Raw genomic sequence first — 72089 nt, forward strand, 5'->3', positions numbered from 1 at the left:
AAAGAGCGTAAGTGTCCATCAATGGACGAATGGATCAAGAAGATGTGGTTTATCTATACAATGGAATACTACATGACAATGAGAAAGAATGAAATCTGGCCATGTGTAGCAACATGGATGGACCTTGAGGGTGTTATGCTGAGCGAAATAAGTCAGGCAGAGGACAAATACCATATGTTTGCACGTATAGAAGGATTAGGAGGAACTTAACGGAGGACCAAGGGGGAGAAGAAGGGAGGAAATAGTGGGGGAGAGGGAGGGAGGCAAACCATGAGAGACTCTTGAATGCTGAGAACAAACTGAGGGCTGATGGGAGTGCGGGGGGGGGGGAAGATGGGCATGGAGGAGGGCACCTGTGGGGATGAGCACTGGGTGTTATATGGAAACCAACTTGACAATAAACTATTTGTAAAAAAATAAAAAATAAGATAAAATAAAACAAACAAAAAGAAATCAGTTACTCATTTCTGAAATGATGATAAGAACAGTACCTACCTGATAGAGCCCCGGCAGTGAGGGTTCACAGATAATACAGCTACAGCACTCAGCATAGAAAACCTGATGTGTGAGAACTTAAGAAAAGTCAGACATTATTGACTGATTTTATCGACTTGAGCAGTTTTAACCACCATGCATGAGCTGATACTCCCAACTTAACATCTCTTTCTCTTCAGCGCTCTTATTCAGCAAGTCTACCCAGTGTTACTACAACCGCATTAAATGTAAATGTATCTAGGGGCGCCTACGTGGCTCAGTTGGTTGAATGTCTGACTTCAGCTCACGTCATGGTCTTGCAGTTTGTGAATTCGAGCCCCACACTGATGTCAGCCTGTCAGCACAGAGCACACTTTAGATTCTTTGACCTCCTCTTTCTGTCTCTCCCCCACTTGCATTCTCCAAAAAAAATAAATCATTAAAAAAAAAAAAGATGACCAACAACCTCAGAGCAGTTTAAGGAGTTGGGGGGCGAGGGTAGGACGGCCAGCAATGGAGTTGCTGAAAGAGGAAAGGGAAACCGTGAATTCACGGCACAGCGTCCAAAATGGGGGGCTTAAAAGACAGAGAAGAGTAAAAAGAAGTGATATCCATTTTCAAAATTTCAGAGATTCCCCATCTTTATAGTAGACAGCTCAATTTGTTCACCTTGGAAATGAGGGCCCCTGAAGGGCAAATGCTTGATGGTGTAGACAAATTCAGACACTTACACTGAAAATTAGCTACGGAGACAAAAGCATGATTCGTTCTCAGGAAAGACTGAATTTCCTCTTATATCTTAAATATCTATCAGCATCTGAATTCAGTGGGATTTGGTGACAAGAAATGTGAATAGCCATGTGCTTAATCAAAATGGTGTCTTCCTGAATTCTTTCTTGAATCAATCAGTGGCGCTCTGGTGGTTCTCATGTACTTCAACATTAGTGTGTTGACGTCTTCTGCACGCAGAAGGTATTATGTTATGAACAACTGGGGATCCAACAAACTGGGTCTTTCACAAGTCCCTGATTTGAGGCAATCTAAGCTTTTTTTCATGTTTCTGTGACTTTGCACTAGCAGTATGGCTGTCATTAAAGAAATAATTATTGGAATAAGTGGAATGAAACTGGTTATCAGATGATATTAAACTAAATGCCCATATTCCTCTTCTAAAAAGCCCATAAACCAATAATGGTGAAAGGAAGAAAGATGAGAAAATTCCGTCTTGATTATACCATACAATGACTGTAATTTGCACGCTCCAGAGCACAAGCTTGCCTGGTGAATCACGCACAAGGAGCTGAACAGATCAACCTTCTCTTCACTGAACCAAACTGACACAATTCCCCCCCATCTCTGAGATAAATGAATTCCTACTCTCCATGTCAGATAAAGCCTCAAAATCATGATCAGCACATAGTTAGGCATTGCAAATTTAAAGCTAATTACCAGGGCACCTGGGTGGCTCAGTCAGTTGAGAGTCCAACTTCGGCTCGGGTCATGATCTCACGGTTCATGGATTTGAGCCCCGCAATGGCTTCACTGCTGTCGGTGCAGGGCCTGCTTTGGATCTGTCCCCCCCTCTCTCTGTCCTTCCCCCTACCTCTCAAAAAGGCTAATTAGTTAACTAAACACTATTTTGCTAAAAATTTCAGAAGGACCTCATGAAGGACACACCCATATCCTACTCTACCTTCCTGAAGGCTGGTGAGATACTGTTTAGTCCTTTTATTATCACAGAACCTAATGGCAGCAGATCTATTTTCAAGTATGCCATGTTTAAAGCATTGGAGTACAACTCAGTACATGAGCAGAATATCACGAGTGGCATAAGCCTGCACCAGACGGGATCCTATATACGTCGTGACAAGGGTTTAGTTGCTAGTAATGCAAAAGATGGACAGACACTAACATTTACTAACGATCCACTACATGCCAGGACTTATTCCTACATTTTTCTCATTTAATGCTGACGTAGGCCTTGAGGAGGGGTATCACTGTTCTTTCTGCAGTCGAGGAAATGGGTAAGAAGATAGCAAGTAACTTGTCTAAGGTCATATAGTTACTAAATAGCCTCCTCCGGATTCACACTCCAACTGCATGAAAAATGTGTCAAACTGCAAAAGCTCATGCTCTTTCCACTACAGCACATGGGGATAAATCTAATCCAGACAACCAACTGCAAAGAGGCAGAGCAATGTTAAAAAACAAAAAAAGAAAATCCAAGTGGTTGTCCCAATATTATTATTTCCTAATTATTTGCTCTGTGATACAAGTATAAATATTATCACAATTACATGTAAAACTGTTAGGTAACTAGTATAACTATTATCAAGGCAGAGCTATTACAGCAATTTTTTTTTAATTTTTTTTTTATGTTTTATTTATTTCTAGGAGAGAGAGAGAGACAGTGTGAGCAGGGGAGGGTCAGAGAGAGAGGGAGTGACAGACTGAAACAGGCTCCAGGCTCTGAGCTGGCAGTCAGCACAGAGCCCGACGCGGGGCTCGAACCCACGAACCGCGAGATCATGACCTAAGCGAAAGTCGGACGCTTAACCGACTAAGCCACCCAGGTGCCCTATTACAGCAATTTTGAGTCAGAAACAAAGTAAATGAAGAAAAGCAAGAAAATAAAAATACCTTAGGCCAGGAGCTAATTCTGAAGCCAATAAGATTTATTAAAGGCATCCTCTTTATAACATTCTCATCAGTGCACATGATTCTACAGCAAATATATTTTTCATCATTCATTCATATACTGCATAACAATTTACTTCAAAGTATAAATATATATACATATTCAAAATTTTACAACATCACTAACAGGTTTCTGACCAATGAACTTATGAGTTTACAAAGTAGAGGGTAAAGAGTAAGTACCAAACATTAAGATGAAAATTACTGTACTGATACTTTAGAAAGTTCTTCAAAGAAGTACAACCTTCAAGAAAAGTTTTTAAATGTACATCTCAGTGATAAAATTTTATAAAACTTGATAGCAAAAGTGCTACTTTTGGCAGAGGACTGACAATTAAAAGTTATGTTTCGAACTTCAGAGAGAATACAAGCTCAAATGCCAAAAAGAAAAGAAAAAGAGAAAAGAAAATAAAAGCAAAATTTGCTACACTGCACCTTTTTAAAGTACCTGGCAACACAGCACATGGTTTATTTACACTGTTCCAGCTACAATAACCAGCATTTATTTACAATCTTTCCCTAACAAAGAAATGATCAAATTTACTTATGGTATTAACATCCAATTTTCACTAGTCTTGTCAAATGTGCAAGTGGCATCTGCAGTGAAAGGGGAAAATGCAACGATCAAGTTATTTACAAGAATTATTCTCTAAGAACTACTCCTTATCATCCAAGCAGAATCATTAGGTGTCTTTCCAAATTACACATATGTTTGTGGTCAAAAACATCAAGTCAGTTCCTTAGTGAAAGATCCCCAAAGTAGAATATTCTCTTTATTATTTGATTGCAAATCAAAGTGTTTTAAGCTGTGAGATATAACAAGGATCTTTCATCCTCACCAAATCATGTACAAACTCTTTCATTACACATTTCACAAAGCAAGCATTATCAAGAAAAGGTCCAGCCTCTGATTTCCTAACCCCATTCAATAGGTGTGATTCTACCAATATTTAATAGGTTTTAAATTATATTCATATAGCCCCCATTATGGAACAGAGACAACATAGTGAACTATTATGCCAGCAAGTCATATTATTAATATATACTCATACTATATTTAGGTAGCTACTTGTAATTTGGAAAGAAAAGGAAACTATGCCTTGAACACACTATTCAAAATGGCAACCAGTTAACCTTTCAAGAAGAGTTTTAGATTTAACAATATAAGTTAAGCTGCCTTAGTTAAACACATTGGCAACTTTACCATAAACCTCATTGTAGCTATTTACAGAGGAGAGAAGGCACAGGCACAAAGGTGGCTGATTATTCATGTTTCTACTCATGAGAAAATAACTTATAATAATGATAGTAACCATTTACAAGCAAGCTGAAGAACCAACCAGAGAGTATATACCAATATTAAAAATAAGCCTTTAAAATTCAAGACAATGAGAACCTGGAGAAGAGACCATTCACTTGTTTTCAAACTCCTAATTTCATTCTCTTGCCACCATGTTCCAATTTAATAAATGCCTATTCAAAATTGCCTGAGACACTTCTAAATGCACATTCTGAAATCAGGAGTCCATAATGCTTATACTGTTCATACGCAGGGGAAGACCAGCAGCATACATGTACTTACTTCTTTGAAACATTTATGCTGACTTCCTGCTTTATATATTCTCTTACGTGAGGAAAACTGCCTGCCCAGTGTTCTCTCTCTTTCATGGATGGGCACAAAGTGCCTCTGTAGCAGAATTCATACCCACTGGACCCTACTGGGTGTGCTTTCCTCTGACGTCACTGCTGGGTATGAGCCATGGAGTTCATAGACACGCTTTGGTACACCTCTATTCCTAACGGAGTCAGTCCTCCTTGATTTAGATTGTTGCCCTTCTTCTCTGGTATTCTGATTACAAGTTTCCCAGGGTTTCAACAAATTAGGACTTTCTTCAGATTCAAAACATAAGAGGAGTGACTTGACGAGAGATTCTAGTCCCCCGTGGTCACCTTGAGGTAGTCTCTTCTCACAGCTGTCAAGAGAAGTAGAGTGCACGCTGAAGTCTTCATGAAAATCCTTGGTCAAGGTGCAAAGACTTTCAACACAATTCTTGAGAAGGTTTTTATCACTGTAGCATCCTATGCAAGGAGAAGAAAAAGTTAATTAACTTTTTCATTTTTTATCATGTATTTATTACTGTTATAGGACTGCCGGTATCTTTTAGGTCAAAGTAACCCTATCAAGACAAATCTAAACTACTTAAGATTACTCAGCTTATCTGCTAACTAAGCACCTGGTTTTGTAGGATCTAATTATTTAGGCAATGTGATTACATATATTAAGTGAGAATGCAACCATTCAAGTTCCTATATTGGTAATTAATGTCAAGGAAGTAGCATTAATTAGACTTGAGTTAATGAATTAGACTAGAAATGAAAAGAACAGATGTCTGAGAGTCTTTAAACTATAAAATTTTGATTAATTGCAAATTCCATCTGGAGTATATACCTCTCAGTGCAGAAATAATAATTTGAATAGTTTGCTCTAAGCAATGTTTTAACTTCAGGAATTCTGGAGCAAGATTAACCATCTTCTTCAAATCTTGGTATCCAGAATTTTCTTGTTGTAGTTCACTTCTGAAACTTTTCTGTAAATAAAGTTAATATTTAAAAAGAAATCAAACAATAGACTACATGACAGTAAAGCTTAGTCAATATGATTTTAATCACCAGAATCTTATGTCCAAGAAGAAGAATAAGTTTGATTGCCTCACCAGTGCTTAATTCTGTTTCCACAGGCAAGACCAAATATTAATAATTACTATTTTCACAAAAATAAAAATTTTTAATTAATTTTATTTTTTATTTAAAAAGTTTTTTTTATGTTTATTATTTTTTTTGAAAGAGAGAGAGAGAGAGAGAGAGAGAGAATGAATGGGGGAGGGGCAGAGAGAGAAGGAGGCACAGAATCCAAAGCAGGCTGCAAGGTCTGAGCTGTCAGCACAGAGCGTGATGCAGGGCTCGAACTCACAAACTATGAGATCATGACCTGAGCAGAGGTCAGACACTTAACCAACTGAGCCACCCAGGTGGTCTCCCCACCATAAAAAGTTTCTTTTTAACTAAGCTTTACACCTAACGTGGGGTTTGAACTCATGACATGGAGATCAAGAGTCACGTGCCCTACTGAATGGGCCAGCTAGGTACCCCAAGAATTTTAAATTGATTTTAAATCAAAATCAAATTGTCCTATTACATGGGAATGAAATAAAACCATAGCACCCTTTATTACCCAATACCATAAAAGATAAATTTATTTAATTTTTTAGAGTTCAACCTAACATCACCCATTTATTTTTATTTAAATAAAACATTTCAACCCATAGATATTTCTCTCCTTTTTAACACATTGATTATATACTTGGTTTATATTTTTCTATTTACTTGTGATATGAAAATAAAATAATTTGTCTAATTCACCTATATTTTAAAATCTTTAAACACATTGATTATTAAACACAATGTTTAAAACTTTATATTGAGAGAGAGAGAGAAAGAGGAGTGGGGGAGGGAAGGAGAGGGAGGGAGAGAGAGAATCCCAAGTAAGCTCCATGCTGTAAGCATGGAGCCTGACAGAAGCTCACTGGATCTCAGGAACCATGAGTTCAGGATCTGAGCCGATATCAAGAATTGGATGCTTAACCTACTGAGCCACCCAGGGCCTCCATTAAACACAATTTTTTTTGCCAATGACTATATCAGCAAAAGCTGACAGTTACTAAACTAAGAGATAGATAAAATACATTAATATTAATCAATTTCTATATAATACCTTATGTGTTACTAAAACAAATAAATTATGACATCCAAGAGGAAGTACTATAGAGCTACTGTATGTGCTTCAACTAAACATGCACAAAGGAATTATCTGGCTAAGGATAAAAACTGAAATAACATAGCATATCTACACTTAAACCAAATGAAATGATAAAATACACCAAAGAAAAGTAAACACAAAAACAATTTAAAGCTTCTCTTAACTGTTTTCCACTCAGCAAAGATGTTTTCAAGAGATTCAATCAATCCCATGGCGTTAGCTTTCATCTGTTTGGTAACCTGTAGAGAATGTGAACATATTTTATTATACAAATAATTATTTAAAAGTTTAAAAATCCTAGAATTCTATGGGACAAGGCAGGGAAGAATTTTAGCCTAAGAAGACAAAAGACTCAAGTTCTTTTATTGGGACTATAATTAAACAGCTGCAGTACCTATTTCATGTGAGCAAAATTTCTTTCAAAATAAATTGCATACTGATTCTACATTAAACGCAGATATCCTCTGATGTTTGTTATAATAATAGCATTTTATTTTATACTTAAATATTTATAGGAATGAAATTTCCAAGACTTCCCTTGGAAGAGGGTGAGGTAACTAATATCAAGCAAATATTATACTCTAAGAACTACATATACATTTTGCCAGTTTTATTAAAATATATTTGACAAATAACATTGGATTAGCTTAAGGTGTACAACATGATTCGATATACTGCAAGATGATCACCACAATAAGTTTAGTTAACATGCATTACCTCATATAGTTACAAGCCTTTTTCCTGTCATGAGAACTTTTAAGATCTACTCGCTTAGTAACATTCAAATACACAATATAGCAATATTATTAACGATAGTCACTGTGCTGTATTTTACATCCCCAGGACTTATAATAACTGGAAGTTGGTACGTTTGGACCACCTGTACCCATTTCACCCACCCCCACCCTCTGCCTCCGATAACCGCTAATCTGTTCTCTGTTTCTATGAATTAAGTGTTATTTTTAGATTCCACATATAAGTGAGATCAGATAATATTTGTCTTCCTATGTCCAAGTTATTTCACTTACATGTTTTATTATTTGCTTCTCAATTACAGCCCTATGCTGCATATGCAATTGTCTTCCTTTTACTAATAAGAAAACAGATCCCACACTCCATGGCCGAAACCCCAGTGTAAATTCTAAGCTTTTGGTTTTGTGCTGCTCAGTGCTGCCCCCTAAGGTGCCTTCTCCCTTAATTTCTGCCAGGAGATTCTGTTTTAAGAATTTAATTGGCTTTAACCACACAGTTCTTCCCTAGGTCTTAGATTTCCTGTGTCTGGTAAAAACAAACTAACAACAACAACAACAAAAAAACCCATCCAAATTCGTTTTTTCCCTTGACTCCAACTTTACAATTATAACTCCTATGCCTTATGTTTGAGTCCATTTTCTACTTTTTCAGATTCTGTGCTTTCCTTCTGTAGGTTCTTGAGTTTTAACTTCTGTGAATACGATAAGCTAAGACCCCACCATGACTAAACACCATGGTGTTCTACAGAAAGAAAATGAGAGCAAGGGAGGTAGAGGTCTGCATGAAATACAGATACTGTGAATTTTATGCAAGATGGGCCTGACTCATTTGCTGTTTATTTCCTCAAAACAATAGCAAAGCTAACATCCGCACCCTGCTTTACTACTTACTAAGCACATTCACATGCATTACTTCATCTCTACTTTTCATTAACTTATTCTATAGCCTGTTGCACTTACTGCCAGCAGACATTCTATTTGGAAACAGTGATAGACAAAGTGTTTCAGTGATAAATAGTGCTGCTGAGCAAAACCAACTGGAGATGGCAGCAGTGGTCGGGAGGAGTCTACTTTCCTCAAAATTGCACACAGAACTGAAATTGGCCTCATGTCTCCTAGAATATGCTTAGACCCACATATCTTGATCTAGTGACAAAAGGAACTCCTTTTGAATGTGTTTTTATTGTAAAAAACAAAACAAAAACACAAAGCGAGAAAGGCAAACTTATACAGAGAACAGGAGCAAGCAAGCTGAGGCACCTAAGATTTGCCTGACACATGATCCTCAGAACAACCTTATGAAGCACATATGGTCATTGTCATATTTTAAACATTATTTTAAAATTTTTAAAATGTTTTGTATTTATTTTTGAGATACAGAGAGAGACAGAGCATAAGAGGGAAAGGAGCACAGAGAGAGGAAGACACAGAATCTGAAGCAGGCTCCAGGCTCTGAGCTGTCCGCACAGAGCCCGATGTGGGGCTTGAACCCACAAACACAGAGATCATGACCTGAGCCAAAGTCAGATGCTCAATCGACTGAGCCACCCAGGTGCCCTGGGTCATCGTCACATTTTAAATGGAACAAGTGGGGCTCAGGTAAGCAGCTCAAGGCTACACAGGAAGTAGGACAGCAACTTAATGTTCACTGTCTTTCTCCAGCTTTGAGACAGTTTGGGCGGAGATTAGTCTATAAAGCCTTTTAGTCTGAGGAAAGGAATGGAGACCCCCTCCAGCCTACGTGGAAAATTTCCCCCCAGATAAGGAAGCTAGACATACATTAATGAAAAGGTTTTCCTAAAGGGGAAAAAAAAAAAAAAAAAAAAGCAAACCCTAACTTACTTGATGTCTTCCTGGAAACAATGAGCCAGAGGGGTGGAAGCTAACAGTCCTCCACCGGATTTACTTTCCTAGGTCAACTGGAAATGAGTGTCCATCCTGAGGGGGATGATCCCGGGAAGTGAAACATGCCCAGGTAGCCCCATCCCCACACACTGACTCCAGGAAAGGAAAAGGAACGGGCAGAGATGGTTTCAACAGGAAGTTGTTACAATGAGATTGTAGAACGGACAAGTCTCTGAAACTCACAGTCGTAAAATCTGAACTTACCCTCCGACTCCCCAATTTGTTAATAGTGACTCTCAAAGAAGGAACTTAGCACATGAACAACAGCTTACAAAACTTATGTACGTAGTATGCTGAGCTTCGGAGTCAGGTGGGCAGAATATAAAACCCTGGCTCAGGATGACGGGACAAGGTGCTCCAGCTCAGTGGAACTCGTAGGAAGCTGAGTAATTCCCACCTTGCACCACTATTATATGTAAAGCAACAAGTCCTGTAATTGTCACCGGGGGATGATTTAATAAGTAATTTAGTAAATAATGTCACAACCTAGGACATAGGTATTATTACATAGGGCATGTGAGGAAACAGAGTCAGAGCACTAACTTGATGAATAATTGCTGGAAAATGACAGGTTTTAAACACAGTGCCACCCCTAGGACAGCACTGGTTTTATGGTTTCATGTTAGCTGGAGGAAGTGGAGAGGAAGCACATTTTAGGAAGTCACTCAAATCTGCATTGGTTCTGTATCTTGGTATGAAACAACAGATTGAATGCCTCTGGAAAAATATTTAGCTTGAAATACTGGATCCATAAATGGTAGTTTCTATTCTTAAGCAGAAAAGTAGAGACCTAACCAAAGATCAAGAAGAAAAAGACAAGCAGAAAGTGAACACTAGGTGTCACCATCACACTCCATTGCGCTCTCAGGTGTAACCACGTACAGTAACTGAAAATTATACAGCAGAGGCTGCAGTAGCTCAAGAATGACTTCAGAAAATATCACCATGACATAATGAGAACATCAGCTTTTTCAATAAAAATATTATTCAACACAAATTAAAATACATAAATTTGTAAGAATCCAATTTATTGAACTAATTTTTTAAAATATTTACTCATTTTTGAGAGACAGAGAGACAGAACACAAGCAGGGGAGGGGCAAACAGAAAGGGAGACACAGATTCCGAAGCAGGCTCCAGGCTCTGAGCTGTCCACACAGAGCCTGGCGCGGGGCTCAAACCCACAAACCGTGAGATCATGACCTGAGCCGAAGTCAGATGCTTAATTAACCGACTGAGCCACCCAGGTGCCTCAGAACTAATTTTTTTAAACCACCTTTATAGACCATCTGGTACTATGTAGAATGTTCTTTCATTCTTCTTACCTCATTTTGGGTACATTGCCTTAAGAGTTCATGCTGAAGTTCTTTTGCTTTTTCTAGTCCAGAATCTAATAGAATCTTCATTCCTAAGCCTACACCATCACAAAGAGCATCCATGAAATCCTCCTAGAAAAAAATTTTTAAGCATTAACTGAAAAACTCAGGTCTTATGTTTTTAAAATACTATAGAATAATTAATTTATATTTTCTGCTTATTTTAGGACTATAATAAGTTCCAAGTTTATTAAATTCAACCAAAGCTGGAATAAGATTTAAGAGTCTATAAGAAAAGTAGCAAACCTGTAATTAGCATTCCACACAGAACGTGCTATAAAGAATGTCTGTCATCTTAGGCAGGACACTACATTGCTAGAACACAGTAACATTCTATGTTTTCAATGGCATGAATACTTAAAGCAAGCAAATACAAATTTTCTAGAATTATAGAGTTCTTTATATGTTGATTGGCTGAGTAGGTGGTTATCATGAAAGCAGAGATCCAAAAAAGTAAAGTGAGGATTCCAGAATTATCCAGTACATTTAACCAAATTAGATTGAAACAGTTTTAAATTATATTGCTAAACTACTAAAAGCATGAGGTATTTTAAAATAAAAACAACTTATCGTGTTTAGTGATACTATTATCAGAAGTCTACTGTTCCCTCAGATGAAGTCTTTCAAAACCAATATTACCAAATTACCCGAGTACTGGTAGCCTTATTGCTACTGTTTTCCGGAAAATGTAGCTTGGTCCCTTTAAGAACTGCTAACTGTCCCACATACTTTACAGCTTGTTGTACAATTTGGATTATTTTCTTTTGAGCCTCTTTTACCATTGATGAGATATCTGAACAGCATCCCTATAAAATAAAAATAGACCAGTATATAAGATACATGAGATTATAAAGGGTGGCAAAGAAAAGACAAGAAAAGCAATTTGAAAAAAACAAATTCTGCATTCATTGATATAGTGACTACGCTTCATAAAAGTCTCAGTCAGGGGCACCTGGGTGACTCAGTTGGCTGAGCCCTAGACTCAGATCATGGTCTCTGGGTCCATGGGTTTGAGCCCTGCATCGGGCTCTGTGCTGACAGCTCTGAGCTGGAGCCCGCTTCTGATTCTGTGTCTCCTTTTCTCTCTGCCCCTCCCTCACCCATGCTCTGACTCTGTCTCTCTAAAACAAATGTTAAAAAAAATTTTCTTAAAAGTCTCAGTCAGAGCCAGAAAACATATAACCCTATAGCTACTAATGAGGATAAAATGACTAGAATATAGTCTCTACTCTCAAAGACCTTACACACTAAAAGGAGACATAAGACAAGTATGCAGTTAACTAATTATCAAGCGATAAATGAATGTTCCCCCACCCCCAAAAAGGGAACAAATTAGTGGCTCTTTTGCCTTTGATGAACTTTTCCTGTCCTGGGAGCCATCTGACAGATGGTTAGCAAAGATATTTTCCTTTCTCAGGGCAAAAGGAAGAAGGAAGGGAAGGAAAAGGGGGAGAAAATGACCCTTCACACAAAAGGCTTCTCCTACACCACAGCACGCATGCCCAATGAGGAGGTGCTCCCTGAGCTTTTCTTTCCATTACCTGCCAACTATAGTGATTCTCTTCAAAATACTTCTTTTGGCCTGCTTTCCGGAACATGCTTATAATACTGCTACAAGGTAAGAATTCTCACACCATACTTAGGTAGTAAGTGTAGCCACTAAATTCAGTTGTGCCAACTTAATATAAGTGTCTCCTGAGCTCTGTGTAACCTCCCCTCCAGGTCACCTGTTCTCTCCATCCTCGATTCCTTATATAAAACATTTCCCATAGGGCTCTAGGTCACAACCCCTAAGTTCAAACTATTCTTTCTAGAGAATGAAAAGAAGGAAAGAAAGGACATACCAGTTGCTCTAATAGGTACTTTCTTATCACATCCATCCATCTGATCCTCATAGCAACCTTGCCAGATAGGCCTGTTAATTTATTTTCCCAGTGACAAAATGGGAGACTCAAAAAGTTAATCAGCTTGCCCAAGGACTAATTCAGCACAGGTTCAAACACTGGATTTCCAAATGCCAACAGTGCATTTTTTTTTTCCTGTTCCTGAACTGCCTCTCAAATCTAAGAGCCGACTAGGTATATCTCAAACTCTCTTTTCCACCACAGAGCACCCCTTCCTTCTCCAGGCTCCAGCATAAGTCGGACCCTCAGGTTTTGGCTTCCCAGCTTTGCTCTCGGGCCAGCTTGCCCTTTCATCTTCATGGCTCTGTGCTCAGAGCATCTACTTCATCTACTTCACCCACACCTGTTTGCAGCGCACCTCTCTGTCTTAGGGTCATTCTGTTTCCTCACCGCTTTTATCCAAAGTGATCCTTCATCCAGGGTGAATTTTTTATTACTTCAATAACAAGTATCCAACCGAGCAGCTATCATATGAGTCCTTGCCCCTCTAACTGCCCAAATCTTACTGCCCAATGAGGTGTGCAGGCCTGTAAATATGATATATTAAAGGCCATAATAGGTGAAGTACAGGGTTATCGGGAAAACAACTAAGAGAAATGCCTAACCAAGTCATGGGGAGACCCAGAAAGACCTCCTAGGGAAGAATAATGGGCAATTAAAAATAAACATTTGATTTCAATTTGATTAGTTTTCAATTTGATTCAATCAAATAAACATTTCCAAATCCTATCAAGTAAATAGCCCAATCAGGAAGTGTTTGATACAACTAACCTTCTACTACAACAGTAGAATGAAAAAAGTCTCTTGGTGGGCACTATAAGATTTGTTCAAGTATTCTAGAACATTTTGTCATGAAGCCAAGTTACCTATTATAAAAAGTGAAACCTACACCCTTTGGCATTTTCATATCTACCCCCTCATATATTTAAGGAATTCTTATGAAGGAGTTCACTGATATGGTGGATGACTGGGTATTAACCAATATCAAGTTCCCTACTTCTTCCGTGGTAATAGAACTCTTGATTTTTCACTAGGTACATAGCGGTCCAGAATAAAAACTACTTTCCCAATAATACTTGTGACTAGATGTGGTCACGAAACAAAGTCCTGGCCAAAGACTTATAAAGAGAAATATCATGCGGAAATTTCTAGAACCTACCCTTAAAAGAAGGCCCATTTAGCCTTTCCCTTCTTTGTCACTTCTTCCATCCTGCTGCACTGAATTCAGATGGAGCTCCACCACTAGGGTGGACCAGGAATAAAGGGCATGCATTGGGTCTGGCAGAAAGGTGCACTAGAAGGAGCTTAGATCTCATGGTATGGAACAGAGTCACCATGCCTACTTCCAGATTTTATGTAACAGCCAGTAAGCTTTTATCTTATTTCTTCTTCACAGCCATGCCTAATCTCACTTGATATAAGGTAAAGAGAAAAAAATTACTTTTCTTGACCATATATCAGTGGGCTCGTGACTCAATCAGCACAAGTTGATACCTGATACATAACCAGGGCACAATTTTGCCTTTCTTCCCAATAGCCATTATTGAGAACTAGCATACTATAATATGTTACTAGTTATATAACAGGACAGGCTACTTATCCTGTGCCTCCGTTTCTTCCTTTATAAAATGATGATTAAGAACAGTACCCACTTCTAAAGTTATGAGAAATGAATCAGTTAATATTTGTCAATCACTGAGAACTCTCAGTCCCTGGCACAGAGGCAATAAACAACTTTAGAAAACCACACTTTCAGAATTGCAAAACAGAAGTCACTTCTGAAAATCCTACAGATCTAATTTTGGGGAAGATGCAGACAGTAGAAGGTCAATAAATACTTGTTGAATAAATGAATTCTTCAAATGACAATCAGCAAATCAATTTACCTGCAAAAATAACTGTAAGTAGCCTCCGAGCTTTTTAACCTCTTGTCTCAGTTCATCTTCAAGTCTTGCTGTGCTGGTACTAGGTAGGATATCATCCAGCCAGTGTTTGATTAGCACCACAAGCTGCTCAAAAGCACACGTGACCTGAATGGTAAGTGACTGGGTTGCTCGATCAGAAGAGAACACTTTGAAAGAAGAAGGAAAATTATTGGAAAAAATAATCTCCAAATAAAAGATTATTCTAGTCTAGGATTTGGGTTAGGGTTAGGGTTAGGGTTAGGATTTAAAATGCTTAAAAAACATTTTACCATGGTCAGAAAACACATGGCAAATGTGACAGTCATTCAAAAGAAAATGTAATGTGCAGAAAATAATCATTCATGTAAGTTAATAAAAGCAGTAAGGTTGCTTACAGTTATCTTGACTTTCTTCATCTTGTTCTTCATGAGCTTTGGAAATGGCAAATAGACCATGATAAATTTTAAGAAAATTATTAATCAGGCTGTCTGCCATGGTTTTTTCTTCATCATAACTCTGTCCAAGAAAATCTAATGATGACCCAATCAATTCTTTGCAAATTCCAGGAAGAAAAGATTCTGCTGAACTTGAGGAAATAGTGCTTGATTTCTCCAGTAAGCCTATATCGGCAGAAAATAGCAATGTTAAGCCTACTTTTCAGGCACAACACTTTCCAACAAATGCATTAATGCAAGCATATTATGGACTCATTCATCAGTAAATTCAAAGTAGGCTGCTCTTATTTCAATACACCCTTATTTCTATATGCCAAAGTGAAAACACAAGCCCATATAGGAAGTCAATTAATCTCTTAATGGTATCAATCCATAGGTTAGTAGCTCCTCAACAATATAAGTAACAGGACAATGCAAATAAATTAAATAACCATTGATTTAATCTCCTTTTTATTTTGGGAACATCTAAGAAACTGAATTGATGAAAAAAAAAAGAAACTGAATTGCTGAAAACAATGGCGGTTACATGAAATAAAATAATATACACATAATAAATATAAATATAATATAAACTTAATGTAAGTAATTCAGAAGCTGGAAACAAAGGCAATAATAAAGCAAACTATATTAAGAGGAATGTCTCAGTACCTCCACTTTTAATAGTTCCTTCTCTACGTGTACTATAATCAAAATAGGCTAAAACCAATTATCTCCAGTTAATATATCACATCTCCAGGAGACAGACTCTCAGCATAATTTTCTAAGTACTATCCAAACCAGAAGTAAATGGAAAAGCTCATTTGGAGCCTCTGGAAATAACTTTATACTGGAATGCTAACTCATGAGTATAATGATTCTCATTTAATAAACAAGATTATTTTTTTGGTCCAGTTCATAGGCAATATAAACAGCAAACTAAAAGGAAGGTAGAATGAGGGCAAAGGATGGGGTCATAAGTTTGATCCCCATGTTGGGGGTTGAGTTTACTTAAAAAACAAAAGTATTTTTAAAAAAGAGTCTAGACCAAAAATGAACTTGATTTGGGAAGAGAAAAAAGAAAAGCTCTATTACTGCAGGGTAATAATATCATTAATGATAATGATTATAATCTAGTCATCATAAATAGTTAACAATATATTCTCTGTTTAAGGTAATGATGTTAATGCATTCTAAAATCCACCATCGGGGCACCTGGGTGGCTCAGTCGGTCAAGTATCCGACTCTAGATTTGGGCTCAGGTCATGATCTCATAGTTGACCTCAAGCCACACACACTGACAGCACAGAGCCTAATTGGGCTTCTCTCTCCCTCTGCCTCTGTCTCTCTCATTTCCTCCACCCCCCGTTGTGCGTGCTCCCTTAAAATAAATATTAAAAAAAAAAAAAAAAACAGTAGCAAGGAGCTTGGGTGGGTCAGTTGGTTAAGTGTCCAACTTGGGCTCAGGTCGTGATCTCACAGTCAGTGAGTTCAAGCCTTGCATCACGCTCTGTGCTGACAGCTCAGGGCCTGGAGCCTGCTTCAGATTCTGTGTCTCCCTCTCTCTGCCCCTCCCCTGCTTACAAACTGTCTCTCTAGCTCTCTCAAAAATAAACAAACATTAAAAAAAATTCTTAAACTACCTAAAAAGAGCCTCTTCTGGTTTGTTTCCTTCTGTCTTTAAAATAAATAAGTAAATGATGTTTAAAAATAAAATAAATAATAAAATAAAAATAAATAAAATCTAGCACAACATTTTTAAAAACCTTGCAAAACTCTAGTTTAAAAATATGGCCCTGGATGCCTGGGTGGCTCAGATGGTTAAGCACCCTATTCTTGATTTTGGCTCAGCTCATGAATTCATGGTTTATGACTTCAAGCCCCACACTGAGCTCTGTGCTGACAATGCAGAGCCTGCTTGAGATTCTCTCTCTCTGCCCCATCCCACTTGCTGGCATGTGTGCTCTCTTACAAAATAAATAATAGACTTAAAAAAATTTTTTTTCATAAAAAAATAAATATATGGCTCTTAAGGTGAGAAGTTAAGACATTTGCTCACTGTCCCAGAGCTGAAAAGTACACCCTCCAGAACCCCACAGCCGGGGCGGGTCCACACTAAATGCAATATGGGGGTTTCCCATCTCTTTCATTGAAAACTGCAAACAAGCAAAGACCTTTTGTATTTCATTTAATTTTTAAATATGGCCCTTAAAAAGACAGCTTACGTTTATTTGGAAAAACTACTTTTGTAAGACCTCTTACTCTCAAATAATACTGAATAAATAACTTGGTACCACAGATACATAACCTTTTATTGTGCTGGTAAAAAAAAGCCTACAGCTTATTTTGTTTTCCATTAAATTAAATAAGATAATTATCTTCCTAAAAGGTAATTTTATGATTAAAAAGAAACCTAATTTCTCTATTTTAAAGTCAAGATGAAATATAATTTCTTTTATGATTACTTGTGTCCCGTTAGTGCCTTTATCAAATAGACTATTAACTTATACAGCAACTTTAAAACTTTTGTTCACCAAGGTGTGGTTTATCCTCTATAAAGTGTGCATGTCTTACGTATACAGCTTATTGCTTCTACATCTGTGTGTGCCCCTCCCTTGGATCAACGTGTGCAAGGTTTCCACAACCACATTCCAACAGGCTCCCTCTGGAGCCGTTATTCTCTCTTAACTGTTCTGGCTTCTGTCACCACAGATCCATTCTGCCTGTTCCTGAGCTTCATAGAAATATCATACAGTATGTCTTTTTTATTACCTGGTTCCTTTCACTCAATAGAACATTTTTGGGATTCAGCCAGGTTGTCGAGTGAAGCAGTCATTTGTTCTTTTTTATTGCTGTGTAGCCACTACTACCTGGGGGTAATTTCAGTTCTTACAGGTAGCTAGTTACACATGCAAATTTACAGTGTGTCCCCCTTCTATACGAAAATTAATGTAGTAATCCATATTGACATAAAATAATTATTCACTGGAAAAATTCCTGTAACTTTTAAGCTTTTTCCTCCACATTTGAATTAACCACTCTATTAAAAGGCTTTGAGCACTGAATTTTAGACATGGGAAGGGCCACCCAGTCCACCCTCTTCACTTTATAAAGAAAGTGGAAGTTTGTAGAAGATGAAATGATTTGCAATAAGAACATGACACAAGGTAGTGATTGAGCCTGGACTTGATGCTTTTCTCAGGATATAAGAAAATTTGATGAAAAATACCTGATGAATGCAAATTCTGAATTGGGTAGGCTTGTATATCATGTAAACAACCAGAAATTCTTTTGTTCTTCATCAAACTCTTGCTCCTAAAAAAAGATAAACCATAAGATTAGTAGTTATATACTACATGGAATAACAATTTAAGAATATTCTTTTTTTTTTAAAGGAACATATTTTTTTTAAGTTTATTTATTTTGAGAGAGAGAGGGAGGGGCAGAGAGAGGGGCAGAAAGAGAATCCCAAGCAGGTTCCGTGCTGTCAACGCAGAACCTGATGTGGGGCTTGATCCCAAGAACCGCAAGATCATGAGCTGAGCCAAGGTCAAGAGTCAGACACTCAACTGACTGAGTCACCTAGGTGCCCCAAGAATATTCTTAATTCTCTAAAGAAATTGGGTATGCATGTGGGTCTTTTCTATGGAAACATTTTCATCAAGAAATAATTCAATTCATTTGGTTCACTGAGCAAGAACTTTACTATTTATAGGTATTGTTCTAAGCATGCGTTAATTAAGTAATACATATTTGTAGAGTATTACTATTTACAGGCTCTAGATACTATGGTTAAACACAGCAAACATGGTTTGGGGGCTCATTGAACTTAAGGTCTGTAGGAAAAGAGAAGTTAGGAAAAGTCATAAATAATTACAATAAAGTGATGTGTCATGAGAGCAGAGCATGCCGTGGTAGATTCTGGAGAACTTGACTTGGCCCAAGGAGTTGGGAGGGCTCCTGGGACAATGACACTGAAGGATGCCCAGGAGTTGGCCAAACAAGGAGGCCAGCTTGAGAAAGAAGGAATAGACGCCAGGATGTGGGAAGCCCCGGTGATAAAAGAAAAGTATTGCACATGCAAAGAGCCAAGCGAGGTTCAAAAGGACTACAGTCTAAGACGTGAGAGAGCAGCAAGGGATGAGGCTGGGAGGTGTGCGGGGCCAGCTAGAGGCTGACCTCGGATGCCAATTAAGGAAGCTTGGATTTTATTCTGAGAACATCCTGGGAAGGATTCTAAACATGGAAATGATCTAGATAAATACATATTCAAGTAAGTATTTGCTACACAGTGTGAAAAGCATAATACCTGTGAAGTGTAGCAGTAGCACAAATGGAGGCAGTGACTCTATCTTTAATTGCTCTTTTGGCAGCCTCTTTTCCCTCAGCCCATAAAACCACTCAGATTTCTCCCTTGAGTGTGACTGGCTGTCTAGCTGTTACTCATTCTTCCTAACTGCTGCTGGAAAAGGCAGCCTACCTCCAGATTGCCATTCATCTATTAATTTCCTACACTCCAACTCCAGCACTCATTACATCCCTGAAGCTACTCGAGCTGTGCCCTGGATCTAAATCTAGGGGGTCCTTTGAAGTCTCTTTCCTAAACAGCACTATTATCATCAGCCCCTCAAAGAAAACTGCTATTTGTTGAGAAGATCGTTAAACAAAAATGCATTCTATCTGTAGTCATCTAAATGTTTCAAATATAATTTTCCCCCATGAATTCCTACAAGACAAACACAGAAATATGACAGATAATCGGGAGAGGAAAACTCTCAGTATGACTGGTAATTGGGAGAGGATATATTAATTCTCAAAGGTCACAGTGTTTTGTACTTAGGGATGAAAGGAAAGGGTACATTATTACAGTAAGTCTAAACTAGGAAAACTTATTCTTTTAACAGTATCGTGGTTAAACAATGTTTAAACTCAAATAAAATGCTTGGCACATTTCTTTCACAGAATTTTTACTTAACCTCAGGGGAAATTTTACTTTTAACTGTCCACAACACATATCAAAATTTATAGGCAGCCAAACCAGTCTATTTTATTGCAGAGCAGCTGTGTGTACTGTGGCCGAGTGGTGGTTCCATAATTAAGAATCTGTCAGTGTTTCCATTACCTGGAGGCATTCTCAGAGTTTGCAATTCTGTCATAAACATTCTTACAAGGCTGAAACTTCATATACAAGGTCTCTGACCAAGAGCGATTCTTTTTTAGAAAAAAAAATGATATTTTTAAATTATAGAAGTTCTCAAAAAAAAAAACCTCTTAACCAAATGAAAACACCTGATTTCAAAATCTTAAAAAATATTAAAAGAAGTTTTGGTTTTTCAGCAACAATTTAAACTTCTTCTGGCTCCCTTATTTTTAAAATTTTTTTAAATGTTTATTTTTAATAATTTATTTTTTAATTTACAACCAAGTTAGTTAGCATACAGTGCAATAATGATTTCAGGAGTAGATTCCTGGCTCCCTAATTTTTAACCTAATTTTTTCTGAAGTTAGCAGAAAATAAGATGTAAATCACCAACTTTCAATAAGCTAGTTTTGATGTTCATTATTTATTTGTTTTTAATGAATTTAAAATTCCAGTACAGTTAACACAACAGTGTTCTATTAGTTTCAGGTGTACAATATAGTGCTTCAACAATTCTATATGTTACTCATATAGAATATATATCAGTGCTCATCACCATAAGTGTACTTTTCATCCCCTTCATCTATTTCACCCATCCTATCACCCACCAATGTTCATTAAATATTAATGCTCATATTGTGACCCACAATCCTAAGCACACCAAGTTTGTATCTGTTTACAACAAAAGATAATGAGAAGCCAGTAATTATAAAATCTCAAAGGATTTATAATTCACCTTCTGAAGCATTTGTACTTCTGGTTTGAATTTTTGGGAGGCTTATGTTACTCCAGGGTAGCTTAAGTACCCCAAGCCCCTCCACCCAATTTCCCCCACGGGCCATCTTTAGCTCATTTTGGAGAGCCCAACTCTGTTTTGAAGTCCTCCAGATAAATCACCTGAAGATATCACTATCTGTTTATTGATATGAGATCAGACATCAGATCTCAGATTTTCTCCCAATTCCAAGATTTAGTCTTACTTAATACACATTAAGCACTCAATGATAATAAGACCTGCCATTTATTTAACATCCACCCACTGCAGTGGGAATTTTACATATTTTATCTCCAATCCTTATTACTACTTCATAACATCATCATCAGCCCCATGGTGGTCATCGTAGAAGTAGCAAGAGAAGCAATTGCTTTTATATATGACCTCACTTAAACTTAGTGATAAGCTTTGTAGAATAGATACGTATTACTGTCTCCATTTGATAGATGAGAACACTGAAGCCTAAGGATGTAATGTCACTTGCCCATGGCCACACTCTGTGTAAATCCCTATACTTTATGCCTGAAATTAGCATAATACTGGAAACTATACTGGAATTAAAATTAAAAACTTAATGAAAAACAAATAGAACCCAGGACTCTGATATGAGCCTGTGACTTTTTTATTATACAACATTGTAGGGGATACAGATGTGTTCCCTATGCTCAAGGAAACTCAGAATCTTTTAAAGGACAAGGTCTGTATTTCTTTCAGCTTGAAATACACAGCTGTTATATATATAATATATAACGTAACATGTATCGATTGTTAAATCTTGGCTATTTCTTACTGTAGCTTAGCAGTTAGCATACAGCAAATAGAACAGAACTACAGGGGGAAGAGTCCCTATAAAGTAGTTCCATTCCTCTAAAATTTTATGAGTTTAATATGAGTCAAAAACAAGAAAGGCCTCAAAAGGTCTGGAAACCCAAATGGCTTCTGAGCTGCAGCTGAAGGTGATGAAATGGAAAAACAAAATTATTTAAACAGAAAGATTCTGTTCTTTCATATGCAAAGGAAGGGCTATCTGGCAATGGAAGTCAAGGAAGTCAGGATCTTTGGAGTCCCTCAAACCTGGATTTGAGTGCTGCGTCTTCCCTTATTAGCTCTATACATTTGGACAAGTTACATAACCTCTTTAAATCTTTGCCCTCTCCATCTGTAAAAGGACAGCTTTTGATAGTTTTGATGTAAGAACTACAGGAGATAATCCTTGGCAAGCATTCAATGAATGTTCTTGATAATGATGATGCTTCTGTTGGATTGATGAATGCCATTGACTCTTATATCCTGAAAATTCCCAAATCCTTCCTTCCATGTTCTAGACCTGAATATACACTTGGATGCTCCCTGAGAATCTCAAATTCATCAGGGTCAAAAAGAAACTCATCTGGGGCGCCTGGGTGGCTCAGTCGGTTAAGTGTCCGACTTCAGTTCAGGTCATGATCTCACGGTTTGTGGGATCGGGCCCCACGTCAGGCTCTGTGCTGACAGCTAGCTGAGAGCCTGGAGCTTGCTTCAGATTCTGTATCTCCCTCTCTCTCTGACCCTCTCCTGCTCACGCTGCCTCTCTCTCTCTCCCAGAAATAAATAAAAATATTAAAAAAAAAAAAAAAAACTCATCTGACTCTCCATCTCAGGGAATACCACCTTCCCCTCGTTAGACCAGGATTCATCCTGGAGCCTTTTATCACCCTCAACCCCACAGCGAGCCAAGTTCTTACTGATTCTTCCTCCTGAATACGTATAAAACTGGACTTTCCTCTCCAGTCCTTCTGCCTGACTTAATTTTGGGTCTTTATCAACTGTTCCTTTAGTTTCCTCAGTGCCTGGTCTTTGAGGACAGAGAGTATTTTTATCATCTTTGTATCCTCGAGACATCGCAGACAGTAGCCTTGTTTAAAAACAAACTAAGAAGTATTTATTTAAAAAGAAGTCTTTGTTTAAAAACCAAACTAAGCAGCCAAACTGGTTCCAAGACCAAGGCCTTTCTATTATACCATTTTGCCCTTCTGTAATCTAAGTATCTGAGGTCTAAACAGAGCTAGTTTTTTTCTCAAAAAGGATGTATTCACTGTGGAAGTCTTTTATATTTTTAGTTAATAAGCAGCATTTGTCATATATCGAAGTTCTCTATCACCATGATTTATTCTTCTGTGGTGTTCATACTAACCTGACAGCATTTAAAGTTCTGTAACTTATAATAAAATATCACAGAATATGCCAAGTTCTTGAAAAAGGGTAATTTAAAAGTAATAAACACTATTTATTTTTATAGGAAATTAGATTTATGTTTTTTATGTCTTGTTATAAATTTGACTTAAAAAAAGTTATTTATGCCTTAAGTGACTCTTAAGATTTATATGGTGAAATGCCAACCATTTTTGTTCCTAGTCTAACTGACTGATAAACAATTTAATGCTCCAAGGGCTGTAATTTGATCAGCAACATACTATTTCTCTTATATTACTGGGTTCCCTGCACAGACATATTCATTATGACAATAGATAGTTCTTTTAAAATAAGTAAGTAAAATAAAAATGTCTTTACCTCCTTCGAGAAAGGGAGGAAACCGGTGCATTTGTAATGTCAGGTTCCCATTCATCTTCAGGATCACAAAAGATATCTTCACTCTTGTTACTAATATTACTCTAAAAAATATATATACATATGCTTTCTATAAGTTGGGTTAAAAATGTTTAGCTACTAAGAGGAAAAAAAGCTTAAGTTTTCAAAATTTCAAATAAAAAATTAGCAAAATTACAGGTTACCCAAGAGAAGTCTAAAAATATCACATTTCTGATAAAACAAAAAAATCAAGCACATGATGCTAGAAATTGCATTAAAAGAGCTCTACTGATAAAGGAAACAGAAATCGTTAAATGATTAAAAAAAATAAACTTGGGATTTAGAAGAAATAGTAAAGACAGAAAAGATAAATCCTCAGAAGAAAAATAAAATAATCTGACAACATTAAGATTCAATCACTCCCTGGTTAAATATAGTAATCCTGATGATAATCAGAATTTGAAGTATTTAAGGTAATATTAAAGTTCTGGCAAAATACTATACATATAAAGCTTGATTCAGAAATAGTATAATTATATAGAAAAATAATCAAAGAACATTGCAATGAATAGCTGAAAGTAGAAAGATAATAATGAAGGTAACTCACATACCACATTTTAATGTATATGTCAAAGCAAGAATGATCAAATGACTTCAATACAGTTTTTTTGTTGCTCTAATTATACAAGAAATCCACATCCATTGTAGGAAATTTGGAAATTATTACATTAATTATATTAATTTTTTATATTCTATTAATCTGTTCACACAGTTATCATTGTTCTCAAACTTTTACATTTAAGCTTAAGGGAAGAAGAAATTTCATAGACATAAAGCACTTTGTATAATTTGTAATGATCTTTAATGCCTATAATATGCATTTTACATAATTATATTTACATTTCCCCATTGCTATGCTTTTTGGTGTTTCTAATTGTTTGCTATTTTAACAGTCAGAACTAAAAGTATACCATTTTTAAATGTTTTTCATTTTTATTTTTTTTGAGAGAGAGAGAGACAGAATGAGCTGGTGAGGTACCCAGAGAGAGGGAGAGAGAATCCCAGGCAGGCTCCACACTGTGAGCACACAGCCCGACATGAGGACCAAACTCACAAATTGTGAGACCATGACCCAAGCTGAAATCGGACGTTTAACAGACTGAGCAACCCAGGAACCCCTACAGTCATAAATATATTAAAACAAATCAATCAAAGCCCATTTACAGGGAAAAGTAAAATAAACATATATAATTGTTAATATTAGGTGGTTTGAGTAATGTAAATTGCCTTTTCCTCTATTTTCCTATTTTCTTTACTAAGAACATGTCACTTATATACTTTTTATTTCAAAAAGTTTAGAGAGATTTTAATAATATTCCAAACCTCATAAAGTTCTTTCATTGCTGCAAGCTTAGATTCAAATTTTTCCAGACTCCAGAAAGTTGAGATCCCTAGTTGTAGGTTACGAACCCGAACAGAAATATCGGAACTGCTTCCTTTATCTGACACATCATGTCTGAAAGAAAAACCAAAGAAAAATGCTTACTCTAAAACATACATACACATTTATACTAAGAGTTTTCTGAATTAGAATAACTTCCATAAAAATTCAATCCACTGATTAAATATCTCCATTGTTAAGTATTTTTATAACAGTAAAAATCATGTCTAGTATATACAATATAAAAATAGGAGCGCCTGGGTGGCTCAGTCGGTTAAGCGTCCGACCTCAGCTCAGGTCATGATCTCATGGTTCATGGGTTCGAGCCCCGCATTGGGTTCTGTGTTGACAGCACAGAGCCTGAAGCCTGTTTCATATTCTGTGTCTCCCTCTCTCTCTGCCCCTCCTCCACTCGTGCTCTGTCTCAAAAATAAATAAAACCAAAAAAAATTAATTAATTGAAAAAAATAACTTTTTATACAAAATTAATAAAAATCAAATTCTAATAAGGTATATTTCTTTCCAAATGTGTAATATTAATAGGTTTGCAATTCAAAAGAAAATTAGTAAATTCCTAAAACATCTAAAATCATTGTTTATAAAATAAGTAGGGGCGCCTGGGTGGCTCAATCGGTTAAGCATCCGACTTCGGCTCAGGTCACAATCTTGCAGTTTGTGAGTTCAAGCCCCACGTTGAGCTCTGTGCTGACAGCTCAGAGCCTGGAGCCTGCTTCGGATCTGTATCTCTCTCTCTCTCTCTCTCTGCCCCTCCCCCAATCATACTCTTGTCTCTCTGTCTCTCAAAAATAAATAAATGTTTAAAAAAAAACTTAAAAAAATAAAATGAGTATATTTTACTGTATACTTAAATATACTTAAAAATATACTTTTAATGCTTAAAATAAATATTTATTTTATAAACATACTTAGTACAGTATGTTAATTGTTGCAAGTCTTTTACTGCAGAGTGAGCTTGGAAAGTGGTGTCCGCAACTGAGGTGGGGATTCTGATACTGTTCTGTTCTAGACAGGCACTATAGATACTGTATCTTTACAGAAAATGAATTTAGAAAGCAATCATATGAAGGTCAGTTCACTTGAAACAAAGAATTACAGTATAATTAAGATAATTAATTGCTTACCTGCCAAAAACATAATATTTTTTAAATTTGTTGCTGATGGCATTGGCTTCCTGAATCATCATTGAGAGTTTCATGGAGCTCCAATTTGGCTGAACTAGTAGAAGGGACACAGAGAAGATTCAAAATACACATATGAGCCCTAACTTCTATCATTAGGCAGAACACTCCTGAAAAAAAAAATACTGATTTTAAATAAATGGCTTTAACTATTTATTGTAGAAAGTAAGGGCAATCTGTGAGTAACTTTTCCTCAAGCCTGAAACAAAATACTCCTCATAGAAAATGATGTCTTTCACCTGTGGAGACACAGAAAAAACCTGCTGAAGGTGATATAGAAAGTTGATACAGAAAAGATTTTGGAAGAGAGGAAATGCCAAAGACAATGCTTTTTCTTCTAATATCTTTAAAGATTTTTTTCCTCATTTATTTCTTTCCTAATTTGTTTAAAATTGGCCTTTGGCCTTACTTATCTAGAGCTACAATCTTTTTTTTTTATTTTGCCTGAAACTTAAAACAAACAAACATAGATAGATTTCAGGACATCAAAACAAAAGAGAGAAATAATTTAGTCCACAATTCTACTTCTCTAATTTCAGATTTTATCATAAATATTTTCTGTAGTACTCAAACTTATAACCAACATTCCATTAGAACACTTCTTTGAAAGGATAAAACAGATTATTCATGTGGTAAAAAAATCAAGTATTCATTGCAAGGCACTGTTTTTAGGCCCTAAAAGGAATAAAAAGATGTATTAGTAAATGTAATTTTTTACCTCTTGCAACAGATATAACAATAATTATATTATATAATAGCTTCAAATGTATTTAAAAATAGAAGTTATAGAAAGTATACATTACAACTACCAAGTATCCTTGTTAAAAAATTGGATCTGAGTCTGACAGGTCTACAGAAATATGACTCCATTATAGGGAATCTGGGGGCAGAGGAGTCTGTTAGGCAACAGCATGGAGATAACAACAGCAAAATCCAGAATGTGGGAAACTACAGGACAAATAACCTGATTTTTTTCAATAAACAAATTATACAAGGAGAAGGAGAGAGAAAAGAAGAGCAAATTTAGAGATTAAAAGAGACTTTAAAAGGGACACCTGGCTGGCTCAGTCAGTAGAACATGTGACTCTTAATTTCAGGGTGGTGAGTTCAAGCCCCATGGTGGAGTCCATGGAGCCTACTTAAAAAATAAACAAATAAAATATAAATAAATAAAAGAGATGTAAAAGCCATATCTACCAAACACAATGTGTGGATCATACTTGTATCCTGACTCAAACAAAAATGATATAAAAAAGATTATGATATAATCCAGGAAATCTGAATGTAAACTAAAAATTTGATGAGTATAAGAAATTATCAGTTTTTTAGATCTGATGATAATATCATGGTTATGGTTAAAGAAAGACAGGGAAAGAGAGAAAAAAGAATCCTCATCTAATTCAGAGATACACAGTGAAGTATTTACAGATCAAATGATACAATGATTAGATCAAATGCTAGACTTGCTTCAAAGCAGTCCAAGGAGGCAGGGGGACTGAGGAGAGCCAAAACAAGATTGAACATGTTGGTAACTGGTGAAGTTGGATGATAGGTATATAAGAGTCTGTTGTAGTAATCACTCTACTTTTATAGTTTAAAATTTTCCATAATGAAACAGGCACCCTCCTACACTATTGGTGGGAATGTAAACTGGTCTCTGGAAAACAGTGTGGAGGTTCCTCAAAAAATTAACAATAGAACTCCCCTATGACCCAGCAGTAGCACTGCTAGGAATTTACCCAAGGGATACAGCAGTGCTGGTGCATAGGGGCACATGTATCCCAGTGTTCATAGCAGCACTCTCAACAATAGCCAAAACATGGAAAGAGCCTAAGTGTCCATCAATGGACGAATGGATCAAGAAGATGAGGTTCATCTATACCATGGAATACTACATGGCAATGAGAAAGAATGAAATCTGGCCATGTGTAGCAACGTGGATGGAACTCCAGGGTGTTATGCTAAGTGAAATAAGTCAGGGAGAGAAGGACAGATACCATATGTTTTCACTCATATATGGAACAGAAGAAACTTAACAGAGGACCATGATGGAGGGGAACGTGGAAAAATAGTTGGGGAGAGGGAGGGAGGCAAACCATGAGACTCTTGAATACTAAGAACAAACTGAGGGTTGATGGGGGTGGAGGAGAGGGGCAGGGGGGTGATGTGCATGGAGGAGGGCACTTGTTGGGATGAGCACTGGGTGATATATAGAAACCAACTTGACAATAAACTATAAAAGAAAAAAAATTTTCCATAATGAAAAATATTTACATTAAAAGCATGCATGTTCTATACAACAGTGTAAAAGTATACACAAAAAATAATACCCAAGTGAAAAAGAAGATGAACTACCCAATGATTAGATTCCATTTAAATGTAATAACTAAAAATTAGAAAAAGAGATTGTATTTAAAAACATGTTACATGGGACACCTGGGTCTCATCGGTCAATTAAGCGTCCAACTCTTCATTTTGGCTCAGGTCATGAATTCATGTTTTGTGGGATCGAGCCCTGTGTCAGATTCTGTGCTGATAGTGCAGAGCCTGCTTGAGACTCTCTCTCTCTCTTAAAGTAAATAAATATGCATTTAAAAAGTAATAAAATAAAAACATCTTACACACTAATACTTGATATTTTGTATACTATTTACCCATGGAACTAAATAGTCTAAAATATGAATAATCTAACACAATCATGCCTAGAAACTTACTTAGATCCAAAAGGTCAGCAACATCTAGAATAAACCATTTTTAATATACAAAAGCAATTAACATTTTAGTAATTATATGAAATAACATATACAAGTTTGGAAAATGCCTGCTAAATTCAACATATACTCACTTAAAAAAGTTTTGTCCCTATTATTCTGATTTTGCTGTAGGATTTGTACTTCTTTAGCAATTTTTTGCTTTTCAGTTTCTAAAGCTTCCAGAATTCTTGCATGGCGGATGCTGTGGTCTTCTAAAGCCTAATTGATATTCATTCACATAGACCCACACATGTGAATATACAAAAAGAGAAATTATAATTGATAATGGTAACACAGTATAATTAAACCTCATTTTACAGTACATATTTTATTAAGCACACAAGTTTTATATATTTTATTAAGCATAAAAGGTTTTTAAAAAGTGATTTATAAAATATCTTTATGAAATTTGCCCCATAACAAAATCATTAGGAATGTCTGATGACATAAATGAATCTTGTTCTTCTCATTGATAGGGGAAAAAAAAAAACCTTTAGGTAAAACGAAAAAGAAAAAAACTGCTCAAAGTTGACTAAATAGACTTACATTTAAAAGACACCAAGAAAACTTCACTTGACACAAATAGACCTTATAACAGCCCATTAATAATTACTGTTTTGAAGATTTAAACAGCTCTGTTTTTATTCTAAGGCTCTCTCAGGTGATTCACTAGGTACTTTGTGTCCTGGAGTTATGTGCCATCTCTTTATTATAGCATCAGAACTTTGGGGTTATTAGAGGTATTTTCTTCTACCCCTACTCTTACCACAAAACTTGGAAAAAAGAAAAATAAAATTGCCAGTTGAGGATAAAACTTTGAGGTTAAGATACGAGGAATCAAAGCAGAGATAAAAAACAGTGCTTCTCAAACTTTAGTATTTGTCAGAATCCCAGGCAAGACTTGTTAGAATAGATTCTGGGCCCCGCTCCCAGAGTTGTTGATTTAGTAGATTCTGGAGTGGGGCCTCAGCCTGCATTTCCAGCAATAATGCTGACGTAGCTGGTCTACAGACTGTACTTGAAGACCCACTAATGTAGGGAGAAGGAATAGCCAAGAAGGCTGATTAAAAGGGAAATGAAGACATTAAAATACTGACATTTTGGTTTTACGCTTCAGTCTTGTGAAGTTGATTCGTGTGAGTCAGCCCCCAAGAGATGCCTCTGCCCTCAGTGAGGTGACAAAAGTTTCAGCGATTGAGCTCATATGACTGTGGTAAACAAACACCCTACTGTGAGTGTTCTGAGGAATCACTCAGGCAAGTAGCCTGCTGGCCACGCTTTCCACAGATGGCGAATACTTCATTGTGACATCGGGATGTGACCCAGTATTAGAGTTGTGCCTTTCTTCCTTCTACATACTGTGCCCTAGCACTATTTCATGCATTTACATTATTTGGCATGATGGATCACAGGCTAGTTGTGGAGGCATAACAAGGAAAAAAAATAAAAACTGTAATGGAACCAGATAGAAATAAGAGCTCTGTCCCTTTTGAAATATTTGTGGATGATGTGTGAGCAGAGCTGTGAGCATTACCAGGATGCAAGCCTTCAGGCAAGAGCCCTTCTCATAAAAAAATAAATAAAATAAAATGATATTAACCAAAACCAAAAAAGAGGAGCCTTTCTCATCTGGAGATCCAGATTCAGCCATCTCCTCTCAGGTACCATAAGTTCTTCGGAAAAAAAAAAATCCAGCTGTTGCTCAGAATACAGCCAAGTACCTACAAAATCAAATTACCTGTTTTGTAGCCAAAGTCTCCATTTCTAATCGCTTTTTGTTGACATATATTTCTTGTTCAAGACGCTGTTTTGCCTTTTCTAATTCCTCAATTTTGTCATTAGCCTTTTGGTTATTTATTTCCTGCATTTTCTTCCTTTGAGACTCTTCTTTCTTTAAAGAACAATAATCAAAAATAACTAGGGCAAAAATACACAGCATTGTTTCCAATATAAAACTGTACGAGCCCATTTTTTTAATCAATGTGTAAGAAATCGACTCATCAATAGAAAAGTTGTCCTGTAGTTCTCTATCTAATTCAGCCTGGCGGATCTAACTTAGAATAATCACTAGTCAAACCTTGCAAAGCATTCTCCTCTAAATTGGGTGGTGAGAATGTTAAGATGTCCCTTTCGAAATATTTGTGGAATGAGGTGTGAGCAGAGCTGTGAGCACTACCAGGATGCAAGCTTTCAGGCTAGAAGGGCCTTCTCATAAAAAAGGACAGAAGCTTCTCAATTTTTCTTCATCTTCCATCAGCCACTTGTCTACTGCTAACTTGCTTTCTTTCTAAAGTAAAATTAAAGGAAGTCAGGACTCACTGTGGCTTTAACTCTCTAAACTTTGATATCTGGGGATATAATCAATTTTGCAGCCAATACATTACTTGGGGTGCACTCGCAGAGAAAGAGATAACTAGTTCTGCCTTTTACCAGTTCGGCTTCCAACGCTCTTATTTTGTTTTCGTATGCAGCTTTTTGAGAGGAAAGCTCTTGCTGAGCCATTTCTTTTGCAATTTGGATTCCTTGCATCATTTCTTCCTTCGCTCTCAGTTGTGCCTCTTTTATTTCTGCTTCAAGTCTACAAAGTAGCAAAATATTCACAGGATACGTCAAGAGTCTTCTATATGCCATGTTCTTAATCGATTTAAAATGTTTTCATTAAACAGAAATTTAAACTCAAAATTTAATTTCTGATGCTCTTCCAACAGCATTCTTAAACATTTATTGCTCTTAGGATTGTTCATACAACACAATATAAAAGGATGAAAATTTGCTTATTTCTAATTTAGTTAGTTACTAGAGCAGATTCCTAATATTTAGGTAAATATATTTTTCTAATCTTAAAGAAAATAAGCCATATAAAAATATGATGTCATAGTGAACACTGCAGTAAGTATTACAGCTAACATTACAACAAACACAAAATAATTATGTTTAATAATGGTTACAGCAAAAATTTTATATCAAATATCAATAATTTTTAATTCATGTTTAGGTCAGATTAGGAAAAAATTGAAATAATTCTAAAAATGATATGAAAGTTGATAAAACAGATTGTATAATATGTTTTAAACCATCTATAAAAATTTAACATTTTGGCAAGTCAATACATAAATTAGCTCTGCCATCTTTCAATATGTAAGGGAAAAAGCATCAAGAAATATAGAAAATTAAAAGTTTCTTTCCTCCCAATAAAATCAATGCTTTAACAACTACCATATAGAAATTTCTATTCCCAATTTTACTGAAAAATAGAATATCAAAAGAAAGAAGGCTAGTAGTGACCAGGGCCCAGGGCGAGCCAGGGGGTCAGGGGGAGAGTGGGGAGTCAGTTTAATGAGTACAGAGTTTCAGTTTGGGACAATGAAAAAAGTTCTGGAGATGAATAGTTTGATGGTCGTACACATTGCCAAACATACTTAATGCCACTGAAATATACATTTTAAAATGGTAAAGTAGTAAATTTTATGTTACATATATTGTATCACAATTTTTTTAAAAAAGAGCAAAAGCAAGTTCAGACTTTTTAAAAGATAAAGTAGAATTAGCCCAGTCCATAACAGTCATTCTGATTCCTCTTTCCTTCAATGTCTTTGGTCATCAAGCCTGGCTGATTTTTCCTCCTTAATACTCTCTCCGACCCCACCACACTGTACTTCTCTGACTTCAACAATCTCTGAACTGCATTTGCAATCCGCACTCGCTCTGACTCTAATCTGTTCTCCAGACTTGGTTCATGGTGAGCTCCAAAAACGTGATTCTGATCATGTCTATCTCTCATCTGCTTAAAATTCTTTAATGATTCCATATCCTTTAAGATAAAGTCCAAACTCGGGGCGCCTGGGTGGCTTAGTCGGTTAAGCGTCTGACTTTCGCTTAGGTCATGATCTCGCGGTTTGTGGGTTCAAGCCCCGCGTCGGGCTCTGTGCTGACTGCCAGCTCAGAGCCTGGAGCCTGTTTCAGTCTGTGACTCCCTCTCTCTCTGACCCTTCCCTGCTCACGCTGTCTCTCTCTCTCCTAGAAATAAAAAAAACATTTAAAAAAAAAAAAAAAAAAGATAAAGTCCAAACTCTATAGTATTTTATTTATGTATACTTTACCAATTAGTTTACAAGGATACTGCTTAAATTAGAAATCTTACAATATTGGATGAGCTAAAAATGGGGCAAAGGACAAAAAAGAGTACACTGGCCCTGTTCTGCTGGCTAACTTCCAACGGTCTCTTGGGACTCCATTCCAGTGATGTCTTCTTGTCCCCTAGAAAACTTTGCTGATTCCTGGTTGGGGCTAGGAGTCACCCTTCTCTCCATAAACTGCACACAGTACAGGGCTCTGTCATGGACTCTGTCACAACTACCTGTCTGCTCATGAGAGGATAAATTCCTCCAGGGGAGTAGTAAGTTTCAGTTATTCTTTGTATTCCCTAGTATGGTGACAGATACATAACATCTGCTCAATAAATGCTGCTAAATGAATAAATGTGCCAAGAGAAAGATCATGTCACCAGAAACTAGCACCCAAAGAATTAACTACCGGAGACTCATACGATACGATTAACTCTCTCTTGTAGACTGCTCTCGTATTCTTACTATCTCTTATCAACAATAATACTTACTGTGATCTCTGTGCCATGAGCAACTCATTTTTTGCAAATTCAAAGTCTTTTGGACCCTCGCTTATAAGAGTATCTTTACCCGATGGCCTCTTTCCTTTCTGGACTTCTACTGGATGGTTAAATCTAAAATAATGGTCACCACCAAGTATCACCCGATCACCCTAAAGCACACAAAAAATTTACTACTTGAGGGGAATCCAAACCACAAACTTACATGGGACAAATCATTAATCTCAACAATTCAGTATAATCTAATATAGTAATACTAAACATAAAAATCATAGCAACCAACATTTATTAAACATTTTCTATATGCCAATCACTGTGTTAAACACCTTACATATACATTATCTCATTTATGTCTCACAACAACCCAGTGAGACACTACTATTATCTCAATTTTAGGAATGAGCAAGCTAAAGACCACAGAACTTAATTAACAATAAGCACTCACAGAGCGTACAATTTGCAAACACTGTGTTAAAAACTATACATTATTTCATTTAAGCCTCCCCTACCCCGAAAGGTAGGATATATATGAAGTGACCAAATATCTTGTTTTGCCTGTAACAGACTGGCTTATGCCTGTTCTCCCACTGTAATTATTGAAAATGCTCTCAGGGCACCTGGTGGCTCAGTTGGTTGCACATCCGTCTTCGGCTCTGGTCATTATCTCATGGTCTGTGAGTTGAAGCCCCACATCAGGCTCTGTGCTGACAGCTCAGGGCCTGGAGCCTGCTTTGGATTCTGTGTCTACTTCTCTCTCTGCCCCTCCCAGGCCTGTGCTCGCTCTCTCTTGCTCTCTCTTTCTCTCTCTCAAAAATAAACACTTCAACAAAAGGAAAAAGAAAACGCTCTCAAAAGTGTCCTGACTTGGGTGATACACAATCACCTTAGTTAAATAATTTTTTTCAAAGGTCACATAGCATATGACCAGGGCTTCAATCCTGTTGGCCTAATTCCAAAGCTCAGTTCTTTACTAGACACATAATGATGTTGTCAGTGGTCAGCTCTTCAGGTACTGGTTTACAGTGATATAACTTTCACCTTTACACAAATAAAGGCAACTAATAAATTAATAGAAAAGATAATTTTGAACTGAAAAATCCTTAATCTAGTTCATTACCTTATCTAACAGAGGAAAACCTGGGACTCACATAAATTAAACAACTTGCTCAAAGTCAACAATTTGTTACATTTTTAGCACCAGCTTACTTACATGATGTAATACTGTGGACTCCAAAATATGTTTTCCATTTATATATGTCTTTGCTTTTCCAACTGGGATGATACTCACTATCCCATCAAAATTGTTTATAGTACTGTTAAGATAAGAAGTACATTGTTATAATTCTAGGACAGATGAAAAAGGAAAAAACAGGCAATATGAGATAATCCTGCTTGGGCCATTCCTCTGGTGTGAAGGTTCATATCAATTTGTGACAAAAAATAACTTAAAATTCTTTTATTTTTCTCCAACTACACTTTGCAGTTTTGGTGAAAAAAAGCCTGGCATTTTTAGCAATTCTGTCCATCAGTGGTGGGAAGAATGTGCATTGTATGTATTCTTATTACAATTACTCTAAAAAAATACCAATCCTCGCCCCAAAAATAAAATAAAATGAAATAAATTCAAGGAAAAATATTCAAATATTGACAATGGCTACCTATGAATAAAACAGTTTTAAGTGTTTTATTTTTTAATTTCTCGTTTTTTGTATGAGTTTTATTTTTTTTTAATATTTTTATTTATTTCTAGGAGAGAGAGAGAGAGACAGCATGAGCAGGGGAGGGTCAGAGAGAGAGGGAGATACAGACTCTGAAATAGGCTCCAGGCTCTGAGCTGGCAGTCAGCACAGAGCCCGACACGGGGCTCGAACCCATGAACCGTGAGATCATGACCTAAGTGAAAGTTGGACGCTTAACCGACTAAGCCACCCAGGCGCCCCATGTATGAGTTTTAAAGATGGAAAGAAAAACAAACCTTCCCCTCTCATGAAAAGTAGGGTAATACATAAGGAAAAAAATGGAAGCACTTAGATGCTTAGATTAGACTCCTTAGTCATCTAGTAAACTGGACTCTGACCCACTATAGAAAATCAGCTATAAATGCTACATATTCCTTTGAGTCTTTTTATTTAGAAAATAGAAAAGACACTCCACGGGGCACCTGGGTGGCTCAGTCGGTTGAGCGTCCCACTTCGGCTCAGGTCATCATCTCGTGAGTTCGAGCCCCGTGTTGGGCTCTGTGCTGACAGCTAGCTCAGAGCCTTGAGCCTGCTTCAGATTCTGTGTCTCTCTCTCTGACCCTCCCCTGCTCACGCTGTCTTTCTCTCTCTCAGAAATAAATAAGTCATCTTTGGATTAACCAGACAGAGAGGAAAAAACAGAAGCAAAAGTTGACTCCTAACCCAAAACCTCTAGCTGCTGATTCGGCTCCAAAATCTATAATTAAAGAATAACTGTTCAAATGTAGCATCTAGAGAAAAGAATCTGGAAGGAATAGCTCACTCCTCTGCAGTACATCCCTCCCACCAGTCTAGTGTCTTAACCAGGTAAAGGCTTAAACAATATCTACTTGTTCTAATTCTTTCTCTCTCCTAGGTCTATCTACTCTGACGTCAAAATTCCTTGGCCTGGCCTTCTGAACCCTCCACAATCTGGCTTCAACCACCAACATTCTTTATCCATCACTGTTTCCCCATAAGAATCCTATCTTAACATTCAATCATCCATATCAGTACCCAGAATTTGCCTTGACATCAGCTTCTCTCTTTTGAGTCATTTCTTCAACGTAGGAAGAACGCTATCTCATCCTGCAAGGACCAACTTAAATGCTAGAAACTTGGGGCACCTGGTGGCTTAGTCGGTTAAGTGTCCAACTTGGTTTTGGCTCAGGTCATGATCTCACTGTTTTAAAGAAACTTAAAAAATTTTTTCTTAAATGCTAGAAGCTTGTTTTTAGGGCTCAGGCTATAAGTGGACTTTACTTGTAAGCACTAAGAATGCAAGACCCGTGTAACATTAATACACATTGATAGTTACTCAAGTTCTTTTATTCATTAAGCCCCCATGTGCCACATATGTCTCAGCAATGAAGACAGACATGAACCCAGCTGTCATGAAGTTCACTGTGTGGTGAGTAAGACAATAGTGATGAGTGTACTAAAAAAGGAAATACAGAGTGCCAGGCAAGCAGGGGACTTCCTAGTCCCCTACTGGACTCTTAACACTTTGGGACTATGGTATGTATCTTTGCCACTGGTGTAAATAATACTAGATTTATTTGTTATAGAAAGCAGTGAACTAATAGAAGAGGAAAAGGACCTGAAGAAGGGGCTTTGCCATACAGATACAAAGACATTATAAAGCTCAAATAATTAAGACTATGAAGAGTATTAGTGAGAAGAAAAAGACTCCTTTACTTTTGGAATTTTTTAATATGAATGCTACAGATCCCAAAAGCATCAACCATACAGTTTAATATATGATACTGGGAGAATTGGTGATTCACTTGGGAAATAAATGAATTCAGACCCCTACTTCACACCAACCAAAAAAACTCCAGACTACGCAAGGACTTAAACGTGAAAGCAAAACTTCAAAACATCTAGAAGAAAATTTAGAACATCTCTATGACCTCAGTGTGGAAAGGACTTCTTAAACAAGACACAACTGTTGTAAAGGGAAGACATCGATGCTATGTACTACAATAAAACGAAGAACTTTGATCCATCTTAAGGCACCATAAGAGAATCCAACACATAAAACAAAGGCTTGGCAATCAGAATATATAAAGAACTCTTACAAATTACTAAGTAAAAAACAATCCAATTACAACACAAAGACATAAATAGTCAAGTCACAGAAACACAAATTAGTGGCGCCTGGGTGGTTCACTTGATTAAGTATCCAACTCTTGATTCTGGCTCAGGTCATGATTTCACAGTTCGTGAGATGGAGCCCCACACTGGGCTCCATGTGCTGAGAGCCCAGAGCCTGCTTGAGATTCATTCTCCCACTCCCTTTCTCTCTGCTCCTCCCCACTCACTCACTCTATCAAAATAAACAAACATTTAAAAAAGAAAGAATACTAAAATGGCCAATAAATACATGAAAAGACCATTAGTCAAAGAAATGCAAAAAGAATCCACAATGAGATACCATATCATGTCCCAGACTGGCATAAATTAAAGTCTGAGATACCAAGCGTTGACAAGGATATGGAATAATAGGTATTCTCAATGCCAATGGAAGTAAAAACTCATAATCATTTTGGAAAACAATTTGAAATTGCTTTGAAGTAAAATTGAATAAGAACATAACCCTACAATCTACTCTCTCAAGTATTCTTAGACATAATCTAAGAGTGTTTCCCAAACTTTAAAATTTATTATTATTATAGCATAATTAGAAAATCATAATATTTATACAGTAGATCAGGGTAAACAGAAAGGCTACTCATAGTTAGATATGATGAGTCCGGTAAGTTAGGCCTCCCAAGTTCCTACTGGCTACCACTTGAGGGCTCATATCTCAGTGTATCATCTGAGAAACTCACTCTAGAAAAACTCTTCCCATTTACACCCAGAGGCATGTATAAGGACAGAGCAATGATGTGGTAACAAAAAATTAGAAACAATCCAAATGTCTATCAAAAAAGAGATAGATTGTAATAATGTAAAAGACAGATATATACACCCAATAAGATACTTCACAGCAGTAAAAATAAAAGAACATCAACATGAACGAACCTTGAAGACAATGTGGAGCCAAAACAATTTACATATATTATTATCCCAACAATATGTATGTACATCATTCAATTCATATGAACAAAATTCACATCAAACAAAAAATTTTTAATTTGTCAGTCCAACAAAAAGTCTTGCTATATAAGATGGATAGAAGTTTAGGGTGCCTGGCTGGCTCAATTGGAAGAGCATGGTGACTCTTGATCTTGGGGTCATGAGTTCGAGCCCCACAATGAGTGTAGAGATTACTTAAAATAAATTTAAAACAAAAAAAGATGGATACAAGTTAAGTTTCATGTCAATGATTGTAATACCAAGAAAAGAAATGATCCCTCAACCAAGAGATCACATACACAAAAGAGAAATAGAGAGCATTACATTGTACCTCTCATTGAGAGTAATTAACTTATCTTCCTTGTGGAACACTCAGAATGTCAGTTTGTCTTGGCTAAAAGATGCATTTGAAGAATTATAGCAAAGAATCAGTATACACAAATACCTTACGTGAAGGACACCATACATTAGCAAGATACAGGAGTCTACTAAAAAATGAATAGGTGCCTTCTTATTTTTAGAAGAATGACATACCAGTGATCGTCAGCAATCAGCACCCCAGATAATTGAATATCATGGCTTGAGTCTGGTTTATACTTTCCTACTGTCGTTGTTCCTTCTTTTATCATATATAAAAGCATCTCTGATAGCTGAGGATCTTCATTGAGATTGACAAGGTTTGGCAAATGGTTGTCCATTTGAAATGTAATTCCTGCTTTCTAGTAGAGACCGGAAAACAAATTAACCTTAATGACAAGCATCAAATGATTGAATCCACCTAAAATAAATGGTTGATGTTAAACATTAAAATCACTGTATGTGAAGTCTCAATAAAGGTTTCTTAGACTCTCTACGTCATGAATTCCCTATGACTCTTACCATCATATTTCTTAGACTTCCAGAGTTATGCTAACCTTTCTTTGATCTTCACCATCCTCAGCCCTCTCATACACCAGTCCGTCACCCCCAAACTGTGCCTATTCTTCTTAGCTGATTCTCTTTAGAGTGGGTCAGTTCTTCTTGTTGCGTCTGCTGCAATCACCTTAGTTCACATCCTTATCACCTCATACTTGAACGATGCAACAGCCTCCTGACTGCCCTGTCAACAACGACTCCTGTTTTCTGTCCATCTTATATCCTATACTAAATTAACGCTCCTGAAAGGGTATTCTCAAAATGCCAACTTCCTGATCAGTTTCAACCACATCCTACTTCACACAGGATAAAACAAATTTCTTGGCCTGAAAATCAATAAACTAACCATAACATATCCTGCCAATTTTATCTCCCTATGACCTTATACAAACTGCTTGTTCCAATAAAACTGATTTACACACCCTCTTCTGAACATACCTTAGACTTTTATTCCTTTACTCTCATATAATTTTCCATTCCTAGAATGCACTCTTCTTTTTTTCTACCTATCAAAATCTTGCCCAAACTTCAAAGCCAAATCTTCAAAACTCAAATCTCACTTCTGTGAAGCTGGACTGACCATCACCAAGGGATATTCTGCCCTTCCCCTCAATTCTTATGATACTTTGCCTACCAATCATTTAAAATGTCTCCTTCACTGCTAATACCTTTGCCCTTGACCCATGCTCTGCCATCTCCCTTTAGAACCTCATTCCATTAAAGACTTTTGATTCCTATAAAAGTGTTTAAATCGGGGCATATGAGTGGCTCAGTGGGTAAAGCATCTGACTCTTGGTTTTGGCTCAGGTCATGATCTCACGCACTGAGATCATGTCCTACATAAGGCTCTGCACTGACAGCCACAAAGCCGGCTTGAGATTCTTTTCCTCCCTCTCTCTTTCTGTCCCTCCCCTGCTTAGGCTGTCTAGCTTTCTCTCTCAAAAATAAATAAATAAATAAATAAATAAGTTTAAGTCTCTTCCATCCTTTAAAGACACAAAAACAAAAGGAATAAAATAAAATTTCCCCACAATTTCACAGCCCCTTCTTCTGACTCCTACAATTCCCATTTAAAGTTTTCAGAGCTTACATGTATGGCTCTATTTCCTTAGTCATTCCTTAACTGTCACTCACTGTCGTCTGACTCCTATGACCACTACGATGACTTCACAAGTTCACAATGCAATGCACACACTTCAGAAACTAGGCATCATTCTTGACCTTTCCATTTCTCTCAACACATTCCTCCAAAACACCCTCTGTGCCTACCAATTTTACTGTCTTTCTAGCTGTTGAACCCAGCTCCTCCACTAGATATTCTCCCTGCCACTGCCTTCCTCCAAGCTCTGACCATCTCTTGCCTTAAACGTGGCAACAGCCTCCTAAATAACCTTTCCCAGCGATCATCAGTCTTTCTTCCCTCAAATCCACCATTACCAGAAGAATCTACTAAAACACAAGCCTGCTCATGTCATGTCACCCCCTTTCCACTTAAAGCCCTTCGGTGGCTCCTAGTCACCTAAATTCAAGTTCCTCACTATGTCATGATCTGAATCTTGCATCTCACTCCAGTCACAGTGTTAATATACAAGTTCTTAATTTGGTGGACATACAAGCTGTGTTGTCCCTCCATGCTTCTGAATATGGGACTTGGCTTAGAAATCTTGACTTTGGTAGCCTGACAAAATCTTGTCTCTTTCTCTTTAAAGTCTTCTTAATAACCATCCTCATCAAAGTTCATTACTCCTTCCCATCTCCTGCTTTCTACCTTTTATATGCTTTTCATTGCATTAGATTGAACTACAGGACACTCCCAGTGTTCAACCATTTTTCACCTAAAAAATGGCAGTGTCATATGGTTTGACTGAGTCAAGTCAGACTGCATTTCAGCCATCTATTTACATTTTGTAAACCTCCTTTCAGATCACATGTTCTGAGAGCCAAAACTACATTTTATTCATCTTGGGCCACCCCCATGCCCAGCACAGCATAAACAGTTAATATTTGTTGAACCAAAGTAAATAGAATTAGATGGTTTTTTATATTTTAACTTTCCAACACAGCTACAGGCTCTAAGTAATCACAGTCTTGATCTCGACACTTCTTTTTTTTTTTTTTTAATGTTTTATTTATTTCTAGGAGAGAGAGAGAGAGAGACAGCGTGAGCAGGGGAGGGTCAGAGAGAGAGGGAGTCACAGACTGAAACAGGCTCCAGGCTCTGAGCTGGCAGTCTGCACATAGCCCGATGCAGGGCTTGAACCCACGAACCGCGAGATCATGACCTAAGCGAAAGTCGGATGCTTAACCGACTAAGCCACCCAGGCGCCCCTCGACACTTCTTTATACTACTTCTATTTACGGTGTTGCTATGAACACAGTCAGTATGCAATGAGTATTTGAGAAATTAGATTTACGTATTTACTGTCATCTTTATTTTTCAAATCAGTTTAGAGAGTTGAAATTGATACCTGTAACTCCTTTGTTTCTTGAAGTTTTCTTTTCTCGGCTTGTTCAAATTTTTCTTTCCATGCTCTTTCCAAAGACAAAATAATAGAGTTAAAAATATCCAGACACGTAATATTGAGAATCCAAAGACCATCAATAAAGATTAGGAAGCCATTCAGAATACTTAACAAATGACGGTCTGGGGGGATGGACTGCTCTTTTTATACAGAAAGTAGGGAAACAGAGCCTCTCAAGCTCCTCCCTCTCCCCCAACTCCAGCTCCACCACTGCAACAACTCCAGGCCACACACTGACATCTGAGGTATGGACTACATCCCACCTGTGCATCTCTGCCATGTCTCTCTCCTGCTGATGCAGTTTCATTCTTAAGGATGTAATCTCTTGCCGGCAGAGCCTATATCGTTCAGGGTCAATATTTCGACTGTTTCTTTGAGCAGCTTTTAGCTTTTCAATTTCTGCTTTCAATTCTAAATATTTGTAAAAAGATGCATGATTAATAACATTTGATATGTAATAACTATCACAGTAGGCTTAATCCTCCAATCTAATTTTAAATATTTTAAATATTTTTTTAATTTTAAATATTACTAAACAAAACAGAATATTTGCAGAAATCAATTTTACTTTACTTACATTACCTATAAATCTCTACTTAACCTGAAAAAGTGCTCCCATATGAATGAATTCCCCCCTCATAAATGGTATGGCCATATAATGTAGTGGCCAAAGTGGGACACTTTTGGGGTGCCTGGATGGCTCAGTCAGTTAAGCGTCCGACTTTGGCTCAGGTCATGATCTCACGGTTCATGGGTTCGAGTCCCGCTCAGGCTCTGTGCTGACAGCTAGCTCAGAGCCTGGAGCCTGCTTTGGATTCTGTATCTCCCTCTCTTTCTGACCCTCCCTTGCTCATGCTGCCTCTCTCTCAGAAATAAATAAAACATAAAATTAAAAAACAAAAACAAAAGCAAAGTGACATACTTTTGAGAAGGAAAGGCAGCATTATTCATCACCCTGAGACAGCAGACATAAACTAGGACTGTCCCATTAAACCTTAGTCATAAAAACATGTTTGATAAAAATCAAAGATTTTTCAAGCTGGAATTCAGAATACTTATTTTCAATGAAAACAGCCCTATATGTGAAAGAGAGGTGAATCCAAAAGACAGAAGATGGACTGTGATATAGTGAACTCGTTCTTCTCTGGCCTTCCTCTCTGAAGTAGCTATTCACCCTCGGCTGCTCAAAAGGCCAGAGGACAAAGGACTATGACAAGATGGTAGTTCCACATAAGCCAAGAGAAACTGCACAAATCAAGGGTTCCTAGCAGGAACCCTTGGGCTCAAGCCCATCCTTAGCAGGTGATTCCCAAGAGATAAACAGAAAGCAGTATTTGCACAAATGAAGTTAGGCCTTTGCTAGAAACTCAAGCCTTTAGATCACTATCTTTTATTTATTTTTTTAATTTTGTATTTTATTTTATATATAGAGAGAGCACATGAGCAGGGAAGAAGGGCAGAGGGAGAGAGAGACAGAGACAGAGAGACAATCCCAAGCAGGCTCCACGCTCAGCACGGAACTTGATGCAGGGTTCAATCCCATGACCCTGGGATTGTGACTTGAGCCGAAATCAAGAGTCAGGTGCTCAACCGACTAAGCCACCCAGGCAGGTGCCCAAGATCACTATCCTTTAGATCAATGAACGAAGTAAGAGCAGAACTGACAAACAGAATGGCAATGGAGGAAAGGAAATAATAATATATAACATTATTGTTATTCTGCTGTACGCATCTATGGCTCAGTCTGTAAGATGATTTTTCTACTTGCCATTTCCCCTTTACCCACTCTCTATTTTCCATGCAGTGTTCCTGATGGTTTCTCCCTTATTCCTTATTCTCTTTCCCATTGTCCTTCCATCCACCTCACTTCTACCATCACTGTAGAATGATGACTAGAATCTATTATAAACAAGTATTATAAACAAATTAAATTATAAACAAAATAACTTTTTACATTTTTAGAAAAATAGTTACCTCTAATTAACTTAGCATTCATATCTTCATTTACTTTGGCGATATTGATTATCATACGGGCTTGGCTGGCATATCTAAGTGTGCTTAATGTTTCTTCAATGTTGTTGGCAGCAGGACTGACTGTAGCAATCATTGCAGTTTTTGAGTTTCCACCCAGACTTTCTTTTAACAGCCTTCAAGGGAAGTAAGTTATAGTTAGACTTTGCTTCTACAACTTAATAGCAGTGATTATCTAGAAAGCACAAAACAAACAGGGTATATAACACAGTATTATACTCTTCACTCAAACACCAATCAGAACTTTTTTTTTTCTTAATAATCTCTATGGCCAATGTGGACTTGAACTCATGACCGTGAGAACAGGAGTTACATGCTCTACCAAGTGAGCCAGCCAGGCACCCTACCATTCAGAACTCTTTTGATATTTGTAGCTACTTTTAGATTTCATGAACGTTTTATTTTCTCTTACACTTTTTATATTGTTTCATGAAACAATAACCAGTGCAACGATTTTAAAATATGGTTAACCATCAAGTATTTAGTAAGATACCTCTCCCCTCTCCCCAGGCTAGACTATGAGCTACTTCAGGAAAGAAACTATGTTGGTCATCTCTGTGTTTCCAGCGTTACCACAACCTTTCTGAATGGGTGCTCAATAAGTATTGAATATAATGAATGGACATATAACAAAAATTTTGTTTTCTACTATATGCAAAAGCCTCATTTTAGAGGAAAAAAGATAGTATGAAACTAAAAGGCCTATCTTTATTAATGCAGAATGAATTTCACTATTCCTTAACTTTCCAAAAGCACATGCAAAAACATCAGATTTTCCCTTAAATGTTTTGAGGTGACAACTACATTCTAATAATTATACAGACACATTGCTGTCAAGTAGAGATACAGTCCTTAACAGAATTATATATTAATGCTTATCACAAGTGGATATTAAATCTATACAGATGTAGTTTAAACATAATGTATCTGATTTATGAAAACATATTCATTAATGAAAACACTTATTGAACACTTAAAATGCTAGCCAGTGTGTGCCAAACAAACAATTTCACCTTCCACACATACCAACATGCTTGGTGATATCATCTATGCTCAAACATTAAACATTAAGCCCTAAAAATAGTAAGTATAGTAATAGCTGTTTACACAAATATAGAACATACTATGTATTAAGAGTTTTACATTAATTAATCTTCACTGTAACCCTAAAAGGTAGGCATTGTTATTACCCCATTTTACAGAGTAGGAAACAGACTAGAGTATTAAGGATTAGACCAAAATCATATAGCTTTTAGGATCCAGAGCTGAGATTCAAATCCACATAGGCTGGCTCTAGAATCACACTGCTAAGCACTTCTTCTCTGTCCCAAGCCTACATGATGTCAGTCAATTGTTCTTTTTCCCACAGCATTCACTATATTTTATACAATTCTTTGTACTTCAAAAGATACTTGCCATGTAAGAACAGATTCACGGTAAGGTATAAAACCTCTCTTCCGGTTTGCTTGTTCAGAAAGTGCAGATATAACCTTTCCCAATGTGAGCAAGGACTTGTTAATACTCACACCTTCCTGCATACAAGGTAAAAACACCTAATTTAAAATAATTGGTCAGCAAAAAATATATTTCATAAAATATATTCCTTCCCTCACATAATTTCTGAATAAATATTTTCTACCATAAACCATCAACTTTTTATAATTCAAAATTTACTAATTTTCTTTAAAAAATAAACATAACCAAAAGGGAAAGACTTCTTTTTAAACCACAGCAATGCAATCTATAAACGCTACATAAAGATTTTTTGTTTTTGTTTTTTATTGTTGTTGTTGCTAAATATATTTGGTTTGCAATCTCCTAAAGATAACATCCTGGGGAATAAGTTTGATCAAAATCAGAAAGCCTCATGTTTTTTGTAAGGATTTTATTCCTTTAATTAATCTCTACACCCAATGTGGGGATCAAACTCACAACCCCAAGGTTGAGTCGCATGCTCCACTGACTGAGCCAGCCAGGTGCCCCACAAAAGCCTCATATTTACCTTCAGTCTCTCTCCACTAGTTTGAGCTGTGGAGCAGCGCTCGCTGCCCGCCAGGTCTATCAAGTTTATCCGACTTGTTATTCTGTGATCATGTTCTTCACCTTCCACAGATTCTATCTGTAGCAAAATGATATTAATATGTCATAAGTTCTTCTATGAGTTGTTATCAATGTAAGTCTTGAAATGGAAAGTTATACAAGATTACAGGCCACTCATTTATTTTTGAAACTGTCCCTTCATGAATCTGTGATAGTTTATAATGCATACATATTCAAGAATACATGGAGCAATGATTGCATTATGCCAAAATAAAAGAAATGACTTTAAAGAGATAAAAGGTCATAACTACTCTATTAAGAAAACAACCATAAATAGAGAAAACAAGTAATGTACACAAAGGTGTCATTTATCCCAGCATTAAAGCAAGGTATTTAAAAGCAATACAAATGTCCAATAGTAGAGAAAAACTTGAGGAAGTGGAATAGTCAATTGAATCTTATACAGCTATGAAAAATGATATTTGGCAAATAATTTTAATAGCATAAAATTGTTGCAGATCTTGTAAATTTGTTTAAGTATGATTATAAAACAACTAATATATACCAAAATCTTTAGAGAGGCTTTATTTGAGTAGTGGAAGCACTGGCTGAATTTTCTTGTATCTTTGACTTTCTGATAGGTGTCTCCAAATACTGTATAATTGTCATATATTGATAACATATTGTCATATATTGATATGATAAGATCAATAGCATAAATTAATGTCATGTTATTGATGTTTTAAACAGTAAAATAAACCCTGCCATATATATACTAAAAGTCATTCAGTTATTGTGTATACTCAAATCCAATTATGTTATATATTTATATTACTATATTACTATATATATTATATTACTATTTAAATATATTTAAATTACCTTTAATTTAAAGAATAAAATAAGAAAAACATAAAACCTGAATATATTTGCTATCTTCCCTAAGAAAATAATCAACAAAAAGAATACCTTGGTCTGGGTCATCACCAGGGTAAAAACTGAATGCGATCGGGAGCTTTTATCATTCATACCAGTAGCAGCTGTTGCTCTCTGTTTATTTCCCAATTCTAGCCAACTCTTGGAGGAAAGAAGAGAGGGGAGTCAGAACTGCAAGCTAAAATTTATTGGAACAAATTAAGGAACAAAAAAGTTAAGTAAGCATGTTTGGTAACATATATGCTTTATAATCTGTTTATAAAATGAAATAAATATTTATAATAATTTATATTCCCATTGTTAATTTTGTTTCCATCACAGATTTCTGAATCAGGAAATCACACTTTTTTTTTTTAAGATTCTATTATGTTTGAGTAATCTCTACACTCATCTTGGGGCTCAAATTCACAACAGCAAGATCAAGAGTTGCATGCTCTACCACCTGAGTCAGCCAGGAAAACCATATTTTTAAAATGCTATTTTAATAATTCTAAGCTACTATGATGGTCAATTTTTAAATTTTTTTTTAATGTTTTATTTATTTCTGAGAGAGAGAGACAGTGTGAGCAGGGGAGGGTCAGAGAGAGAGGGAGACACAGAACCTGAAGCAGGCTCCAGGCTCTGAGCTAGCTGTCAGCAAAGAGGCCAACACGGGGCTTGAACCCATGAACTGTGAGATCATTACCTGAGCCGAAGTCAGACACTTAACTGACTGAGCCACCCAGGTGCCCCAGAAGAGTAATTCTTTTGATTAAAGTTTAGCAAACAAAATCAGCTCATAATGAATTAACAAGATTAGCCTTTTACTTATGCAAGTAGTAATTAAGAAGAAATATTCTTATGAACACTTAAGATTATGATCTTTATCTAGTGGAAAGAGGATAAAATGCAATCAATCTTACCTGGATATCAGAGTAAGAACTGACAACATTCCTATTTAAAAAAGTAAAAAGAAAAAAATCAATTTTACTGATAATTACACTCTTACTCTCATAATAATAGCCTCTCCATTACATTATTACCCTTTAAAAGACCACAATCAAATAATTCATAGATATTATTATATTGATTATCACAGAATCTTTCACTATCTCCATTCTTGAAGGGTGGAAAATAAAATGCTTTAGTTTTACCAAAAAGGATGATTTTTTTTTTAATATTTTATTTATTTCTAGGAGAGAGAGAGACAGCGTGAGCAGGGGAGGGTCAGAGAGAGAGGGAGTCACAGACTCTGAAACAGGCTCCAGGCTCTGAGCTGGCATTCAGCACAGAGCCCGACATGGAGCTCGAACCCACAAACTGCGAGATCATGACCTAAGCAAAAGTCGGACGCTTAACCGACTAAGCCACCCAGGCGCCCCCCAAAAGAGATGATTTTAATTAATGAAGCAGCTTAGCTCTTAACATTATAATTTTCAAGTCTAAATCATGAGACCCAAACATAACACTCGATGTATATACATGGGAGTGGGTATGCTGGTATGTACAGATCTTAACATAATCCCAGATTTATTAAATGGAGCTGAACCCATTCCTAATCACTTTCCTCTTCCTTTAAGAAAGCATTTGGAGTGTTGGAAAGATGAAGTAAATGATGCTTAATATGTTTCACACTCTCAACAATGACCTTATCTTATCACCTTCTCCCCTTTTCAGCTTCAAGTAATAGATATACAAAGCAACTCAAGAGGGAAGGCTTAACTTAATGGGGAAAAGGCAGGGGGTAGGGAGAAAAATCAAATATTTCATATACAGCATAACTAACACTCTATGCCAGGCACTTTACAAGTCCTGTAAAATACATAAACAAATACAAAAACAAGCAGTGCATTCTCTAGTTGGAAAGAGAAGGAATAATGAATAATATTAAGAGTAGAAGACTAAATCGTTATCCGGGGTTTCAAAGTTGTGCAGGCAAATGAGAACAACATTCACTCTATTCATTTCTCCTCCTGACTCTTGCCGAGCCAAACACTTACATTGACAGAGCTTCAACATATGGTCCAGAAACAGGATGCTCTCTTACTCTCAGCTAGTAGAAGCAAACATTAGCATTATTAAGGGCATGACAAATACTTCATATAAAATATAATTTTAAATGATTTTTTTCTATATTTTGAGTATAAGGCAAAGAGCTTTGCCTTTACCTGACCCACAGGTTCTCACAAACACAGATCTGTAAGGCATTAAGAGATCACTTCAATCTCCAAACTATTTTGTAATCACACAATATGCCACAGTTCACTGTAGCATCAAATACCTTACTAGTTCTTTATTATTAAGACCTGCAGTGGCTGTTATCTCTATGCTTTTAAATATCTTTCTAAAATAGCCTCAATAAATTTCAGACAGTTAAAATTGTTTTCACTTTTACATTACACATTTTAAACTTTGTAACCAGGACTGTTATCAATTTGCTAAATAATCTGATAAAATACATACTCTATAATAACAACACAATTTTTAAACTTCTGTTTTTTTGGCTTTATAGATTTTCAAGGATTTGGCATTTGACTTAAGTGGTTCAACTAAATTCTGGAGCAAACATTTTATCTTTAATTTTTATACAACATTTGCTTTAAAAGAGGCTAAATTTAATACCTAATTTAATTTCCACTAACAATACACTCAGCTTACTTACTATTTACTTATTTTAAGTAAATCTAGACTGTACATTCCAAGCATTGGCTATCATTTAACAGCAATTTTAGTAAAAATGTAAGCCCTCTAGATCATCTTGAGAACCAATATAACTATATGCATTTACAAAAACAGATTAAAAACAAATCATAAATTGTTTTAATCTTACTGGTTGCTTTCTCTGCCCGTTTTCACCTTTACAAACCAGAAGGTCATGAATTTTTTCATTATATACTTCAAAAAAGCTCATTTCAAGGTGGTAGCTAACCTGGTAGGAGGAATAGAAACATGACATCCAACTTATTTTAAAAGCCCTTGAGGTTTTTTTTGCAAATCATATATCTGATAAAGTTCTAATATCCAGAATATATAAAGAACTCTTACAACTCAACAGCAAAAAGACAAACAACCCAGTTAAAAAATAGGCAAATTACTTAAATTCTCCAAAGGAGATAAGTTCTACTTACTCAAATCTCTCAAATGTTTAAGCCTACAGTCACTGACTTAATCTAGCTCCTTGTCATGTCTTCCTTACACAGTTTACAAGCCCCACAGCTGATCTCTTTGCATCCAGTTCTACTTCCTTCCAATCCATTCTCCACACTGCAGCCAGAGCTATCTTTTTTTTTTCTTTTTAAGAGCAAAGATGACCTCTGACTTCCCTGCTGATCTTCCATAGCCATTAGATTCCTGGAAACATGGCTTATAAAGTCCTTCACAAGCTGAGTTCTGTCTGCCTCTTTCATTTCATCTCTTGTCACCCCCCCCCCTCAAATTCCATGCTTAAAGCAAAGTAAACAATTTATAGGTTTCCAAAGTCTCTCTTTGTTTTCTTTATCCTGATTTATTTTTTGAGAGAACACAGCAGGGGTGGGGGAGGGAGGGAGAGAGAGTCGGAGGGGGGGACGGGGAGAGGATCTAAAACAGGCTCTGTGCTGACAGCTTCTGTGCTGACCTGTATCGCCCAATGTGGGGCTCGAACTCCCAAACCACGAGATTATGACCCAAGTCAAAGTCTGACACTCAACCAATTGAGCCACCCAGGCACACCCCTCCCACTTTCTCGCTTACAAATCTTTGCACACACTGCTCCCGCTGCCTAGAATGTCCTGCCCCCTCTTCACCAAACTAATAACTGCTGTTTCTTTAAAAAATAATCTCAGTTGTTCCCTCATCTAAGAAAAATTATCTCCCTCCTGTCTTATGTATTCTCACAGCACGCTGTTCTTACTCTATCACAGTACTTATTTTCATTTATTTAACATTAAATTGATTGTACTTGGTCGTTTACTGGTTCATTTCTCCATCACACGCTCTTAACTACATACTTTTAACTCCATACTCCCAAATCTACCACAATATTTCCCTAATTTCCCTTACCATAAGAATCACTAGCGGAAGAGGCACCTGGATGGCTCAGTTGGTTAGGCATCTGACTTTGGCTCAGGTCATGATCTCACAGTTCACGATTTCAAGCCCTACGTCATGCTGTATGCTGACAGCTCAGAGCCTACTTCAGATTCTGTCTCCCTCTCTGCCCCTCCCCTGCTTACGTGCTGTTTCTGTCTCAAAAATAAATAAATGCATTTCAAAAAAAAATCACTAGGGGAGAATTATGAAAATTATAAATTCCCAGCTGTAGCCCAGATCGACCAAATCAGAATCTCCAAGAGATTTTTAGCGAGTACACACACACACACACACACTCTCAAACACACAAATGAAAAACTGCCCCTGACATATTCCTGGTAATTCTTATGATCAAGGAAATTTAGGAGAAAGTGATCTAATAGACTGCTTGGCAAACAGCAAATGCCTAGTGACTACTTGCTCAATGTATGAATGAACAAGAAAAGGAAGCCAGTACTATCTTTTCAGGTGTCGTGCAGTGGAAAGAGCATAAATTTTGAAGTTGAATCTGGATTCAAACTCCAGCTTCACTACTTCATGCTGTTCTGAAGTTAATGCCTGCTGTCCTTAGTTATGTCTGGTACCTGGCTGACTACAGAGAAACATATAATGGTATTTAACTGGCACATTGTAAGTTGCTACACATACATGAAAGTAATATAGGAGAAACAGCTAGAGAAGACAGAGGAGATGATCCTTCCCTCACCACCCACCAAGAGGAATTTATTCTGAAATTTAGAATCTCCAACCTCTCCTCTACTCCACTGTTGCAAAGGAGAATGATCTAGAAATTAGAATTACATTTTCCATTATTTCCTTAGTGCCAATGACTCTGATTTTAATTTGATTGGACTGTTTTCCAGTTTGGCTTACAGATGAGAACATACCTCTTGGGTTTGTTTTTTGGCTACTTGAGCAAAAAGATCTTCACAAAACCTTGGAATTATTCCTGGCTCCTCACTAAGTCCCATCATCCTGAAAGATACATAATGATTGGGGTGGGAGGGAGTTGGATAAAATTAGCATTTTTTAAATTCTTTTTGGGGAAATGGGTTTGGGAGTGAATGAGAAGCAAGCTAATTAAACCTCATTAATATCTAATAATATAGGCTCTGAAGCCAAATCTTCCTGCGTTCAAACCTTGATCTCATCACTTATTAGCTCTGTGGCCTTGGACAGGATACTTAACCCTAGTAAACCTCAATTTCCTCGGGAATAAATAGGAACTACCAGAGGGTTGTTTTGAGAAAGTGTAAGCAGAATCTTTAATATAGTTCTTGAAATATAGTAAGAATTCAGTAAACATTAGCTACTGTTAAAATTCGGAGTATCTCCTTCTAGGGCAAGTATACCATACTATTTATCAGGTGACTTACTTTTTATTTCTCACAAGAATGCTTACAAAATAACCTCTCAGGGCTTTGGTTCACACAAGAAATAGAGTGTACAGTCAAAGAGGCCATCAACACTTACAGGGCAAACAGTATCTTGTGCATAAGCTGAAGCCCAGAGGTTAAGTAACTTGCCCAAGTTTGCAGAACCAATATATGAAATGGATGAGATTTGAGCCCAGATCTGTGTGGTTTTGAAGCTAAGTTCTTTCTATTAAACCATGCTGTTTCTCACCAAAGGCTTAAACGTTTCTCAGTAACTGTACTCAGAATAAAACTTACGTATATGATTTCCCAGAGCCAGTCTGGCCATAAGCAAAGAGACAGGTATTATAGCCTTCAAAGGCTCGTTCCAGGAGTGGGGCTGCCAGGGTCTCATAAACAGTTGTCTGGCTGGCGTAGCTTGAATGGGATTCGTCAAAAGACCAGAATGCAACATCATAAATAAAATTATAAACTTGTTTCATGTCGGGATGTTCCACAGCTATTTCTTCCCCATTCATGAAGACCACCTGGGATGCTTTTTCAACCTTCTCTCTTTAAAAAGAAGCACAAAGAAAAATACTGTTACTGTAATTATTTTGAGCATTTTTCCCATGGAAATATAATAATTACCTCAAAACCAATTAAATATAACATTCCTGTAGGGCAAGATAATTCTTTAGTTTTCTGTGGACAGTGTAGACCAGCTAACATAATTACAGTGGGTTTCCAAAATGTGTGTCCTATACCTCCAGCTGCTACCACTTAAAGGGCAAATGGAGTTCCAAATCTGCTGTCTGAAAAATTACCCTTCATTTACAGGCTTTTCCATCTTTTTCCCCTTTTCTCTTGGGCACTCCCTTCTCCCATCCCATCTACTATAATCTACCTATACTCTTCAGTATAAATCTGAAAACTTTTTAACATAAATAAATTGTGTAGGTACAGATCTATATGAAGCTGACATGAAATGCAAATATAATTGCAACAAACTCAGGTAAGTATAATTTCAACCATAAATCTCCTTTGGCTACTAGCTACTGTTACTGTTAACCCAGAGGTCCCTCCGTTAGATTATCTCCCTAAATATCATGCAGCTTCATGTCCATCCTTCTTCCATCTCAGACTCACATAGAAATCCTTCCCTTGCTCTACTTTTGCAGAAAAAAGTTATCAGTCCTTATCTGGCCCCAGATATCCCTTTTTGTCCCAACTCTGCTTTAGATCAGAATTCATCCTGGAAACCATCTGCCTCATCAATCTGACAAATATCCCTCCACCCGGGCTATAAACACAGTATACAGGGCTTGTTGAATCTCGAATCGGGCACTCATCCCTTACTAAGTTCTCTCCATCGTGGGGTTTGTTTCTCCCGGCTCTGTTCTTTCTGTTGCCTCTCATCCTATCATGATTCTAGAGGCCTTTGAGGCATCCCCAATCTCTCTCCAGTCAACTCACCCTCAGTTCTCTCACTTATCACTAACCCCACATTTTCACTAACAGGCTTTAAAGCGCTGTGTAACTTGCGGCAAACTATTGACGCTTTAGGTTCAAACTAGAGGTTCCTTCCCATTGCAGTGGCCACCATATCCTCTCATATCTTGCTTAGCTGTATGAGTCAAAAACTACCAACTCTCAGGTTTTTCACAGTCACCCCATAAGACATTCAAAAATAATCAGATGCCACATTTGTGTCCCTCTTTTTCAACCCGACCTGTAATCTATGATCATCTCACACACAATCACCTCGGAGAGAGATTTTTTTTTTTGCCATCAAAATCAAATCTAATAAATCACTACATTTATAACTACTATAGATCAAGATGACAATGGGGATGAGTCTACGCTGGAAAGGGTTTTGGAAGGACCTCTACAGGGAATAAGTGAGCAACCAAGCACTCTTTTTAAGAGAAACAGAGAAGAGCCCACCATATCTTACAGGTTTGAAAGCAGCCTGCATTAGAGACTTAAGTCATTCCAACTTTTTAAAAGCAGTGTATCAGAAGAAATTTACATTTGTAAAACCCAGAGACTTCGCTGTGTTAATTTTACAGCCAATCATCAAAAATCATCAGGGTACTACGACTAAACTTAAAAGTGCTCTCTACGTAGAAATGTGGCTGCCACGTTTGAAGATACAGTAATACACTCACTTTCCAAAAGCAGAGAGGAATTAGACACATTAAGTGTCACTAGCTAGGCCTTAGATGTTAAAAGGTGTAGCATACCTCTTGCTGAAAGGCCTCACCCGTACTGCCACTGTCACTTGACTGTTCTCCACCTTTAAGGGGTCTGTTTCTGTAGAGGGGTTCCGACCGGCAGCTTCCTCTTCAAGAGGGAGTGTATTTTCTCGTGACCTTTCCCTTTCATTTGCAGGAAGAGAACTTTTTCGCTTTGGTGTAGCTTGCAGGCTAGGCATCCTCCTTCTCAGGAGCGGCGGCACAGCCTGGCTCAGAGGCTGTGGCGTGCCACACTTCGGTGTCAGCCGGTGTCCTGCGATATATTTTGTAGGTGTTCTCCTTTTATCTAAGCTTTCAAATTTATTTGAAGATTTTGTAGTGTCCTTCCCAATACTTCTGTGAGGTAAGCTCCCGGGCACCTTGATGTTCACCTTGCTCTGAAGAGGTCTGGTGGCCAAGTGTCCCGAAGGAATAACTTCAGTCTGACCCTGGGAACCAGTGGGTGCTCTATTACTTAAGTACTTAAGCGCCACCTTTTCATTTGCCCCAGTGGGGGCCAAAAATGTTGCTTTGTGTTTTTCATCCGCCATCATCTCAATGCCTTTTGGGTCCTCTGCTAAAGGTGCCACCGAGGCAACACAAGAGTTTTCATCTTTATTTACAGTCGTTATGTCTGTACTAGATTCCAGCCAAGCACGATCGGCTTCTGCCGCACGTCCCACCTTCTGTGTTGTTTTCCACTTTTCCCCACCACCTGCTTGAGCTGTTTTCCGCTTTTCCACGGAGTCTGTTTTAGCACGCCGCTGCAACGTCAGCCGCATGGCCGTCGTGTTTCCAGCGGAGTCTCCCAACTCACTGCCAAGCAAAGATGATTCTTTGCCCCTCGTAACTCTTCTCTGAAGGGCCAATCTTTCTCCAGGGTTAGGGGCCTGGGGTCCATCTCCTGTTTTTTTACAGGCAGAAATAACATACGTACTATTTATGTCTCTGATTTTCCTTGCCGATCTCAACAACGGATCATCGTTTTCACATTCTATCCTATCCGATGTCAAATGCAACTTAAGTCTGCTACTCTGGACATTCAGCGAGGAACTCTTTGGGGAAGAAGGTATACCAAGGATACCGCTGTTGTCTCTATTACCTGCAGTGTATGCTGACATTGTGGCAGCGAGTTGTTTAAAAAAAGAAAGTCCGTGAAGAACCAAAGCTCTTTAGGCGTTCCTTTGACTTCCAGCCATATTTTATGTATCAGTTTCCAAAATTATCTGCTACACTGTAAAAAAAAAAAATTAGATTACATAGACTATAAACAGACTTGAAAAAATAGAAGTAACTTAGGGGCGCCTGGGTGGCTCTGTCCCTTAAGCATCCAACTTCGGCTCAGGTCGTGATCTCCTGGTTTGTGGGTTCAAGCCCTGCATTGGGCTCTGTGCTGACAGCTCAGAGCCTGGATCCTGCTTCTGATTCTGTATCTCCCTCTCTTTCTCTGCCCTTGCCCCACTCATGTTTTGTCTCTCTGCCTCAAAAATAAACATTAAAAAAAACTTTTTTTAATATGAGAAACTTTCATTGTGGAAGTAACTTCCCAGAGTAATACAATAGGATAAACCACAGTCTCCTCCTCAGATACTACTCCCAAGCAGCTTCAGACAAATCTCTGCCATCAAAGAGCTTACAGTCATTATGCAATAAATATTTACTGAGTGCTCATTATGTACCAGGCCTTCTGACAGATACTACGGATTTCAAAAACAAGACCCTGTTCCCATTTCCTTAGTCTAGAAAGAATACACATATAACCACAGTATCTGGCCAGAGGTGCCAAGTGACTTAAAAGACGTATAAAGCGCAGGTCCAAGAAGATATATGAATGGCCAACAAGCACATAGAAAAGATGCTCAGCATCACTCATCATTAGGGAAATGCAAATCAAAACTGCAACGAGATACCACATCACACCCATTAGGTTGGCTACTGACACAAAAACAAGTGTTGGCGAGCACTGGAGAAATTGGTACCCAGGTCACTATAGGTAGAAATATAAAATGGCACAGCCAGCATGGAAAATAGTATGGAAGGTCCTCAAAAAACTAAAAGCAGAATTACCATATGATCCAGAAACTCAACTTCTGGATACACAACCAAACGAACTGAAAGCAGGGTCCTGAAGAGACATTTGTATGTGTCCACAACAGCTTATTCACCATGACTACAACATGGAAGCCACCCAAGTGTCCATGGACCAGTGAATGGCTTTACCAGAATGTGGCATATACATACAACGAAACTTTATTCTGCTTTAAAAAGAAATTCTGCCATCTACTACAACGTGAATGAACCCTGAAGACATAATGCTAAGTGAGCTAAGCTAGTCACTAAAAGACAAATATTGTATAATTGCACTCATACGAGGTACTTAGGGTGGTTAAAATCATAAAGACAGAAAGCATAGTGGTGGTTGCCAGGGGCTGGGGGCAGGGGAGAAGGAGAGGTTACTGTTTAATCAATGTAGAGCTTCAGACTTACAAGATGACAAAGGGTTATAGGAACGGATGGTGGTGATGGCTGCACAACAGTGTGAATATATTTAAGGATACACACGTTAGAATGTACACATAAAAGTAGATAAGATGATAAATGTGTATTTTAACACAGGCGACAGCAGCAGGAGTAGGAGAAGAGGAAGAGGCAGGGGGACGGAGGGAGGGTCTGTCAGCAAAGATTTGTACTGAAGTACTCTCTGTTTGCAGATTAGGAGAGGAACTAATAGAAATCCTAGCACCTAACACAGAGGCTGGAGAAAGCATTTCGATACTACCTGTTGCATGTATGTTAAATACAGGACTACGTCATGGAGATTAGTTTGAGAGGTGTCACAAAACAGAGTATTCCCAAATAAGTAGGGCTGACAATAAATACAAGTACTGTAAATTAATTACTTGTGTTGAGAAAAATTATACAAGATTAGGTAAGTGGAGAGCTTGCCCTCTAGCAATTAGACAAAGAAGTAGACAGGTGTGTGTGTAAATATGTCAACACCATCTCTCCGGCATTAAGGTTTAAAAGAACAAGAACAGTAGTCACAGCTTTTATAAAAGGCCTGGCTTCTACTCAACTCTGCACCAACCTGGGTATATTGACGTAAACAAGTCTTTAAATTTACGAGTCTAACTCGTAAAATGACACTTGCTCAAACTATTCCGTAGATGATGCTATTGCGGCATAAAATAATGGAAGTTAATCTTTAAATAAGTCTTTTAAAGCTCTAAATAAGTAACAGTCATTACCACCACCATCTCCACCGCCCCCCCCCCCTTCCCATCGTCATGATATAAGCACCTCCCGGGATTCAACCTTTCAGCTAAAAAAGTATAGAATTTTCCTATTAGGGAAAGAAATGTAATGGCAAGAAAAGGTTCCGGAAATTCTACGGCAGCTAAAAACTATTTGCTACTTACGCTAAGAGGGCTTTTTGTTTGGGAGGTTTCGCCAAAGAGTTTTTAAAGGAGCGGAATGAAGAAATGAAGAGAAGGGAAAAACCGTCACAACCCAACCCAGAAAGATCCCCGTGGATGGGTTCTCAGCTAGTCACTCCGAGGGCAGGGACAGCGAGTGTACCTCTTGATGTCAACCGACTGGGCGAGGCTTCGGTGGGTGAGGCTGTGGGCCGAGAGGCCCCGACGTCCGGCGGCGCTGTCCCACTGAGGCGCCGCCCGCGCGCGTCCTTCGGGGGCCCCTCCGCCGCTGACCCGGATTCCGGGCCTCCGCCCGCACCTCAGCGGTCGCCGGTAGAGAAAACGCCCTCTGCCCCCACAACACCGACACTTCGCCCCTCCGCACGGATCCCTACTCTCCGAGACCTCCCCAGGAAGTCCCCGCACCACTCACAGCCCCCACGACCGTATCCCTCGGTGGCTGCGATTTGAATGGGCGCCCTGCATTTTGATTGGCTGTTGGACGTGGCGTCGGGCACCGCGCCCTCGCTTCCTCCCACCTCCAGGAAGCGCCGCCGTTAAGTCCCAGGGAGTCTGAACACGAGACCGACCGCCCTCATCTCCTAGGCAACGGGGCCCGCCCCTCCCCAGGCTCCGCTAACGCGTGGAGCTTGGGCCCCTTTAAATCCAACTGGAGGGAGGGAGGAACTGGATTCTGAGTGGCAGGTACCTGGCATCCCGCTACGATGGCTTTTTTTTTTTTTTTAAATATTTATTTTATCTTTGAGAGACAGAGACAGAGGGTGAGAGAGAGACAGGGGGTGAGTGGGAGAGGGCAGAGAGGGAGACACAGAATATGAAGCAGGCTCCAGGCTCTGAGCTGTCAACACAGAGCCCTAAACAGGGCTTGAACCCACAGTCGGAAGATCATGACCTGAGCTGAAGTCAGATGCTTAACCAACTGAGCCACTCAGGCTCTCCTAGGATGGCTTTTTTTTTTTTTTTTTAATGTTTATTTGTTTTTGAGAAAGAGACAGAATGCGAGTGAGGGAGGGGCAGAGAGAGAGTCACACACACACACAGAATGCGGAAGCAGGCTCCAAGCTCCGAGCCATCAGCACAGACCCCGACGTGGGGCTCCAACACACGAATAGTGAGAACATGACCTAAGCCGAAGTCAGACGCTCAACTGACTGAGCCACCCAGGCGCCCCTAGGATGGCCTTTAAACAACAAGAGTGATAGTGACCCTTTTGTCAATCCACAATGTAAAAAAGTCTGTCCACCTTAAAATGCAGTTGTAAAAATGGCTGTTTGTGCTCGAGCGAAACATAATAATTAACGCCTTTCTAGTGCTGTATTTCCTATGCAAAGCATGTAGGTAGAAAGTATACTAAATGTCTTACATGGGATTTTTTTTTCATTTATTCCTGAATATTTTATGAGGTAACTATGAATATCATGCCCAGTTTCCAGATGAAGTTTACAGTTAAACTTTTTTCTTTTTGCTTAATTAAAAAATTTTTTTTTTCAGCAAAAGTATTTTTAAAAGGCAAAAATTGCAGGTAATAGAAATGTATTCAATGGGATACAAAGGGAAGTCAACTATATATAAAAATTGAATGGATGATAAAGTACTCATTGTAAAACTAATGCTAAAAATCATTCTAGGGGTGCTTGGGTGCTGTGTCAGTTGAGTTTCTGACTCTTGGTTTCAGCTGATGTCATGATCTCATGGTCCTGAGATGCAGCCCCAGCTTGGGCTCTCTGCTGGGCATGGAGCCTACTTGAGATTCTCTCTTCCTCTCCCCCACTCAGGCACATGTACACTCTCTCTGTCTCTCTAAAAAAAAAAATTCTAAAATTTAGATTAAGGTAGAGAGAAACCATCAAAAAAAAGAATATAGTATTTATCAGATCTGTGGGAAAATAATCATTCGGTTTGTAAACAAAAGTACAGCAAAGAGAAAGATGGACAATCTCACATATATAAAAATTTAAAAATTATATATGATTCAAAGTAATAATAATGAAATTATAAAATGCAAGCTAATAAGAAAAATATATTAAATATGACAGAAGATGAAAACATTTCTTTCAGGTTTGTAAGAAAAATAAGTTTATAAATAGAATAAGAAAGAAAACAGAATAGAAAAATGGGCAATAGTATTTCACACAAAAGAATCAACCTATAGACAAAATTAATTCATATGAAAATAGAATGTAAACACCTAATCATTAAATACAAGTGTAAAAAAAATTAGTTACAAGTAAAAAAAATGTTTTTTAAATTTCAGTGCTGGTGATTTAGTATCAAAATTAAAAGTAGAGAGGCACCTGGCTGACTCAGTTGGTAGAGCCTGTGACTCCTGATCTCAAGGTCGTGAGTTTGAGCCCCACATTGGGTACAGAGATTACTTAAGAAAAAAAATCTTTAAAAAAAATTAAAAGTATACATTTCTAGTGACAGAAATTGGTATCCTTCTTGAAGGCAGGGACTATATCTGTTTATTTTGTAGCCTTAGTGCTTAATGTAAAATAAAGCCTGATATACAGTGGATGCTTAATAAATATTTGTTGTGTAAACCACAAATCCTTCTAGAAAGCAATATGATAATGTATTGGAAGAACAATATTCTTTGACCTAGTAACTGTACGACACAAATTTATTCTAAGAACATATTTCAGTAGAAACCAAAAAGTATGCAGGAAAATTGTCTATCAATATTGGCCCCAAACTGGAAAAATTCTCAATGATCAAACATGAGGGAATGCATTAAGTGGTTAAAATGAGAAAGAAATAAATCCTATTAAAACTATTAAGTGTCTATTGAGGTTATAGTTATGAGTTAAATAGGACCCCAGACAATGCATGGCCTATGAACCAAATCATAATCTGCCCCCCAAAACTATAAGCCCCAAATGAAACTGCACCTTGTCTCACTCTTGTCTTCCCAAGGGCCTGACCCTGAACTGTCAGAGGACCTTCAGGGAAAACTAGCCACACTTTTCTCTTCTTAGTCACTTTTAGAAGCTCCCCCAGTTTAACTCCAGCTGCAGAAATAATACTCCACAGAATCAAGGGCCACCTGTGGGCCATCTCCAGGTTATATGAGAGGAATTTTGATGTTTTATTTATTACACTGAGGTGTACTTCTCTCCTCAAATACTGTCCACAGCTGACCAGAAGAGGTCACTTAATTCTGGGTGCTGCAGGTTCCTCATAGGGAAATTGAAGACGATAATGCTACCTTACCCTAAAGCGTTGTAACGAGGATTAAATTAGATAATGTATGCAAAGTGCTTAGCATAGAGCCTGGCAGAGGATTAAGGCTTGGTAAATGTGAGCTGCTAAATTGCATAGCTTACTAGAACTCTCCAAAACGCTGAAAAACCCTATTCAAGGCTAGTGATGAGAAACTGGGATCATGCACGTTAGAAGCTCTCTGTTGTAATAATGATACATCTTATTTTATGAAGGATGAGGATTATGATTTAATCCCTAGAAATATCCATGAGCTGAAATAGTCATGTTATAATGGACTCACTGTACTCTTAAAAATCAAAAGAGCAATGAAAACCCATCTTCAAGAGGGAGCGGTGCTAATCTCAGTTTTGCTCCAATTTGATTAATTTTTTTAGAACTTTAGATTTTGTAGGCTTTTTCAAAGAAGATAAGGAAAGGGAGTCTAGCAGCACCTGGCTGGACCAGTAGGTGGAGTGTGTGACTCTAAGTCTCTGGGTTGTGAGTTCGAGCCCAACGTTGGATGTGGAGATTACTTAAAAATAAAATCTTTAAGGGGCACCTGGGTGGCTCAATTGGTTAAGCATCTGACTTCGGCTCAGGTCATGATCTCACAGTTCGTGAGTTCGATCGAGCTCCATGTCAGGCTCCATGCTGACAGCTCAGAGAGCTTGGATCCTGCTTCATATTCTGTGTCTCCCTCTCTCTGCCCCTCCCCTGCTTGTGCTCTGTCTCTCTCTCTCTCTCAAAAATAATAAACATTAAAAAAAATTTTATAATAAATAAAATCTTTAAAAGAAAAGAAAAAAAAAGAGAATCTGGAAAATGTAGTTTTGGCCAGCATAAGGTTCATAGGGTGAGTGAACTGAATGGACGTCATTTTATTTTAAGGCTCAGCTTTCTGAGCCAGTGGCTAGCATCTGCCTGACTAGGGGCATAACACGTCTCCAACACCCAAAAGGAGCTGGCCATGTGAGAGCCCTGCTCTCCAGTTCAGGCAGAGTGTTTTGTTAATGCCAAAACAGCAGCCCTTTAATAATGCCTTATATTTTCAAATCTGCTTTCAACTTTGGCTCACTAAAATAATAGTTCCCTCGGAGACACCTCGGTGTCTCAGTCGATTAAGCATCCAACTTCAGCTCAGGTCATGATCTCACAGTCTATGAGTTCAAGTCCCGCATCAGCACTCATGCTCTGTCTCTCTGTCTCAAAAATGGATAAACATTAAAAAAAGTTTTTTTAAATAATAAAAGAAATAATAGTTCCTTTGAGAGATTAAAGTCATGAAACCTGCTTGTCACTCATACTGCTTTATCTGTCTCTCAACTTTGGCTTCTTTAATCTGTAAAATGAGGTAATACATCAACAATTGCTAGAAAAATCAAATTAGATAAAACATGCAAAAACAATTTGATAAATGTGAAACATTACTGTTTGTAAATTTATATTGATAGGTGTTTTGACCATATACAGTTAACTGTCAAATATATTTATGAGAGTTATAATCAATAATGTAGGGCATCTGGGTGGCTCAGTGGGTTGAGCGTCTGACTCTTGATTTGGGCTTAGGTTATGATCTCGGGGTTGTGAGACTGAGCCCTACTTCCGACTCTGAGACGAGTGCAGAGTCTGCTTGGGATCTCTCCCCCTCTCTCTCTACACACACACACACACACACACACACACACACGCACACACGCATGCACTCTCTCTTTCTCTCTCCAAAACAACAACAAACAAAAAAATCAATAATGTATATGAAAATTGCAAGCACATCGCTTGGAACAGAAGTTCTCCATACGTGAACTAAGTCAGAACCAATTGCGTCTTCAGTCATCTAAGCTAAGTCTACTGATAATATTTTTTCTTAGTTTCCAATCTCATCTACCACCAGCTACAAACTTCCTTCCCTTTATTTCAGCCCTTATTTAGCTCAGGCTTCAGAGAAATCAGTGTCCTTCCTGCTACTTAGGGCCAGTCTCACACCTGTACCCTGGATTCATTTTCTCCATCACCCAGCGGCCTCCCTACATCAAGTATCTCAATTTCCTTCCATTTTCAGCATCTCTCTCATCTGAAAATAAATAATAAATAAATAAATAAATAAATAAATAAGAGGGGTGCCTTTGTGGCTCAGTCTGCTAAGTGTCTGACTTTGGCTCAAGTCGTGATCTCATAGTTCATGCGTTCAAGCCTCACATCAGGCTCTCTGCTGTCAGCACAGAGCCTGCTTCAGATCCTCTGTCTCCCTCTCTCAATGCCCTACACACTCTCTCTTTGTCTCTCTCTCAAAATAAATAAACTTAAAAAAAAAAGAAAAGAAACGAAAAGAAAAGAAAAGATGCCCCACCTCCACAGCTCTTCCTGCCCTCTGGCTCCTTCTCTTCCTTTCCATCCCTCTTCCTGTTGACGCTCCCTTAGAGAAGGGCATAGCAGATGTAGAGGGGTATGAGGCACTTTGGATTCATGTGGAGGTGGCTGCATCAATCAGGGCTGTTGGCCTGGGCAGCTGGAAGTGGTAGAAGCCATAAGGAAAACACAAGATGGTACCCTAAAGAAAATGCTGCAAAGTTAAGTCTGTCGTCAAAACCAAGAAAGAAGCAGGGACCATTGAGTTCCCAAATAATCAGGTTTCCAACAAACACAGGAATAGAGCTAAAGGTTAAGAACAAAGGTGCAAATAGAATATGGGAGTCTGGGACTTTTCCATGGACACAGCTGAGATGTCCATGGTTCTTTCTGCTTGCAGGCTAACCTCACAGTATGACGTCAGGTCAGTCATGACAGGGCCAAGCACAGAACACTCTTCTCTTCATGTGAGTTTCTTGAAGGCCAACACTTCCTTTCTGTACTCCCCTAACCCTCCCTTCACTTCTCAGTTCACTGCCAACTAACTTCTACCCCCACTAACTCACCATTATGATGACAGTGAGAGGCAAGAGGGGTGCAATTCTAACCCATGAGCCTCAACACTGAGCAGAGCTCTGCTCTACAAAAAAGTACAGACACACCCTCCCTAAGGTCACCAATCACCTTACTGTCAGCTCTAATAAAAGCTGACCCTCAGACCTTGTATAACTTAAACTCTCTGCAGCATTTAGCATGATTGGTCATGTTCCATTTTATTTATTTTTATTTTAAAGATTTTATTTTTAAGTAATCTATACAGCCAACGTAGGACTCAAAGTCATGACCCCGAGATCAAGAGTCACGCATTCTGCCAATTGAGCCAGCCAAGTGTCCCTCCTCACTCCATTTTATTTATTTATTTATTTATTTATTTATTTATTTATTTTTACAAATAGTTTATTGTCAAGTTGGTTTCCATATAACACCCAGTGCTCATCCCCACAAGTGCCCTCCTCCATGCCCATCCCCCCTCCCCCCCCCACATCCATCAGTCCTCAGTTTTTGTCAGCATTCAAGAGTCTCTCATGGTTTGCCTCTCCCCCTTTCCCCCACTATTTCCCACCTTCTTCTCCCCCACGGTCCTCCATTAAGTTCCTCCTAATCCTCCTATACGTGCAAACATATGGTATCTGTCCTTCTCTGCCTGAGTTATTTCGCTCAGCATAACACCCTCAAGGTCCATCCATGTTGCTACACATGGACAGATTTCATTGTTTCTCATTGCCATGTAGTATTCCGTGGTATAGATAAACCACATCTTCTTGATCCAGTCGTCCGTGGATGGACACTTAGGCTCTTTCCATGTTTTGGCTATTGTTGAGAGTGCTGCTATGAACATTGGGGTACATGTGCTCCTATGCCTCAGCATTTCTATATCCCTTGGGTAAATTCCTAGCAGTGCTATTGCTGGGTCATAGGGGAGTTCTATTGTTAATTTTTTGAGGAACCTCCACACTGTTTTCCAGAAGGGCTGTACCAGTTTACATTCCCACCAACAGTGTAGGAGGGTGCCCATTTCTCCACATCCTCACCAGCATCTCGCGTTCTCTGATTTGCTCATTTTAGCCACTCTTACTGGCATGAGGTGGTATCTCAGTGTCGTTTTGATTTGTATTTCCCTGATGAGTAGGGATGCTGAGCATCGTTTCATGTGTTTGTTGGCCATCTGGATGTCCTCTTTGGAGAAGTGTCTGTTCATATCTTCTGCCCATTTCTTTACTGGGCTGTTTGTTTTTCAGGTGCCGGAGTTTGGTGAGTTCCTTATAGATTCTGGATATTAACCCTTTATCTGATATGTCATTTGCAACTATCTTTTCCCATTCCGTTGGTTGCCTATTAGTTTTGTGGGTTGTTTCCTTTGCTGCCTCCTCACTCCATCTTAGATCACTCTTCTGTTGTTTTCTGAACTCTCTCTCCTCAGCTTCAGAGTTTCTATACATTCTTCTCATTATCATTTTATTGCCTTTTTTTTTTTTTTCTAGTGACAAAGGGAGCTAGAGAACTAAAAGGAAGAATTAGTCTGGGGGTAGAAATCAGTTAGTTTAGGGGCACCTGAGTGGCTCAGTTGGTTAAGCGTCAAACTTTGGCTCAGGTTGTGATCTCAAAGTTCATGGGTTCAAGACCCATATCAGGCTCTCTGCTGTCAGCATGGAGCCCACTTCAGATCCTCTAACCCCCTTTCTCTCTATCCCTCCCCCATGCTCTTGCTCTCTCTCAAAAATAAATCAACATTAAAAAAAATATTTTGAGAAATCAGTTTATTTTCTGGGAAAATTGAGTCTGTACAAATATAGATCTCCAGTTAATTAAATGCATACGATGGCTGGAGCTCTGGCAGCCATTTTGGACCATGAAGACAAAAGCCACACGCTATGGATGGAGAAAGTGGAATTGGAAAGAGCCCGGATCGCTGATGACAAGGAGCTCCATATCAAACTACTTCCTGGCTTCTTTTACACAGATAGAATTGAACTTCTGATTTTTTAAAAGCCACTTAGTGGATTTTTGGTTTTTGCAGCCTAATCCAAATTACCTACAAAGTAAGGTTCAAACACAACCAGCGATTTGGCCCCTGCTTACCCTTCCACTTCATCTCTTCCCATAGCATTTCACCCCCATTTGCTCCCAGCCATTTCAAACCACTTGTATTTCTCTGAATACACTTGCATGTGTTTCTTGGTGCTCGTGTAGGCGTCATGGAGCAAATGCCTTTAGCCTATCTCTGCCTTTCTTGAATTGAAGTCTCTGCAAAGACTCCCACCCAGGCAGCACAGAATTCTGGAAGTTCCACAACATAAACCAGGCTGACACCAGATGAACTCGTAACTTGTGCAAAACCTATCCCAAATATCCAGTTATTCTGAAAATAAAAACTAGTATTTTTTTAAGATCCACCAGAGGGAGACAAACTGAAAGAAAACATGTGGAATGAATTCAGAAGCAAAGCAAGCACATTTGAAGCCTTCTGGATTAAGATTTAAAGAAAATGATTACCTCGTGCTAATTAATGGTCTCTTAGGATACAAATCTATTACAATTTAGCCAATTTCATAACTTTTTACTTATTAAAACATGGACTATATCTTTTGCTTTGTAGGTGTTTGTATTTAGTTGCATTTGGGGTCAGTAACAAACAAATGCAATAAGGCTATAAAAATTAATCATTTTAAAGTCCAACGAAATGAAGCACTTGAGTGGTTCAGTTGTTTGAGCTTCTGACTCTTGATTTCAGCTCAGGTCATTTCCCGGGTGGTACGATCAAGCCCAGAGCTAGGCTTCTCAATGAACATGGAGCCTGCTTAAGATTTTCTCTCTCTCCCTCTGCCCTTCTCTACTCTCATGCTCTCTCTCTCTCTCTCTCACACACACACACACATAGAAATATAAACAAATAAAAATAACGTCCAAAGGACAAAGTGGAAGTTGAGGAAAAGTGGTAAGAGAACAGCACCTGAATTCCAGCTATGTCTCTGTCACAACTTAATGATGGGACCAGACTAGTCTCTGCTGCCATTTTTTTTTACCTGTGAAACACAATTACTGCATTAAATAATTATAGTTAGCAAATATTGACACTTTTCTTTGGGCAAGGTATATACATTATCTCATTTAATCTCCATAGTCCTATAAGGTAGGTATTATTACTGTGATTACTGCTACTTTACAGATAAGCAAAAATCGAGTTTCCAGGAAAGTTAAGTAACTTGCCTGATACCATACACTTATTAAGTCACAGAGCCAGGTTCAGGGCTCAGGAAATTAGATACTATTGCCTGTGCTCCACATCACTGCTCTATACTGTTTTTTTTACAAAGATTCTTCCTGGTTTCTCAGATTTCTATGACTTTATAATAAGCATAAGAGTTAAACAAACAGGGGTGCCTGGTTAGGTCAGTTGGTTAAGTTTCCAACTTTGGCTCAAGTTACAGTCAAGCCCCACGCCATCAGGCTCTGTGCTGATGGCTCAGAGCCTGGAGCCTGCTTCAGGTTTTATATCTCTCCCTCTCTGCCCCTCTCCCACTTGTGCTTTGTCTGTCTCCCTCTCAAAAATAAAATAAACGTTAAGGGGGAAAAAAGACTCAAACATAAAGATAGTTTAAAATCTGTCATTGTTTGTATTTTCTTTTTAAATTCTAACACAGAGCCTTGGAAATATGTACCACAGTTTGCTTGTACTTTTTAATATGGTCTCTCGATGGACTCTGTATGATTTCAGTCGTGATCACTCAGTAACACATTCTAAATACATTTAGCAATACTACCAGTAATTTAGAAAGAAACAATTACATTAAGCTAGTAATCCTTTTTCAATATAAAAAGAAAAGAACTCAGGGATTAGTAAACGTTCCAACAGCTCTTTTCTCTTTGAATCATGCTGGTTTCATTCCAGAGAAGATTAGTAAGATTTAAAAACCATTGTCAGCCTCAAAGCCTATTGGGTAACCAATTTTGATATAAAGGAAGCTCTAGGGTTCACTTAGGAAGAACCATTTTTTTAAAAAGGCCAGTTTTGACCTTCGGCCGGTGTCTTCTTCCCATGGTGCTTTGTCAACATGGTCCAAGGTCATTGTTTACATTCTGTTGAAAAAATTTTGCTGACTCTTCCAAGTAGAATTTGAGGGGGTTCAGGACAGCCCCCCAGAATGTGCCACTTTGGCATGTGGATTATTTTGAGTTGAAGGCAATCTAGACTCTGCTGGCTCAAGAGAACGTTTTGCCTTTCCCTTCACTACATAGAAGAATCTAAATGGAAGGTGGGGGGCTGTTTTTCCAGAACAAGAGTTATTACCAGAGATAAATTTTATCTGAGCAACCCTTCACATGGGAGGGCAAACATCTAATTACCAAACATCTACTCTTCTCTTTATTACCATGTGAAGTCCGTTGCTTTTTTTGAAACCACAGATACTTAGCCCCTTTTCCTTGGTTCAGGATGACATATATACTTCATTTTGCTTGATTAGCTTTGGAATTGCCCCATCTATGTAGATTATCTGTACATATGCCATTAAATTCAATTTTCTTCTGTTCATCTGTCTCATGCCAATTTGGTTCTTAGTCCAGCTAGAAGGACCATAAAGGGGGCAAGAAATCTTACTCCCCAAACAGGGGACAAGACATTCTTGCTCTCCCCCAAATTGTAGCTGCTTTCCCAAAGGGAATGAAAAATAAGACTAACTTACCTTTCATCAAGTATTAAAAAAAAAAGATGAGGGGGTCTCAGAAAGGATGGTGAGTGTGTATAATCACTCAGCTGTCCTTATTAACCCCTGAAAACTTCATAATCTCGTTTCTTTTACTGGTTAAATTTCAACTCCAGTACTGTCTAGAATGCCCAGAATGGTCTAGAGTGATCTACTTCAGCTGTTTTTATAATCACTCTTCAGTTTGTGTGTTCATATAAATCAGTGTTCTCATTTAAAAAACAGCATGAGAAAGATTGTGCCAAGGGATTGCCACTCATATTTGCGGTTTTAAAAGACCAGCTGCCAAGAGCGAGGCCACCTGGATTACAAGAATTACATACATCCTCGGTCTTTCCAGAAGGGAGGAAAAGGAGTGCCCCTCCAGGTTTGCAGCTTCATGAATAATTCCACACCCATCCACATGCCTTTACCCGTTTGCATAAGGCTTTTTTTTTTAATTTTTTTTTTTTTTTTTTTTTAGTTTAGGCCACAGTCTGTTCTCTGAGTCACTCAGGAAAACAGAAATCCACCAAGAGAAGAAGTTCTACATGTTTTTTTCAAACACAATGATCTGGGGTACAACAGAGAGTTTAGTGTTCTCCTTGGATTAACATTTTCTCGGTTTCCTCTAGCATACAGAGAGGAGTAAATGATGGCATTTTGCTGTCTTCTATGAGCAACAGTGTTTCACAAGCCATGGTGGAGGTTTAAATGGACTTTATGGGTTTAATTCACGTGTCATTGTGCCTAAATAATTAGTCTTGTTCACTCTGTCCTTTATTCCTCCCCAGCTGCATTGCTTAAATATTATTAATTAAATTTCTGTACCACAAGCCTTTCATTGGCCCCAAATATCCACTCTAATTGACAACAGTTTGGCCTGAGCCATTCGAGATTATATTCCTGAAGGAAGAAAATGAAAACAGACTCCTAGTTTATCGGTTGGCTCCCCGTCTCCAGAAATCTAACAAAGGGAATGCAAACTGCATTCGTTATACTATTTGAAAGTCTAAAGCAGACTGTCTAATATAAGCTTCATGTGAATTTTAAGTTCTCTAGTAGCCATATTAAGAAAATAAAAAGGGTAATTCATTTTAATAATATATTTTATTTATCCCAACATATCAGAAATATCATTTTACTACACAATCCACATAAAAATCATTAGTGAGATTATGTCCTTTTCTCAGGCACCCACTGTGTATTTCCAGGACTTCCAGGACCAGCCACATTTAAGTGCTCCAAAGCCACAATATCGAACAGGGTAGGTCAAAGGGACCTCTCTCTCTCTCTTTCTTTTTCTCATTGCATACAGGAATGAGAGAGCAGGGCTCTAAGATGTGGGTTCAAATATTATTCAGTCAGGGGTGCCTGGATGGCTCAATATGGTTAAACATCTGACTCTCGATTTTCGCTCAGGTCATGATCTCGTGGCCATGAAATCAAGCCTGTTGTCAGGCTCTGAGCTGACAGTGCAACCTGCTTGGGATTCTCTCTCATTTTATTTCTCTGTCCCTTCCCTGTTTGGGCTCTCGCTTTCTCTCTCAAAAATAAATAAACTTAAAACATTTATTTTAATTTAGCCAATCAATAGAGGACTGCACTCTACCCCAATGAAAAAGGACAGAATGCCATGGCTCCCCATTTCTCTGACCATGTGCTTCATGGCCTCTCTCTTCATACCTTCATACCTGGGACTTCATCTACCCCTGCTGATGGTAGGTCAGTGGTTTGAGGATGTTTTTGATTTCATGAAGTTGAGCCCATGCTGTGCTCACGTGTTCCAGACTGTGCACAATTAATGCTATCTTCAAAATTATTCCATTTCCTTTTTCCCAGCTCAAAATCCCTGCTCTCTCCCTGCAAAGAATTTAGAATCATTATCTCAGAAATACCCGGCAAAGTACCAAGTCAGCAAAAGAGTGAGGACAAAGCATGAAAGCAATTCTGGGGACCCCTGTCTGAAACTCCAGAGACCTAAGCCAAAGTTTTTTATTTTTATCTTTTTTATATTATCTATGCCCAATATGGGGCTCAAACTCATGACCCAAGATCAAGAGTTGCATGCTCCACTAACTGAGAAGCCAGGTGCCCATGAGCCCTGAGCCAAAGTTTAAAGATTCCTCTTGCACTGAGCTCCGGAAAAGGATAAAAAAAATCCTTTAAAATATATTATGGCAGGGGCGCCTGGGTGGCTCAGTCAGTTAAGCGTCTGACTTCGACTCAGGTCATGATCTCACACTTCATGAGTTCAAGTCCCTGCTGTCAGTGCAGGGTCTGCTTTGGATTCTCTGTCCTCCTCTCTCTTTGTACCCTCCTCCTCTCTGTCTCAAAAAGAAGTAAATGTTTTTTAAAATGAAGTAAAAAATTATATTATGGCACATTCCTGAGCTCCAGATCAACCTTTCCCATTGTTTCCCTTGCTCCCGTCAGCCTGCCCCCCACCCCACCTTTTTTTTTTTCTTAACACAGTGTTGCATTTTGGCATATCTACAAGTCCAGGATTGCACCCAGGATTCTAAATGAGACGTGAGAAACTCATTTATGTAGAGGAACCATTACTTCCTCTGCTCTATAAGGAAATCCCCTGTTTGCAACTAGACTCTTGATGCTCTTATTATCTAGTCCTAGGACTCTTTCCTCATTATTGTCAGCAATTCTAACTATTAAGGCTTCCTTTAAATGTATTATGGATTCTACCCTAATGCGTGATCTTCCAGCTTTGCGCGACTGAATTTCATTAGCCTCGTTTCTGCCCATTTCCCTAAACTGCTTAAATCTTTAGTAACCTGGCCTATTCCTGGAATGTAGCAACTGATACTCCTTCATCACGAGTTCATCTGTAAATTTACCTTCCTACCGGGGCACACAATGCACTCAATTCTCCCTTTGTGTTAAAAGGTACCTGGCACAGGGTAATGAGGATGGCGCACTGCTGCCACGGGCCCTGCTTTTCTAGGGTGGGGAGTGTAGTCTAAATGTGGGGTACCTGGTCCTGGACCGTCTGAGCTGTGCTCCCTACTTCTCCCTACTCTGCATCTTGGAGTTGTAAGGGGGATGGGGAATCCTTTTCACACTCACAGAGCTTTCCCTTCGTTCTAATTTCCCTGCTCTGCCCTAACCCTCAGCTCCGGCCACATTTTCATTTCTGCTTCCATTTCTAGGGAGAGGAGAGGTTTTCATTGAGAAATTGAATCTAGGCAGTGGGTAT

The 72089-nt window shown here is 38.0% G+C and overlaps 1 protein-coding gene across 1 annotated transcript; it reads right to left on the minus strand.

The window, feature by feature from the left end:
* Positions 1-3168: 3168 nt before the first annotated feature.
* On the minus strand, positions 3169-55766 carry KIF14 (kinesin family member 14). Its single transcript, XM_039227424.1, has 29 exons — positions 54655-55766; positions 52727-52981; positions 51941-52028; positions 49813-49911; positions 48983-49035; positions 47906-47936; positions 47037-47144; positions 46030-46146; positions 45444-45559; positions 43971-44143; positions 42260-42407; positions 41943-42006; positions 39094-39278; positions 34971-35073; positions 33752-33912; positions 31567-31714; positions 30875-31027; positions 29229-29355; positions 26327-26420; positions 25127-25259; positions 23726-23826; positions 18490-18575; positions 15225-15449; positions 14812-14996; positions 11669-11827; positions 10971-11093; positions 7153-7227; positions 5621-5759; positions 3169-5250 (listed from the first exon to the last, which is right to left on the minus strand). Exons 1-29 carry the CDS (start codon positions 55764-55766, stop codon positions 4871-4873), a joined length of 4941 nt encoding a protein of 1646 aa, XP_039083355.1. The 3' UTR covers positions 3169-4870.
* Positions 55767-72089: the final 16323 nt, after the last annotated feature.

Source organism: Hyaena hyaena, unplaced genomic scaffold, assembly GCF_003009895.1.
Source record: "Hyaena hyaena isolate Hyena2069 unplaced genomic scaffold, ASM300989v1 scaffold_28, whole genome shotgun sequence".
NCBI lineage: Eukaryota > Metazoa > Chordata > Mammalia > Carnivora > Hyaenidae > Hyaena > Hyaena hyaena.

Bases quoted from the DNA above. Each gene is read 5' to 3' on its own strand.
- KIF14 (XM_039227424.1), bottom strand. From the start codon at position 55,766: ATGTCAGCATACACTGCAGGTAATAGAGACAACAGCGGTATCCTTGGT. The intron at 52,982-54,654 runs GTATGCTACACC...TTCTTTTTAAAG, and splicing joins GTGAGGCCTTTCAGCAAGAG to AGAGAAGGTTGAAAAAGCAT. The intron at 47,145-47,905 runs GTAAGATTGATT...CTTTCCTCCAAG, and splicing joins GTTCTTACTCTGATATCCAG to AGTTGGCTAGAATTGGGAAA.